We start from the raw sequence: 72,089 nt of genomic DNA, 5'->3' as shown, positions 1-72,089 counted from the left end.
TGATCCCATGGACTGCAGCACACCAGGATTCCCTGTCCATCACCAATTCCTGGAGCTTTACTCAAACTCATGTCTGTTGAGTCGGTGGTGCCATTCAACCATCTCATCCTCTGTCGTCCCCTTCTCTTCCCACCTTTAAAAAGTCTACAAAAAATAAATGCTGGGGAGGGTATGGAGAAAAGGAAAAACTCTAACAGTGCTGGTGGGAATGCAAACTAGTATGACCACTATGGAGAACAATGTGGAGATTCCTTAAGAAACTGGAAATAGAACTGCCATACAACCCAGCAATCCCACTGCTGGGCATACACACTGAGGAAACCAGAACTGAAAGAGACACATGTACTCCAGTGTTCATCACAGCACTGTTTGCAATAGCTAGGACATGGAAGCAACCTAGATGTCCATTGGCAGATGAATGGATAAGAAAGCTGTGGTACATATGCACAATGGAATGTTACTCAGCTATTAAAATGAATACCTTTGAATCAGTGCTAATGAGGTGGATGAAACTGGAGCCTATTATACAGAGTGAAGCAAGTTAGAAAGAAAAACACCAATACAGTATGTTAACACATATATATATGGAATTTAGAAAGATGGTAATGATGACCCTATATGCGAGACAGCAAAAGAGACACTGATATAAAGAACAGATTTTTGGACTCTGTGGGAGAAGGCAAGGGTGGGATGATTTGAGAGAACAGCAGTGAAACATGTATGTTATCATATGTGAAATAGATCGCCAGTCCAGGGTCAATGCATGAGATAGGACGCTCAGGGACGGTGCACTGGGATGACCCAGAGGGATGGGATAGGGAGGGAGGTGGGAGGAGGATTCAGGATGGTGGACACATGTACACCCATGGTTGATTCATGTCAATGTATGGCAAAAACCACTACAATATTGTAAAGTAATTAGCCTCCAATTAAAATGAATGAATTCATTTTTTAAAAGTTATCTTTGTTTTGCTGTTATGGGCAATTTTTAGTTGATTTTTATTTATTATTTATCTTTGAGGGTTTTTTTTTGTTGTTGTTGTTTTTGTTTTTGCGTGTGCTGTGCACTTAATATTTTCATAACATGAAAAAAATAAAACCTGAAAATGAAACATGGCACTTCCTTCTATTATGCTCCCATAGTGCTTGGGTGCCTTATTGTAAACAATCCCCAAGAACTATCAACATAACATGTTTGACATGAAATATTCCCATAGAGAAAAGAAAAATCTGATTCCATATTGGATCTGTTCTTTTCACTTTAACCTTTGTGTTCTATTGCTTTTGCTACAAATTAATCACCAAAGGGATGTTACCTATAAGCTTAAATTATATAAAATGTCCCGTCTCTGGGAGCCTTGCTTCCCTGTAACAAGCGTCAAGTTAAAATACCTTTGTTCAGCTCACAGGAAACATCCTGACAAGGCCCACCTGCAAATGACTGCAGGAAGGAAGAAATTAACACAGTGTAGAACAAAGACTTTACCCCCACCCCTTTTAGTATAAAATAAACCTGATTCTAGCTCAGGCGAGATGGTTCTTTGGGAGACAAGTGCATCATCTCATTCTGCTGACTTTGTGAATAAAGTCTCTATTCCTTGTGTCAGCAACTCTTCTCTAAAATTTATTGGCCTATTGTATAGTGGAGATTCCCAGGTGGCTCAGTGGGTAAAGAATCTGCCTGCAGTAGGAGATGCTGATTCAGTCTGTTGTTTGGGAAGATCTCCTGGAGGAAGGCATAGTAATCCACTCCAGTATTCTTGCCAGAAGGATCCCATGGACAGACGAACTTGGAGGACTCAAGTCCAGAGGGTCACAAGAGTCATACATGAATGAAGCGACTGAGCACAAGCATAGTAAACAGTACTAGCTTGGACTCAGATTAACAGTTTGTGAAGGCTTTTTTGAGTAGTAGAAAGCAGTTTTAGTATCAATATTGACAAATAAAGATGTGGGAGGAATCAACTGACTGATATCAATTTAATAAATTGCTAAAGCCAGATTTCAGATTCTCTCAATTATTTACTCTATTTTTATTTACTGAGTACCTGTTATATGGTGGAAGAAGCAAAGATAAACATTTTTTTCTGCTTTAAAATATTGAATCTACTATGTAGTTTCCCAAACTTCTCACCCAGACAAGAATAGTGTTTTTTTTTTTTTTATTAAATAAATGATGCTAATAGCTATACAGGCTTTCTCTTTTTTTTCAGTTCCCTTCCCTACATGTCTTTAAATTAAAATATCTTATATCTAATTTAATTAATATCAACAATACAGTAAATAATGACTTCATCTCTTCCTGCAATGAATTAATAGGACTTGGACTGGAACCCACCTCCACCTTAAAAAATGGAACACTGAAAACAATATGCAAAACATCAATTTTCAGACACTGGGCAGCAGGCAGCATAAGATGTAGTCCTTGAGATAAGAGAGACGATTTCTCTACCTTATAACCTGTGAGCAGTTTCCAGGGTGCATAGCAGAGAATATGGACCCCAATAGCAGACCCTAGAGGAAACTGACTATAGTTTAAAAAATGCTGAGAATGAGGTTTCTGGTGAAGAGTCCAAAAGAGAAAAAAACAGTCTCTGATTGACTGATTTAGCTAGAGGTACTTAGTTTAGTCATGTAGAAAAGTAGCCGTGTCTGGGCATTAAGTTGAAGGTAAATAATTTTGCAGAACACAATAAATATTACTCTGTGATTATGATGTGGTGAGAAAAATTTTTGTTTTAGAATGTTTGAATACTAAAGTTAGAAGTTTAGTTACCCCAGTTTTTGGCAGAGGGGGAATCCAAAGAGTGCCAGGGAATCTAACGGAATTAAGACAGAGATTGGAGTTCAGAGAGGATGAAAGGGCTTTTTATAAAACAGAGAACTAGAGAGGAGTTAGCACACAGAAAGAGCTCTACATATCTCAAAAAAGTCTTTGGCATCAAGCCTTTGGCATAGTACTGACAAACACATCTATAAGAAGAAACTACCACTTATTGGAGGAGGGGGAAAAGCTACTGTAAGCAGTAAACCACACTATTCCTGAGCTCACAAAAGAAGAGTTTGTGTTCTCAGCAGCCAGAGTAGACTTTGTAGACTACACAGCACAAAGTAGAATCCTAAGAATATTTGCCTAGTAGTTGGAATAAATCAGTACTAGCCTGAAGGCTGTTTTGACACAACTTAAAAACTTTAAGCAAAGGCTTAAAATTATTTCACTGATCTTAAATAAAACAACACTGGGCCAGAACAATATATGTGTGTGTTAGTTGCTCAGTCGTGTCCAGCTCTTTGCAACCCCTTGGACTGTAGCCCACCAGGCTCCCCGTCCATAGGATTCTCCAGTCAAGAATACTGGAGTGGGTTGCCAATTCCTCCTCCAGAGGATCTTCCCAACCCAAGGATCAAACCCGGGTCTTCTGTATTGCAGGTAGATTCTTTACCATCTGAGCCACCAGCGAAGCCCAAAACAAACACGAGCATGATCCACTGGCCAAGAATCAAACCCCGGTCTCCCACGTGGGAGGCGAGAATTCTACCACTTAATCACCAATGCCCCCATAACAATATATAATCATACTTAAAATAATAAAACAAAATTTAGTAGTAAAACAATGAAATCTAATTTCTGATACCTAATAAAAATATACTAGACATTCAAAGATGTAGAAGGAATATAATCCATAAGCAAGAGATATATTATTCAATAGAATCAGATCAAGATTATTTCATTGGCAAAAATTACCAAATATTTAAGGGGAAAATAATATCAATTCTATATACTCATTCTTATGGAATGGAAGTCCATGTCCCCTCAAAATTTGTATGTTACAGCTTCAACCTGCAGTGTGACTCTATTTAGAGATGGGACCATTGTGCAGAAAATTAAGGTTAAATGTGGTTGTGTTCTCTTTCTCCACCCCATGCACACACAAGAAGAGGTGCCTGCCTACTACATATCAGAGCAAATCCTCAAGGGAACTGAATGGGTCTCACCTAATTAGATTCTGTACTTCAAAACTGTGAGAATATAAGTTGCTTACTGAAAGACACTTTTAAGAAAATAAAAGGCAAGCCACCAAGTGCAAGAACATATTAGCAAAACAAATCTGACAAATAATTGCACCAGAGTATAAGAAGAGTTCTTAAAGCGTAGATCTTTCTGACCCAGGGATTGAACATTGGTCTCCTGCAAGGCAGGCAAATTCTTTACCGTCTTGAGTTCCCAGGGATGTCCTAGAAATAAGATAAAAACTCTAATTAAAAATGGGATAAATATTTGATTAGACACTCTGAGGGAGAGAGCAAATTAGCCACAATGGCACGTTCAGACTCTCTGGCCCCACGTTTTGCAAAGAGTGAGTATGTAACAGCTGAGATCTCTGGCAGCACTGTGCATGCACATGATGAAGTACTCATTTGGTCACCAGCTACTTTGTGAGAAATGCCTGTATGAGCTTCACCTTGGCTGCTGCTGTATTTGGAGAAAGAAATGGCAACTCACTCCAGTGTTCTTGCCTGGAGAATCCCAGGGCCGGCGGAGCCTGGTGGGCTGCCGTCTATGGGGTCGCACAGAGTCAGACACGATGGAAGTGACTTAGCAGCAGCAGCTGCTGTATTGGGGCTACACTGGAGCGACACAATAGTTATGTTATATGAGGTTATGTTAAGGCTCTGTTATGGTTATGTTGTGGCTGCTGCTATGGTCGCTGCGTCAGCCAGGAGAGAGACTGTGTTATGGCTGCTGTTCCAGTCAGAAGAGAATTAACATGTCCGTAGTTCCTATGGCTCCTTGAATGTCTTTCCAGCTTCTTAGCTTGTGCCTTGCCTACCCTGGTTCAGTGAACAGTACAAACAGTGTGAACAGCAAGACAGTTGGCTTCATGAACAGGAACAGAAATACACACTCCCACAAAGAAGTTTTATAAATTTCAAGAAAGTAAATGAAAAAATGCTCATCATTAGGGCAATGCAAGATAAACCCAATGAGATACCAAAAATCATATCAGAAGTTTAATATTGCTAACAATTGACAAGGTCATAAATCAACAGAAAGTCTCATAAATTGCTTATAGGAACGTAAAACATTTCAGCTACTTTGGAAAATTTGACAACTTTTCACAAATTTAAGCAAAAACATCATATTACTCGGTAACAATGCCATGTATGCATGCATGAAAAGTTGCTTCAATTGTGTCCGACTCTGTGCGACCCTATGGACTGTGGCCTACCAAGCTCTTTTGTCCATTGGATTCTCCAGGCAAGAATACTGGAGTGGGTTGCAATTTCCTCTTCCAGGGGATCTTCCCGACCTGGGATCAAACCTGCATCTCTTACATATTATGTAATAGCAGGCAGTTTCTTTACCACTACCACCACCTAGGAAGCCCAATGATGCCAAACAACCCTCATATCCTGAAGAGAAATTAAAGTTTTATATTAATTAAAAAAAAACCTTATTTTAATCTTAAACATTCTTAGCAGATTTATTAATAAAATCCCTAAACTAGAAATAGACTGAATGTCCATCAGCTTGTTGAATGTCCATATAGCAAATTGTGTTATAGCCATAAAATGAAATAGCACTCAGCAATTCCATAAAACTTATATATAATTACAATTATTAAATAACTATAAACTAAAATTATGATAATCAGTTCATACAACTGATATATATTATAATTATATACATATATAATATTTGTTTAATATATTCAGTTCAGTTCAGTCACTCAGTCATGTCCGATTCTTTGCGACCCCATGAATCGCAGCACACCAGGCCTCCCTGTCCATCACAACTCCCGGAGTTCACTCAGACTCATGTCCATCGAGTCTGTGATGCCATCCAGCCATCTCATCCTCTGTCATCCCCTTCTCCTCCTGCCCCCAATACCTCCCAGTATCAGAGTCTTTTCCAATGAGTCAACCCTTAGCATGAGGTGGCCAAAGTATTGGAGTTTCAGCTTTAGCATCATTCCTTCCAAAGAAATCCCAAGGCTGATCTCCTTCAGAATGGACTGGTTGGATCTCCTTGCAGTCCAAGGGACTCTCAAGAGTCTTCTCCAACACCACAGTTCAAAAGCATCCATTCTTCAGCACTCAGCCTTCTTCACAGTCCAACTCTCATATCCATACACGACCACAGGAAAAACCATAGCCTTGACTAGACAGACTTTGTTGGCAAAGTAATGTCTCTGCTTTTGAATACGCTATCTATATATAATTACATAGAAGAATCATAAAGGCAATATGATAAGTGAAAATAGCCTGACTCAGAAGAGTACCTAATATATGATTTCATTTAAAGGAATTCCTGGAAAAGACAAAGCTAAACTGATAAAAACCATGTCAGCTGCCAGTGGATAAGAAACTTAATTTAAAAGGACACAAGGAAACTTCTCAAGATGGTGTAAATGGTGACTGTTGTTGTTTCAAAATTACATACTTTTATAAAATTCATTGAGCAATACACTTGAAAAAGGTGAAATTTATTAATGGAATCATACTTTACAAAAGTGAATTTGAAAAAACTAATTGTAATAGAAGAACTGAAAAGTAATTGGCCATAAAATCTATGCTTAAGGACATACAGAAAAGCTGTTCTTTTAATGTCTAACATAATGATATTTTAAAATTTTCACTTGGGCTTTCACAATGCCACTCATTGGTTTTGAACATGTTTTTAATCTATAAATGAGTCAATTAAGATGAAATGGTAACTTAGATGAACACTTGCCAATGTTTTCTGTGGAAAAATAGAGACTGAGAGAAAATGAGGAGGGAGAGAGACAGAGGGACATAGAGAAAGACAGAGAAAAGAGGGAAGAAATCTGTAAATCTATAAAAGGAAAGAGGGACTAAAAAGAGTGGATTTATAAGGGAAGAAAACAAAGAAGTGAAAATAACAATGTAGAATAGACAGAATTAGAATGGAATGAAGGAGGAACTGGAAGGCTCATAAATTTAAAATGTATTCACAATTCCCATCTTCATTTCCTGATTTCAAACATGTATATATTCAACTATTCTTTCAACAAATATCTATGAAGCACCCACTATGTGTCAGACACAGCTGAATGTACAGATGATGCATTAATAAATTAAACAAAAATCTCTCCTTTCAGTTAATATTTTAGTGGGAGAGAAAAATCTATTTTCATAATTTTTGGAAAGTATTTAAAACTTCTCTGCTGACCCAGAAGGAGAGGCTATTTCTTGGGGCTATCCCTCTAGCCATGTTTGTGCATGCACACACACATGCGCATGCACACACACACACACACACACACGCTAAGGAGATCAGTGTTAAGGTACTAGAGGTTGATAAATAACCAAAGGCAGAAATGTGGGAAGACTATGTGGGAATCATCTCCTGATCCATGCATGAAGGGATTCTACACATTAATTAATCACAGCCCCATCTTCCCTGGGTTCACTGCCTTTGCAAAGCATGGTCTTCCTGAGGGCTGCCTTAACTTCACGGTTTCTCAGACAGTAAATGACAGGGTTGAGGAGTGGGACAATGACTGTGTAGAGCACAGACACCATTTTGTTGAAATTATAGGCATACGTACGCTTAGGGCGGGCATAAGTGAAAAGGGTGGTGGAATAGAAGAGAATTACAACTGCTAGGTGAGAGGCACAGGTGGAAAATGCCTTGTGGCGTCCCTGAGAAGAAGGGATCCTGAGAACAGTGGTGAGAATGGTGGCATAAGATGCCACCACTACACAAAGGGGAACAGCAATGACCATGAGGGCCAAGAAGAAATCCACTAATTCAGCTTGTGAGGAGTCCTCACAGGAAATATTGAGGAGTGGGGAAATATCACAAAAGTAGTGATTGATATGAGGTGTGCCACAGTAGTGAAGTTGGGCTATGAAAACTATCTTAATCATGGCAGTCATGAGTCCACAGAACCAGCATCCTGCAGCCAGTGTACCACAAAGCTGGTTGGTCATGATGAGTGGGTACTGTAGTGGGTTACAAATGGCTACATAGCGGTCAAAGGCCATTGCAGCAAGGAGGATGTACTCAGTGCAGACAAAGGTCACAAAGAAGTAAAGCTGAGTCATGCAACCTTTGAAGGAAATTGTCTTGTCATGACTGAGGAAGTCTATCTGCATCTTGGGGCTGATGACTCTGACATACCACATCTCCAGGAAAGAAAGGTTGCTGAGAAAGAAGTACATGGGCTTGTGCAACTGTCCATCACTATGAATGACAAGGACAATTAGAAAGTTCTCTATAAGTGTCAGGAGGTAAATTGCCAGGAAAACAAAGAAGAGGAGTAGCTGGAAGGCTGGCTGTGTTGGAAATCCCAGGAGAACAAAATGTGTTGTCACTGTATGGTTATCTACTTCCAGAACCTTGGTAATCATAACTGGCTGTGGACATAGACAAAATCAGTTCCTTCCGTGTCGCAAGCACCAACCTACAGTTTTTGACTGTAGAGCCCACCGCCTGGAATCTCATCACAGTAGAAGCTCTCTGGCCTTTATATCTTTACTTTCTTCCAAATTAGGATTACAGAATCAAAACTTTTCAGCCAAAATGTACTTTCAGAAGTTCATGCTTTATTATTATTATTTTTTAAATTAGTCTGAGAATGCATACAACGTCACACAGAAATGGAATCTGAACCTCCTAACTCTCAGCTTTATCCTTTCCTAATACATCACTTAGATGTATTGGGAGGATGTTAGACATAGGAGAATGGCCTTTATACCAACCTTTAAGCAACACATTTTCATCTACTGAATACAGAAAGAAGGTGGAGGGCTCATTTGCTCATTTTCCATATTTAACTGTGTAAGTTGTTATCTGTAAAACAGATAGATGCCTCCTATTTCTTGACCTATTTAACTGGGCTATAAAGCTTGAGTGAAATGATATTTGATCAAATACACAAGACTCATAGCAAATTCAATGCGAATAATCACTGGCTTCTCCGAGAACAAAATTGAATGGATAGTTTAAAAGGTAATGTGGAGAAAAGGAACACTCCTACATTACTGGTGGGAATATAAACTGATATAGCCATTATGGAGAACATTAGGGAGATTCCTTAAAAAAACTAGAAATAAATTTACCGTATGACCCAGCAACCCCACTACTGTGCATATACCCTGAGAAAACCACAATTCTAAAAGACACATGTACCCCAGTGTTCACTGCATCACTACTTACAGTAGCCAGGACATGAAAACAACATAAATGTCCATCTACAGATGAATGAATAAAGAAGATGTGGTACATGCATACAGTGGAATATTACTCAACCATAAAGAGGAATGAATTTGAGTCAATGGTAGTGAGGTAGATGAACCTTGAGTCTGTTATACAGAGTGACATCAGAAAAAGAAAAACAAATGTCATATGTTAATACATGTATATGGAATCTAGAAAAAAATGATACTGATAAACCTATTGTCAAGGAAGGAATGGAGATACAGATGTAGAGAATAGATTTGAGGACCCAGTGGGGAAAGGAGAGGGTGGGATGAATGAAGAAAGTAGCATTGATATATATACACTATCATGAGTTAAATAGATAGCTGGCAAGATGTTGCCATATGACACAGGGAACCCAGTCTGGCACTCCGTGATGACCTAGAGGAGTGGGATGGGGGAGGAGAGAGAGGTTCAGGAGAAAGGGGCTATATGTATAATTATGGTGATTCATATTGTACAGCAGAAGCCAACAGAGCATTGTAAAGCAATTTTCCTTCAATTAAAAAACAAATTTTAAAAGAAGTAAAAGAGTTAATATTTCCCTTGATACAATTCATTATATAGGGTGATATCTTAGAAGTATGAAAAAGTACATTTAAATCCCACTTTTGTCCCCACTCTAGTTAGGAGAAGATACTACATAACTTTTAGAATATTATATATTTTATTTCTAAGGTATGTGTAAATAAAATTACATTACATTTTGTGAACATCTAATGAGTTCTAGAGTTTAAATTCCTATAGATGTTTGCTGTTATCATTTTAGGATTTACCACTAACCTCCCCAAAAGCCTGCCAAAAAAACAATAAAGATCTTAATGGTAGCTGCTAAGTCACTTCAGTTGTGTCCGACTCTGTGCGACCCCATAGATGGCAGCCCATCAGGCTCCACCATTCCTGGGATTCTCCAGGCAAGAACACTGGAGTGGGTTGCCATTTCCTTCTCCAATGCATGAAAGTGAAAAGTGAAAGTGAAGTTGCTCAGTCGTGTCTGACTCTTAGGGACCCCATGGACTGCAGCCTACCAGGCTCCTCAATCCATGGAATTTTCCAGGCAAGAGTACTGGAGTGGGGTGCCATTGCCTTCTCTCCTTAATGGTAGAGACCACTGTTAATAATAAAGATGGAGGAAACTGTAAGACCTTTTCAAAGGCATTAAAGAACTCACAACTTGTTTGAAAGTAATATCCAAAAAAAAAGAAGTAATGAGATGCCTTTTACCATTAATGACCCTTCTGAATTTTTGACCAGTCATTCAGCAAAACCTATGGCCTTCTAGACTGAGTTGAGAACCATTCTAAAAACTGCTACAGGCTGGATGCCTTACCTTTTCCAATCTTTCTCTGTGTCTTACTGCTTGATTCTTCTTTTCTGTTCTTATCCAGAGACAGTCACTCTTGTTCTCTGTGTGTCTCAACAATCTTGCTTTTGTTTACATAAAGATGGGGAATAGTAGAGAAGGTTATTTATTTATTTTCCTGAGGAAACAATCATGGAGTAAAAGAGATAGAAAGCTACTGTCCACCCCATCCATTTCTCTTGTCCTACTTAGATCTCAGCTTTAGGATCCCAAAGAAAGGCAGAAGAGTCAACTCAGTTATCCATGTTTGGAGAGGAAAATGGGCTTCCCAGGTGGTGCTACTGGTAAAGAAGCTGCTTGCCAATAAAGAAGATGTAAGAGACACAGGTTTGATTCCTGGGTCTGGAAGATACCCTGGAAGAGGGCATGGCAATCCACTCCAGTATTCTTGTCTGGAGAATCCCATTAACTGTAGGAGCCTGGTGGGCTACAGTCCATAGGGCCTCAAAGAGTCAGACACTACTGAAGTGGCTTGGCATGCATGCAAAAAAGGAAAATAGACACTGTTAACCAAAAAGGTGATCAATTTATAATAGTGCAAATTCAACAATTTTGTCTTATGTTGGAATATGGACATACACACACGCACACACACACACACTTAACACAAAATTTGGCCTTGCTCACTAGTCTAGGATTCACTAGGTAGTTGGACAGTGGAGCTTATAAATAAGGCAAGGTCTATGAATTCTCCCTCGTTATAAGTTATTTTTTCTTCTGAGCATTAAATTGTACCTTTGAGATGCTAACACACTGCCAGATGTGCCAAGAGCACAGCTTTAAGTTGTACCTCTGAAAACAGTTTTAAAGAAAACTTGTCTGAGAAATAAAACTTTAGAGTGTGAAGAATCAAATTGTCAGGAAAAGAGCCAAGAGCTAGGTGAAGATTCCAGCATCTTGGAACTCAAACTCATTTGGTAGCAAAAGATCTGTTCCTTGGAGCCCACCCTCAACTATCCATGTGGACTTAGCTCATAGAATTATAATATTTTAAAGCCAATGAAATTTTAGTTCACCTTCTTTTTTTGTTCATGTAGTAGAAGTGAATCCCAGAGTACTTAAACGATTTTGTGAATGTCAAGCAACTATAAAGTAGCAAAGTAGCAATTTATTGATAACATTTTAGCCCTTGGCAAAATGGTTATCTAACAAACTCTGTTCAGTTTAATTTCTTCTTCTTCTGCTGCTGCTGCTAAGTCTCTTCAGTTGTGTCCGACTCTGTGCGACCCCATAGACAGCAGGCCACCAGGCTCCCCCGTCCCTGGGATTCTCCAGGCTAGAACACTGGAGTGGGTTGCCATTTCCTTCTCCAATGCATGAAAGGGAAAAGTGAAAATGAAGTCAGTCAGTCATGTCTGACTCCTAGAGACCCCATGGACTGTAGCCTACCAGGCTCCTCCACCCATGGGATTTGCCAGGCAAGAGTACTGGAGTGGGGTGCCATCACCTTCTCCTATGGACCAATAATCTAAGCATAAGTGAGACACTTCATCTTACATCTTAGCTTGCTTTGAACAGAATTCTAAAAGTTAATGTAAATCTTACAATCATAATGTTTTTCAAAAACTGCATTTCACAAGAACAGAGTTCCAGAAGTGCAGGATCATGTTGCTGCAAGGAACCACATAGATCAAGTGATTTTCTTGTTGTTTAGTCACGAAATCGTGTCTGACTCTTTTGTGACCCCATGGACTGTAGCCCACCAAGCTCCTCTGTCCATGGGATTTCTAGGCAAGAATACTGAAGTGGGTTACCATTTCCTTCTCCAAGGTATCTTTCTGAGCCAGGGATTAAGCCAGTGTCTTTTGCATTGGCAGGCAGATTCTTTACCACTGAGTCACCAGGGAAGCCCTAAATGATTTTAGTCCTCGCTAATTTTGTAAGTATTCACCTAACTTTTGCCTGATCCTGTCTAGGAACAGAAAATAGTGTCTAAAATACAGCCATACTTTTAAAAAAGAAACCACTGATTGGGAGATATAGGGCCTTCTCTAGTGGAACATAGTGGTGCGACATTCATGGATTCTGCTTCTGTTTTCTGAAGCTTCAAAGAATAAGTCTCATTTCTTTCTGCAAGGATAGCTTTCATGCTCTGAAAACAGCTATCAGCTCTGTTAACCTCAATCCCCACCCCAAACCCACTAATCTATTACCCCTGCCTCATGTTCCCTTGTCTTTCTTTCTTTAGACTAAACCATTCAAAAAAATTTTTTTTTGTCTCATCTGGTTGTTATTCCCTCTGAATTTTGTGATCATCCTTCCTGAATAGCTCCGGTTAAACTGGAACATTTAATGAGGAGAAATGTCAGAAAACTATGAACAATAGCACAATATTTAAGGCTTAACTTCATTCTGAAAACAGTTATTAGGAACAGCTTTATCTCATTGAGCCTTCCAGCAAAGAGGATCAGGAGGCTCTGATTTCCAAGGGAGAATGTAAATAAGTCTTCCCAAAAGGTAATGGGTTATCAGTGCAGTGGTCATGCTGGGATGGGAAGGAAATTGCTGTTGTTTGGGGAGAAATAGATGCCTAAGACTAGAAGTGAGGAGCAAGGGAGAAAACTTGTACAGTCAAAGCACTCCCAGAAGTAGAGACATTTGAAATTGTCATGCCAGCTCTGTGGAGATGGATCTGACCAAACTGAGGCTGCCCCAAATCTCCAGAATAGGACACAGGTAGAGAGATATAGCAGGGTAATCATTTGTGTTCAACATAACAATTTTTGCAGGGAGATGAGAAAAAGGTATAGGTTGGACAGAGGCCAACATACTAGTCTTGGACCCTCAATGAAAAGACATTTTCTAAAGGAGAGAAACATAATTTTACTCCTTCAAATCAGTTTTAAAAGGATGTAAATCTAGTCCATCTCCCTTTTTCCAGAATCTCTTAGGAACAAATATGTTTCAGGTCTATGTGCATTGCAATTCCCAAGTTTGTAGCAGGGCAAGATAATTATCTGTGATTCAGTGACCTTTCTGCACCTCTCAATATCTGAGTTGATTTTGAAGACTCCAATGGAAAAAATTCATGTATCATATCCCTGACCCCATATACCCTTTATAACTTTTCAAAACCATGGCTTCTATTTTGAAATAATTTTTATTCCCGTCTAGTGAGATTTAGAATAATGATTGAATTTCTGTATGTCTCATTTGAACATGATAATCTTTGTAGTTTATCTCAAGATCCCAATTTGAGAATAAATGTGACCATATGATGAATTTTGTCAACAGTCAACACGATGGAAAGGGAAATTTACCTTCTTCCTGTTATGGTACTATGAAGAGAAGTGAAATCTTCTTTATCTTCTAAGGATTTAAGTTATCAAAATTGCAAACAGTGTCACACTTACCAGCCCCCGTCTGTATTTAACATAAAAACAAACATACATATTTACATACCTCTATTTCAACTACTGCTCCTCACATACATATATTTATCTGTGTACTCTCATACATAAGAGATTTCTCTCTTTCTGTCTCAAATCAGAATACACCTGGACCCTGCACTTTGCAAGGCATAGTTTAGGGCTAATGCATTAAACTGAAATATCTTCAGGAGGGCATTTTTAGAGAATCAGGCATTTTGCATCTACAGTGTGTTCTTCAATAGTAGACATGATAATCTACATTACACAATATCCCTGAATTCCTAACATTTTTCATACATCATAATACACATAGGTGCTAAAGAAATCCTTGTTGATTTGAAATTCATGTAGGTACACAGTTTATGCCCCAACTACACACCGTTGCTATACTACTAATTATAGACTCAAAGATGACAAACTGCTTTTAAAAAATCAATCAGCTGAAAGCTCCAAAGGATCAATGATTTAAATAAAAATGATTTTCTTATACCCTCTGCTTCCCTTCATAATAATGAATAATTAAAAATTGGCCAAATTTTCCTTTTGGAAATATCTGAGTCTTTTTTTTTTCAACTCACTATTTTATCAGTGATGGAACTTATGACTTTTCCAAGCCTTGTTCAGGAATGATCAGCTTTCATGGAGAAAAGAGAAATCACGTAGACCAGAAGGAAGGTACTGTCCCTGAACCTAGAGAGTTGCTGGCAAATCTGGTGTGTCTCTGCTCAGCATGAAGAAGGGACAGAATAGATCTATTTGTACTTTTGCCTGTTTCTAAGCTACTGAAAAAAACAACTCCCTTCTACACACCTAGGCACAGACCTCAGGAAAGTATTTGGCTTTTCTAGGGCTCAAGGGGATAGTTGGGGAATGTTAAGGGAAGAGCTGGCAAGTTAAGTGGAGTCTGGAGGAACAAGAGAGACCTCCGAGTGGCTTAAAGCACACTGCCCTTCTTTTTAACAGACTCTGGGGAAGAGAAGTGTGGGGAAAGTGCATGCGTGTGTGCGTGTGTGTGTGTGTGTGTGTGTGTATGTGTGTGTCCCCCTCTATTTCTGGGGAATGGTCTCACAAATAACCAGATCCTTCTGGGGATGATAGTGCTTATAACCCAAATGATTCAACATAACATAAGAATGATATTCATCCATTCTTATTTGGATGAATATATGAACAAACACACACATACAAATTCTAAATACAATAAGATACTGTGTACACAAATATCAACTCCATACAATGACATGATTCTCATGCATAAGTAACTTAGTAGATATAACAAAAGTATTATATTCGTATAAAGTCTATATTTTCTAAATGAAATAAGGATACCTGTATGTTTACTCTTACTATCTGTAAATAGTACACATCCAGAAGCTATAATGTAAGGGTATTCAGAGAAGATAGAAAGTAATAAGATTATATAGAAAGTACACTGGGATAGAAATTGGAAAGTTGCCTCTTTAGATGTATACAGTTGAATATGCTGTACATGGGTTATAGTACCTGTACACCAGAGATGATTGATTAGTCAGAGAACCACAGGCCCAAGAGCAGGGCAGAAAGTTAACAATATCTGTGGGGATTTGATATACCTTACTATGAAGAATGTTGACTAGTGAAGGAGCCTATCATTTTCTGGAGTTAGGATAGATGAGGAGCAGTCAAGATAAAACAACCTTCCTAAATACATAAGTAGGATATTTATTAAAGTGACAAAATTCCTTTTTAAGAGGGAGAAAGATTTTCAGATTACAATGATCCTTGCTCTTATTTGGTATCTATTTATTTAGTAAATATTTATTGAGCATCTTCTAAGTTTCAAAAACTATTCTGGTTCTATGGATCAGCAGTCTTTCAAATAGTTTACTGCAATAGTTTTACTCAGCACTTGGCATTTAATGATCTTAGACTTATTGTGATCATTATATGAATTAATATATGTAAGGAGTTTGAAACACCACCATGTAATAAGTAATGTAATAAGTAACATAAATTCATGATCTTGCTTGTGAGTATTTGTATCATTCTTAGCAAATTGAGAGTATTCAAAATGTTAAATAATATAAGTTCCGATATCCTTTGTAATATGCTTACACGGGAACATAAGAAATTTGGGCATTTTTGGAATTTCCTAAATATTTGAATGAAATAATGAAGCTGTTTCTAATTAAGTGACTCATGAACTAACTGGCTTCTTCAGGGATTGTCTCACCTTTCTAGTCTTCATTTAAAGCTAGTTTTAGAACTCACTGTATGTTACTTCTTAAATAAAACTTCTATTCATTTAATTGACAACATTTAGAGGGAGAAGCCTGGAAGGCTGGAGTCCATGGGGTCTCTAAGAGTCAGACACGACTGAGCGACTTCACTTTCACTTTTCACTTTCATGCATTGGAGAAGGAAATGGCAACCCACTCCAGTATTCTTGCCTGGAGAATCCCAGGGACAGGGGAGCCTGGTGGGCTGCCGTTTATGGGGTCGCACAAAGTCGGATATGACTGAAGTGACTTAGCAGCAGCAGCAGCAGTGAAAGATAGACAGAGTTTCTTAAAAATAAATTAAAAATCTATTTAAAAATCCCTGGATTTTAAACAGTTCTCAAAGGTAGAGACATTGTCCAGTTCCTAATACCTGTCTGGTGCTTAGTAAGCACCTAAAACTCTGTTGAGTTAGGGAAGACTGTCCATTTGATTTGTCCATTTTATTTATATGACATAATAAATGTATAACATTAATACAGAGGAAAATGAGAAAGCAGCAAAGGACTTGGTTGACTATATACTATTATGGCAAGATCTATTAATAAAAGTAAAATTACTATATGAGAATTTAAAAAACCAAACAAACAAAACTTTGTAGCTACTATTGTGAATTTAGAACTGATTAAAAAAGAAAAATGTCTTTTTTCATTATAATTGTTTATAGTCATTCCTTGGCGCTTGGGCTTCCCATGTGTCACAGTGGTAAAGAATCCTCCTGCCAAAGCAGGAGAGGCAAGAGATGTGGGTTCAATTCCTGTGTCAGGAAAATCCCCTGGAGGAGGAAATGGCAACTCACTCCAGCATTCTTGCTTGGGAAATTCCATGGACAGAGGAGTCTGACAGCTACAGTCCATGGGGTCCCAAAGAGTTGGACACAACTGAGCAGCTAACACTATTTCTTGCTGCAAAAATATACATATATATATATATATATATATATATATATATATATATATATAGTTAGAGCTCTGAATACTCAAAGTAAAAATGGAATTTTAAGTTTGTTCTTTATTGTTTCCTGTTCTAGAAAAGAAAAAAAAAGTTTGTTCTTTATTGTCTCCTGTTCTAGAAAAGAAAAAAAAAAAAAAAGATACTGAAAAAAAAAATGGTAGAAATTACACCTTGAGTTGAATGAGAAAAAGTACAGAGCTTATATACTATAATGTGTCTGGCCATGGAGAAATATTCAACATAAACATGTATTCAGCTTTAGTAAGAAAAAATACAGTAATTGTTAAATGAATAAGTTAAAGTTTACTGGGGGAATATTTTTCCTCATATTTTTATAACAGTTTCTGAAAATTATACATTTTCTATTTCCTCTTTTAAGTTATAAATTTTTGAGGCAGATAATCAGATTTTGTGCTTTCTATGCAGCATTTTATGAATAATAATCACACAATTTATGCTTTCTTTTTAAATATAGGAACATTTTTAGTCAAATGTGATGAACAGTTCTGCCATTTTAAAGGAGATTGATGATTTTATTTAAAAAAATCATTTGCTATTATTTTCTCCCATTCAGAAGGCTGTCTTTTCACCTTGCTTATAGTTTCCTTTGTTGTGCAGAAGCTTTTAATTTTAATTAGATCCCATTTGTTTATTTTTGCTTTTATTTTCAGTTTCTGGGAGGTGGATCATAGAGGATCCTGCTGTGATTTACATCAGAGAGTGTTTTGCCTATGTTCTCCTCAAACAACTAATCTCAAAAATATACAAGCAACTCATGCAGCTCAATTCCAGAAAGAAAAAAAATGACCCAATCAAAAAATGGGCCAAAGAACTAAATAGACATTTCTCCAAAGAAGATATACAGATGGCTAAAAAACACATAAGATATACGGATGGCTAAAAAACACATTAAAAGATGCTCAACATCACTCATTATCAGAGAAATGCAAATCAAAACCACAATGAGGTACCATTTCACACTAGTCAGAATGACAGCGATACAAAAGTCTACAAGCAATGAATGCTGGAGAGGGTGTGGAGAAAAGGGAACCCTCTCACACTGTTGGTGGGAATGCAAACTAGTACAGCCACTATGGAGAACAATGTGGAGATTCCTTAAAAAATTGCAAATAGAACTGCCATATGACCCAGCAATCCCACTGCTGGGCATACACACTGAAGAAACCAGAATCCAAAGAGACATGTGTACCCCCACAGCACTGTTTATAATAGCCAGGACATGGAAACAACCTAGATGTGCATCAGCAGATGAATGGATAAGAAAGCTGTGGTACATATACACAATGGAGTATTACTCAGCCATTAAAAAGAATATATCTGAATCAGTTCTAATGAGCTGGATGAAACTGGAGCCGATTATACAGAGTGAAGTAAGCCAGAAAGAAAAACACCAATACAGTATACTAACACATATATATGGAATTTAGAAAGATGGTAATGATAACCCTCTATGCGAGACAGCAAAAGAGACACAGATGTATAGAATGGACTTTTGGACTCTGAGGGAGAGAGAGAGGGTGGGATGATTTGGGAGAACGGCATTGAAACATGTATACTATCAGGTAAGAAACGAATCACCAGTCTATGTTCGATACAGGATATAGGATGCTTGGGGCTGGTGCACGGGATGATCCAGAGAGATGGTATGCAGTGGGAGGTGGGAGGGGATTTCAGGATTGGGAACTCATGTACACCCGTGGCTGATTCATGTCAATGTTTGGCAAAACCAATACATTATTGTAAAGCAAAATAAAGTAAAAATAAAAATTTAATTTAAAAAAGCATAAAAAAAATAAAATAAAAAATCATAATTAACTTGACTACTACTTCTTTGTTCCCTTTCTATTATCCCTCTTTGGTAAAAACTTGGCTATACTGAGTACACATTTATAACCTAAACAAAACAAAATAAAGTGTGCTGTGCTCATTTACTTCAACTGTGACTGACTCTTTGCAACCCCCTGGACTGTAACCCACCAGTCTCCTCTGTCCATGGGATTTTCCTGGCAAGAATACTGGAGTGGGTTGCCATTTCCTCCTCTAGGGGATCTTCCCAACGCAGGGATGGAATGTATGTCTCCTGTGTCTCCTGCATTGCAGGCAGATTCTTAAGTGTAGCAAAATAAAATAAAACTGACTTCCAGGAATGACAAAATAAGAAATTTTGTGAGAAGTGCAATGATCTTTCTCTAGAAACTTAGAAAAATATATTTCATTTGAAAAAAAATAAAAAACCTAAAATTAAAAATTATTTGAAAAACTTCTAGAAGAATGCAATACAAATTTACATAAATATATCAAATATTAATGTATTAGCTGAAACTTTTTAAAAAGCACAAATCTCAATAACTTCCACAGATGGCAGTTAATTTTTATCATTTAATTTTAAAAAATGGGTATAAGTATTTGACTGAGAAGCTAGCACACGCACATAATAATTTAGAGAAAAGGCTTCCCTGGTGGCTCAGATGATAAACAATATGCCTGCAATGCAGGAACCTGGATTTGATCCCTGAATTGGGAAGTTTCCCTTGAGAAGGGAATGGCAACCCACTCCAGTATTCTTGCCTGGAGAATTCCATGGACATAGGAGCCTGGCGGGCTACAGTCCGTGGAATTGCAGAGTTGGACACGACTGAGCAACTAACACACATACAAGTATTTGCTGATGTAGGTTCAAATTCTCAATCGTACTAACAAAGACTCATGATTTTTGTATATTTCTGTATCTTCAGACTCCATATATTGACCTTTCTTCTTTATGTTTATTACCTTACAAACAGCTGGTGTACCCTCAGGCATTATATCCAAGTTCAACATAAAGAAAGAGGAAGCCCCAGTGCCAGCTACATTTCTTTTAAAATGAAAGCCTCCAAGGCAGAATTCCACCTACATTTTATTTGATAATGGGGTATATGATCACTCCTAACTGCCAGAAGAGGTAATAAATCTAATACCTGGCAAAGAGACACAGATTGATTGTTTGAGTTCAGCATGTTTTCAGCTGAAAAAAAAATCAACTTGAAAAATAAACTATCTACACTAACTATCGCACTGTAGAAATCTCACTCTGTAGGAAAAAATAAATTAGGAGTGTCATCTTCGCTTCAAGAAAGAATGTGACTTGACAAGAGTCATACAAAGAGGATATAATCAGTTGACATTCTCTAATTCTTCTCTTTTAATATGTAGACAAATATGTATGAATATCTAGACAAAATCAAAGACCAAAATAATTGAGGAAAAAAATGTTCTATGTTTAATATCCTAACAAAGAGTTGTCATATGTTCTGATCATTTGAAAAGGAGTGTGAACTTCAACCTAATGACAGGTGTGACTCAATCTAATGATAGCTTGGCATAATTTTAAATTAGATAATTGGAAATGCTAAACTCATTGCCATCTACATGTAATTACACAAGGACGTTTGCAGTTTTGCTTTCCACATATTTCCTAGAGAATAATGTCAAACTGCCAATCTCCATTTGAATGAGTGAATGTGATGCATGGTTAGTATTTAGAACAGGCACATCTGTTAGAAAGTATATAATCAAATTGTTAGTGAAAATAAACATGAGGGCTTAGCATTTATTTTTTCCAATTTTTATTTTTGAGAAATAATTGACATATATCAGGGGCTTAACATTAATTGAGTGTTCACTGTGAGCTATTCATAAGCCAGACCTTCTTAGGCTTTACCAAACAATCAAACTCACACACTGCAAAAGGTCACACTTGGCAACAATTTTACTTGGAGAACTGTAGGATAAAAACACAGCATGGCAGCATGACAGATTGAGGGATTTCTCTTACATGGAAGGAGTGCTGAAAGTAGACGAGGGCCTAATCTGGATGCAAAGTCATAGCACAGGTGTGAGGACATGCGATTCACACAAAGCGGTGCTTGAGCCAGCTTGATTTCGACTCCTGAAGACGCACAAGAGCCATTATCTCTTATAACAGTTTCCTGGGCAGCCAGAGTTTTCTGCAAAAGACATGCCAAGTTATAAAAATTGTTGCTGTTCAGTCACTCAGTCATGTCCAACTCTTTGTAACCCCATGGAGTGCAGCACAATAGGCTTCCCTGTATTTCACCATCTCCCAGAACTTGCTCAAACTCATGTTCACTGAGTCAGTGATGCCATCCAATCATCTCATCCTCTGTCATCCCCTTCTCCTCCTGTCTTCAGTCTTTCTCAGCATCATGAAGCTATGACCACTGGATATTTATAATACTTTCATATTCTCCCAGTCCAGACTTTTACTAATCAAGATATTTGTCTCATGAGCAATGTTTCTTAGCAATATTTAGTAAGCTTCCAACAGACTAGAACTATAAGGTAAACCCAAAGTGAATCATTTCACAATATATATAGTCAATATAGTTTTAGTTGCTCAGTCGTGTCCAACTCTTTGTGACCCCATGGTTTGTTCATGGAGTTTTCCAGGCAAAAATAGTGGAGTGAGTAGCCATTCCCTTCTCCAGTGGATCTTCCTGACCCAGAGATAGAACTTGCATCTCCTGCATTGCAGGCAGATTCTTTACTATCTGAGCCACCAGGAAAACCCTTCACAATATGTATATGTATATCAAATCATCACACTGACATATTAAAATTAAATATTTTATAATTTTGTTTTTTAAAATTCTATTATCAATAAAGCTGGGGAAAAAAGAAAATAATCCAAGGTAAAATTTATTTACAAAGAGAAAAGATTTTGTAATCCTACCGTCACAATTAATGTAATATTCACAAGATGCATATGAGGTAGATGCATAACTTGCATTATGAGGGACATGTTAAAGGTAAAACCAGAATTATACCAAATTTCTTGGCTCTAGGGGTGGAATCCTTAACCATAAAATTATGCTTTCCATAACTGTATGAAACAAAAAGATAATGTACTGAATGTAAGATAAATTAAGCCAATCTCAAGGATGTTTTTTAATTCTTATGTATTTTTTTAAAACTTTGATTTGGTCCAGTGTATCTATTGTTTTATTGCTTGTTCTTTTGGTATCATATGTAAAAATCCATTGTCTATGCCCAAAGTCAAAGATTTGCTTCTATTTTCTTTTTTCTTTTTTTCTTTTTACTATGCCATAGTTCCCAACAAGAGAGCTAACCCACAACCCCTGCACTGGCAGCCCAGTGTCTTAAATACTGGACTACAGGGGAAGTCCCTCAAGGATATTTCTTTAAAAAGCTATTCAGAAACTTAATGACAATAAAGCAGCTTATACTTTTAAATGTCAGATATATTATTTTGCAGTTATTTTAGATGTTAGAAAACCTAAAATGATTATTGATCAAACATTTTTTTTAATGGACAGTTATCTTATTTTCCAAATCCCAGTTCAGAATAAGCAAATGTCCACTGAGAGACAATTTCTGTTTGTGAGTATTTGTCCAATAGTATTTTTTGTTCTTTTACATATCCCACTCAAAGAAACATTGACTTCATTTCTAATGTGTACAAATCACCCTGGAACTGGAATTACTTTCTAAGTAATTCAAGCCGGTTTCCAAAAGTAAAGAGAACTTAGAAGAATGTCTATCATTCTGGTTTTGAACCTGGAGCATACCACCCACTGCAGAGATGTTTCTTGTTCCCCACCCTTGCCTCTTTATTAAGACATTTTCTGTTCATGTATTCATTTGCCCCAGTGGCAAAATGTAAAATATTTGGCAGCTGGTATAACTCAGGCAGCAGCTAGTTGAAACAGAAGTTGCCCATAGTGCTGAAGAAGATTCAGAGGCCAAGGTACATAGAAATTTTCTAATGCGTTTGATCTGCTACCTAACCAACACTCATTAGGTCAATAAGCTGTATATCACTCTTCAATTAACATGAAGGAGATGCAGATGACTCTTTAGCCATATTAATTGTTGCACACATGGCTGAATACCCGTGCTGCATTTTCTTCCTCCTTTGACTTGCAGTGGGTATAAGACTTATAGAGATAAGCAGTACGCATTAGGTGACATTAGTTTCAGTTTGGGGGGTTTAATTATACTTTTGTGATTCTCACAGTATTAGGATCTGAGAAATTGAATCCTTGACACTGCTACAACAATTTCTACATCACTTTGTCTTGACATGCACATCAGCAAGTCCCTTTTATTACCTATTTTTCTCACTTGAAAAATAGCAGCCTTGAGTAAAGATTCTAGAGTAAAGAATCTCAAACTGGCTGTGAAATAAAAGTTCTTAAGAAGTTGAAAATTATGCATGTCAGGGTTGCAAACAAGGTATGTGTGCTAAGTCACTTCAGTTGTGTCCAGCTCTTTGAGACCCCATGGACTACAGTACACCAGGCTCATCTGTCCATTGGATTTTCAAGGCAAGAACACTGGAGTGGGTTGCCATGCTCTGCTCTAGAGTATCTTACCTACCCAGGGATCAAACCCACATCTCTTATGTCTCCTAGATTGGCAGGTGGGCTCTTTACCACTAGGCAAACAATGCATACTCTATGAGGTTTTCCATAGATTTTTCTGAGAATATCCATTTTAACAACCCCCCAGAGATTCTATAACCATTTCAATCTTAGTTTGGAAACTCTTGTATATGATCAATGATTCATAATTTTTTGTTTGTATTCAGAAGTTTCCTGACACTATTTAAAGAAGCAGGGTGATAACTGATATTTTGGTCCTGTTAAGTCTATTTTATGATTCTTTAATATGTCACTATTAGGATACTGTTCATTTTTTTGTCAGGTTTTATTGTACATCAATCTGGGATGTCCCTGGAATAGGGGCACCTACCCAGCACTGTCTTTCTGAGGGCATCCTTTACTTCCTTATTCCTCAGGCAGTAAATGGCTGGATTGAGAAATGGTACAATGACAGTATAGAGCACAGAGATGACCTTGTTGTGGTTGAAGGTGTACATGGCCTGGGGCCGTGCATAGGTAAAGAGAGTGGAGGAGTAGTAGATAACAACCACTGCCAGGTGAGAGGCACACGTGGAAAAGGCTTTGTGACGTCCCTGGGCAGTAGGAATCCTCAGGATAGTGGCAATTATGGCAGCATATGATGAAACCACAGCCATCAGAGGGAGCAGAATCATCACCAGGGCCAAGAGGAAGTCTACTAGTTCTGCTTGTTTCTTGTTAGAGCAGGTGAGGTTAAGTAGCGGAGAGATATCACAGAAAAAGTGGTTGATGATATTGGATCCACAGTATGACAGTCTGGAAATGAAAAGAAGCTTCATCATGGAGCTGAAGAAGCCACTACCCCAAGAGGAAGCAGCAAGGCGAGCGGCCACACTGAAGGGCATGAGACTAGGATAACGGAGCGGTTCACAGACGGCCAGGTAGCGGTCATAGGCCATGACTGCCAACAGCACACATTCGGTGCAAGCTAAGGCAATGAAGAAGTAGAGTTGGGTCATACAACCTACATAGGAGACTCTATGCTCCTGGGTAAGAAATGCCCCCAAGAGTCGGGGAACAGTGACATTGATATACCATAGCTCCAGGAAGGAGAGATGGCCAAGGAAAAAGTACATTGGGCGATGAAGACTTGGAGTGAGCCAGATGGTGGAAACAATGAGTGCATTCTCCAACAATGTCAACAAAAAAATTACAAGGAAGAGTACAAAGAGGAGCAGCTGAAGGGGTGGGGAGGTAGGGAAGTCCACCAAAACAAACTCTACTATGCTGTCTCCACTCAAATTTCTCATGATCTCTGTCCACTTGATTGACTGAAAAAGTAACAGGAAGAGCAAGATGTTGAAAGACAAATAGATCAAACTGCTGACATCCCCAGATTACAACCTTTTGAAGATACTCAACAGTATAGTATCAATTATTCCTACATCATTTTGTTCCATCCCTTTCCTGTATCACCTCCCACCTCTAGGGAAAAACTCAAAGACTTGAGGATTGTGCTCAATAACTTAGCAATTATAACAACACTGGGTATTTGATAAATGTTTGCTGAGTGATTTCAAAACAAGTCTTAGTATTTCAGTATTTGTTTTCTTATTTATGATAGGTTCCTTTTTTACTTTCTACAAACTCCTAACCCTCATAGAATATTTACTCAATACTTGTTTATGGAATGGATAAAAGAAAGAATGATAGCAAGATGGAGCTTGAGGGCTTATCTCTCAAGGGAAATTGAACTAAGAAGAAGTAGCTCAGGTACATTACTTGAGCTATAGTTCAAGGAAGTATTGGAGAAGAGCGGTTGGTTTGGGAACTGTTTTTTCACAGTTGGAGAAATAATTGAGTATAAAACAGAAAATGGAATTCTGTACCAGAAAAAGGGGTAATTTTTTAATTCATTTTGCAAGTTTTTTAGGTATATTTTCTGTATTAGAATTATATTGTCTCATTCCTAGGTGATGGGTTGAAAATGGACCACAAAAATGTATCCATGTCCTAATTCCTAGAACCTGTAAATATGACATCTATGACAAAGTCTTTGTAAATGTGGTTAAATTAAAGATATTGACATAGGAGATTATCCTGGATCCTCCTAATAAAACTTAAATGCAATTTCAAGGGTCCTTATAACAAAGAGGCAGAGGCAAATTTGAAATAGACACACAGAGGAGAAGGCAATATGAAGATGGAAAATAGAGAGTTTTGAAGATTCCAACCTTGACAACTGCAGTGATGTGGCCATGAAACAAAGAATGCCAGCAGTGCCAGGGACAAAGGAGCTAAAGAATAGACTTTTTGCTAGTGTCTTGTGGGAAGTATGTCCCTGCCAATACCTTGAATTTGGCCATGTGGCATTGATTTCAGAATTCTTGCCTCCAGAACTGTAAGAGCATACATTTCTATTGTTTTAAGCCAGCTAATGTGTGGTAATTTGTACAACAGTCACAGAAAACAGATACTGCTCATAAGGCATGAAAGTGAAAGAGGCATTCCTATGCCTCCTAGTCATCCATCTGTGCTTTTCCAATCTCCTATCAATATTGCCAGTAACCTGGCATTTGAGACTGGATCACATGTTAGATGTCATCAAGCATTTTCATTTTTTGTGTAACTTAAGTACTTGTAAAGGCAAAGGAGAAAAGGAAAGATATATCCATCTGAATGCAGAGATTCAAAGAGTAGCAAGGAGATATAAGAAAGCCTTCCTAAGTGATCAATGTGAAGAAATAGAGGAAAACGATAGAATGGGAAAGAGTAGAGACACCTTCAAGAAAATTAGAGATACCAAGGGAACATTTCATGCAAAGATGGGTGAAACAAAGAACAGAAAATGCATGGACCTAACAGAGGCAGAAGATATTAAGAAGAGATGGCATGAATGCACAAAAGAATTATACAAAAAAGATCTTCATGATCCAGATAACCATGATGATATGATCACTCACCTAGAGGCAGACATCCTGTGAATGTCTGGAGTGTGAAGTCAGGTGGGCCTTATGAAGCTTCACTACAAACAAAGCTAGTGGAGGTGATGGAATTTCAGCTGAGCTATTTCAAATCCTAAAAGATGATGTTGTGGAAGTGCTGCACTCAATATGCCAGAAAATTTGGGGAAAAAAGCAATGGCCACAGGACTGGAAAATGTCAGTTTTCATTCCAATTCAAAAGAAAAGAAATGTCAAAGAATATTCAAATTAACACACAATTGCACACATCTCATATGCTAGCAAAGTAATGCTCAACATTCTCCAAGCGAGCCTTCAATAGTATGTGGACTGAGAACTTCCAGGTGTTCAAACTGGATTTAGAAAAGGCAGAGGAATGAAAGATTAAATTGACAACATCCATTAGATCATGGAAAAAGGAAGAGAGTTCCAGAAAAACATCTATTTCTGCTTTATTGACTACATCAAAGCCTTTGACTATGTGGATCACAATAAACTGTGGAAAATTCTGAAAAAGATGGGAATATCAGACCACCTGACCTGCCTCTTGAGAAACATATATGCAGGTCAGGAAGCAACATATAGAACCAGACATGGAACAATAGATTGGTTCCAAATAGGAAAAGGAGTACATCAAGGCTGTCTATTGTCACCCTGCTTACTTAACTTATATGCAGAGTACATCATGCAAAATGCCAGGCTGGATATAGCACAAGCTGAAATCAAGATTGCCAGGAGAAATATCAATAACCTCAGATATGCAGATGACACCTCTCTCATGGCAGAAACTGAAGAAGAACTATAGAGCCTCTTGATGAAAGTGAAAGAGAAGAGTGAAAAAATTGGCTTAAAGCTCAACACTCAGAAAACTAAGATCATGGCATCCAGTCCCATCACTTCATGGCAAATAAATGGGGAAATAGTGGAAACAGTGACAGACTTTATTTATCTGGGCTCCAAAATCACTGCAGATAGTGACTGCAGCCATGAAATTAAAAGATGCTTACTCCATGGAAGGAAAGTTATGACCAACTTAGCATATTAAAAAGCAGAGACATTACTTTGCCAACAAAGGTCCATCTAGTCAAGGCTATGGTTTTTCCAGTAGTTGTATATGGATGTGAGAGTTGGATTGTAAAGAGAGCTGAGTGCAGAAGAATATGTGCTTTTGAACTGTGGTGTTCAAGAAGACTCTTGAGAGTTCCTTGGACTGCAAGGAGATCCAACCAGTCCATCCTAAAGGAAACCAGTCCTGAATATTCATTGGAAGGACTGATGCTGAAGCTGAAACTCTAATACTTTAACCACCTGATGCAAAAAGCTGACTCATTGGAAAAGACCCTGATGCTGGGAAAGATTGAAGGTTGGAGGAGAAGGGGATGACAGAGGATGAAGTTGTTGGATGGCATCGCTGACTCAATGGACATGAGTTTGAGTAAACTCCAGGAGTTGGTGATGGATTGGGAGGCCTGGCATGCTGCAGTCCACAGGGTCTCAGAGTTGGACATGACTGAGTGACTGAAGTGAATTGAAAATATTTTTAAATTTCAAGACTTTTGATTTCACTTTCTACTTACATTTTTTTTTTAGTTTGTTTGTTTCCTATACCCTTGAAACTGTAAGAAGATTTTTTCTTGTTGTTATATAACTGTTTTATAACTGTAAAAAGATTTTCTCCTGTTGTTATATAATTTCACAAATCAATAAAAATATAATGTTTTTAAAGTAATACTTACAAATTTATTGACATATTAATAATAATTTGAATTGTATTTTTTTGCAGTTGTGGTATGCATTCATGGAATACTTATTACCATAATGAGAAAGTTTTCAGCATCAAATCCAATCTTACTTTTTATTTTGGAGATATAAACACTGAGAAAACTAATTTACACAGTTAAATAACATTAATATGCCAAAGCTCAGGGAATGGAATTTGTTTTATTATAGTAAAAACACTAAATTATTTTAAATTTCTTTTAGTAGATCTATTATCAAAATTATCTTTTGAGGTATTAGTTGACAACTCATTTAGCTTTTATTTTAATTGTGTTGAAAGGAACATAATGCAAATCATGAATTGCACATGGATGCGCTATCCAGTCATTCACGTTCATATCAGTGACATTGGCACTGATAAACTTTCATTGTGGGGCACTTCCACTGAGTAAAATTCAGTTATGCAAAGATAAGGTTTTGAAAGGAAAGTGTGAAAGAGGAAGAAATACTTTCTCAAGCACATACATTTTAAGCAGAGCTGACTGTGGAGTTGAAGGTCAGGGAATGATTCCCTTGGATCAATTCATGTCTGGATCTTGGAATGTTTTTTGCATCTTCTAGTGCACAATGACCCAGGTTTGGAAAACTGATCTAATGTGTTAGAAACTTTTGACTCAGGGGTAAAGAATCTGCCTGCAATGCAGAAGACACAGGATGCATGGGTTTTATCCCTGGGTCAGGAAGATCCCTTGGAGGAAGAAATGGCAACCCACTCCAGTATGCTTGCCTGGGAAATCACAAGGACGGAGGAGCCTGGTGGGCTACAGTCCAGAGGGTCGCAAAGAGGAGGATGTGACTGAGCCACTAAGCACACACGTAATTTTCCAAGAGAGTCTGGAGAGGTGGAAAGTTTGGGAACTGGATAAGAAGGAAGTACAACATGCCTTGGGGCTAGATGATGATCCAATATGGGAAAAATTTAAAAATGGTGACTGGAAACGCCCAAGAGCTATGGTAATGAAATTCAGAAACTGAAGTAAACTGAGTAATGACAAAGTCTGAATATGGACCTGTCTTCACACCTCTATTCTCAGTAGCTAGAGCAGTGCCTAGGAAATAGTTGTTGTTGTTCCGTCACTCAGTAGTGTCCAACTCTTTGAGATCCCATGGACAGCAACACAGCAGGCTCCCCTGTCCTTCACCATCTCCCGGAGCTTACTCCAACTCATATCCATCGAGTTGGTGATGCCATCCAACCATTTCATCCTCTGTCGTCCCCTTCTCCTCATGCCTTCAATCTTTCCCAGCATCAGAGTCTTTTCTAATGAGTTGGCTCTTCACATCAGGTGGCCAAATTATTGGAAATTCAGTTTCAGCATCAGTCTTTCCTTTAGTATTAACTGTTTTGATCTCTTTGCTGTCTAAGGGACTCTCAAGAGTCTTCTCCAACACCACAGTTCAAAAGCATCAATAGACATTCAAAAATATTAGTGGAATGAGTTTGTCTTGATTTGTGTAATCTTGAATAAGATTTGTATCTCAATGATACAAGATTTGTATCATTCAGATACAAATTTTACAAATTATACAAATGGAATGCAAACTACAGTTCTTGTTAGTTGTAGCACTGCATGAAATTTGGTTGAAGCTCCAGTTTGCCCCAGGAGCAATCCTGAGGGACAGAAGAGAGTTGCTAGAAAACGGGGTGGGGAAGAATGGGAAGCATTCTGGGAAATTGTCATCTGGTTCAGAAGCTTTTTCTTTTTTATTTATTTTTTTCTTCTGAAGTCTGTCTTGTTCTGCAGACCACAGGAGCTTAAATAGTCTGCTGGTTCAAATGCGAACCTGAAGAAGGGTACCTTGTGCCCAGAGGTGCCCATGACCCTAACTCCTGACCACTCCTCAGTATTACTTTACATCATAATCTTCATAGCATTCTAGCTCAGTTATTGAAAACTGAATACTATTTGCTACTCTGACTGCACTGCTAGTACCAAGGATTTTCTTCTCTAGCCATTGCAACTCTGGCCACTAATCCCTGCCAGATATTGTCTCTCCTCATTTTCTACACCCTGTTCCAATCTACCTTCTCTACCCACAGTATTCAGATCCCCCAGATAACTATAACTATATCAATGTAACACATGCTCTTAACTCCTGTGTTATTTGCCCACCTCCTCCCCCACCATATTTCTATGTACTCTAACTTCTGGGCAATGTGTTTTCTCCCTTGTCATTCTTGGAGAAACACTTTATTGACACTTCAGGATTTTTATGGCATCAGGGTAGCATTCTACCAGCACGACAGCACAGGGCAGATGAATCTGAAGCTTCAGCATTCACACAGGTAAGCTGTTTAAACACACTTCTCATTTGACAGCTTAGGTTCCAAAAAATAATTAGTGAGGAAGAGTTCTCAGATTTTTTTCACTAAACTTCCCTTTAGAACCAAGAGCAGCTCTTTATCCGTAGGTCCTCTCAGGACTAAATTATATGGATGGTATCATACAATTCATTTTTTACTGTCAAATGCTCCCTTTCGTGAGTACCTTCTCTTCCACATCTATCAACCACTTGTCTTATTTAGTCCTCCAATCACATCAAAGTTCTTTAAGACACCACTTTGTTGTCTACTTCTGGTCCTTTGCATGTGATAAACATTATAAGTATCAATTGTTCTATGACGACTTTGTCCAGTAGACCACTCACATCTGTTGCTGTGACTATGACTCTATTAACAGATCTATGGAGCATTTATGTAGTTTCCTGGATTCTTCCTCCTCAAGAACAGGAAAAACTCACTTCTTTACCCTCACTAAGTGCTTTACATATCATATGTAACCAATAATTTATAATTCAGGAAAAATTAAGATTCCTCTTCTATTTCAGAGGTAGGAGGCTTAAACTGTTTTTTACATTTATCACATAGAGATGCTGTTACTGCTGGTCATAGTATCTGTCATTCCTAAATCATTGGCTTATATGACAATTAAAGAGACAATTTAGGTGAGAATGATTTGGCCAGAGTGTCAAATGTCCTCAATATTTTTTAAAAAGTAGTGATTTTATAGGTCTGTAGAATTGAAATCCACAGTTTTCCTCAGCTGGATGGGGTAACTCGGATCACCTTAAATGTCTATTTATGCCAGCATAATTTCTTTGATTTCTGTCTGACTTTTACTTCATGCTGCTGCTGCTGCTAAGTAATTTCAGTCGTGTCCGACTCTGTGCGACCCCATAGACGCAGCCCGCTAGGCTCCCCCATCCCTGGGATTCTCCAGGCAAGAACACTGGAGTGGATTGCCATTTCCTTCTCCAATGCATGAAAGGGAAAAGGGAAAGTGAAGTCTCTCAGTCGTGTCCGACTCCTAGAGACCCCATGGACTGCAGCCTACCAGGCTCCTCTGTCCATGGGATTTTCCAGACAAGAGTACTGGAGTGGGGTGCCATTGCCTTCTCTGGACTTCTACTTCATAGATTTTGCATAACTGAAGCTGAACAATAAATTGTCTGACTCCTAATGGTGTTCTTCAGGAAGCTACATATACATTTGCCCAGAGACAAACTGGGCAGAGACCTATACACAGGTATATCTCATTTTCAGAGTAAATCAAATCTATTTTGTTTTCTTTGATGTCTTTCTTTGACCATCACAAATTGAATACTCATAACTCAGTTAGCAAAGAACTTGGTGAATCAACAACTGAGAGTCCTGATTTCTGTCTGGAATCACTATCATGACTATCATAGTCTGTGTCCATATGGAATTCAGAGAAGACATAAAAATAAAATTGATTAGTGTGTTCAAGGTACTTAGTACTTTTTATATGCTGGCTTAATCCTCATAAGAGCCCAATGAGTTTAAGCACTTTGTTCTCTATAAACGGCAGAAAGATGCGTGACTTTTTTTTTCAAGATCATACATCTAGAAAATTGTGGAGCTGGGGTAAAGTCAGATGATCTGTTCATGGATATTTGGAAACAAAACTGTTATCTTATATACCTTCCATGGAAATTGGTAGATGTTCATAAGTACAGTATACAGCCAGATAAACTCACTCCTTCTGGTTGAAAAATAGTGCTTTGTTTTGCCATGTTATGTTGCATTGTGTTTGAGCTCATCTGTGCATGACAGTAAAATTCAACCAGTAGTTCTTTAAAATCTCATTTAAATTTGGGATGTATAGATATGGACTGAAAGTAGTAGGTATGGCTTTGGACCTGGTCTTAGGGCAAGGAGTGCTACTTTATGAATACATACAAAATTGATGTCTGACTCTCCTACTATCAACTTCTGCTCTCTGGATCCCCCTTTCCATACACAGTTTCCTATTTTTTCTATCACATTCAAGATCTCCAACATTTATCCACTATGTAGCTTAAGAACATTCTTACATTTGTGAAGATTTCAAATGTATACTTTTCAGGCACCAAATCCTTAATAATAAATATTCAGAGATGAGTAAAAGAACAGGGTACTAGGCATGAGCTGCTTGGACAACTAAGCTTTTTGAGATTTTTAAGCCAATTGAACATCTGAAGAAACCAAGAGATTTCTCAGGATTACGAGGAATCAGAAAACCAAAGGGAACTAAGGAAGGATCTGAGGGTATCTAGCCTAAGTAAGGAGAAGGCGATGGCACCCCACTCCAGTACTCTTGCCTGGAAAATCCCATGGAGGAGCCTGGTAGGCTGCAGTCCATGGGGTCGCTAAGAGTTGGACATGACTGAAGTGACTTAGAAGCAGCAGCAGCAGCAGCTTGAGTAAAGATAATATCCTCATAGAGTTTTATCTTTTTCTCTTCTGACTGCTAGTCCTCTGCATTCACTCAAATATCCATCTTAGGGTGTTTATCAGTAAATTAGTTACCTTTCTCTGTCAAGCAGGGGTGGGAAGCCCCAGCCACTCTTCAATAAAGTTGATGTTTCATGCTGGTCTCTGAGTAATGTGTGGCATGACAGGAAAAAGGTTTGGCAGATGGCTTAAGATGGGGTACTTCTTAAGTAAGCAGGAGCAGCAGTAGATAGCCCTTATAATCACATCTTTAGAAAATAGTCCCTTAGGAATTATTGCCATGGTAATTTACCTCTCCCTAAGAAGACTATGTCCAAGTCACCTCAGGGACCATTTGTTCAGGGAAATCCATGATACGATGAAAGAACACAATCTGGAGGGACATAGCTCTGGAGGAATGCAGGATAAAGTCCTTGAGTTCATTGCCAGAGTGTCATCTGTGTAGTACTTCTACAAATTCTATTTTCAGAGGTGCTAAAGAGGTTATTTGTCTGCATACTAGATAGATATAAAGCTAACCCAAATCTAAAATTCTGTTAAGGAAATTACAAAATAAAGTAAGCGAGTTAAGGACTAATTCTGGCAATCTCTCTAAGCTATTAAATGTTGAGAAAATATTGTTTGTCAAACTCTGTCCACTTTTGCATTTATATAACTTGTCTGTATGTGTGAAGGAGAGATTCTCTATTTCCCATGCTTAGGTCTACAGGCTCCAAAGAGGAGAGCATTCTTTCTTGTTTGCCCCCTTTCATACTCTTTTTTGAATAGAACTGGGCTTAGAGAGCATATAGGAAGACCTCAGGATAATTAGATGAAGGTATGCAGAGGAGTAATTTCAGATTCATGATTCCTGGTACAAACCTGAATCTGTTGAAAATACATTTTTTTCCCTACTGTCATAAATCTGGGTGTCCTGACTGCCATTCATGTCCTGTCAGTCCCTTTGTTCCCAGTCTACTAGAACTGTCCCAAATGGGGTAGATTATTTCCTATCATTTCATTTCAGTTCAGTCGCTCAGTCGTGTCTGACTGTGCAACTCCATGAATTGCAGCATGTCAGGCCTCCCAGTCCATCACCAGCTCCTGGAGCACACCCAAACTCATGTCCAATGAGTCAGTGATGCCATCCAACCATCTCGTCTTCTGTCATCCCTTTCTTCTCCTGGCCTCAATCTTTACCAGTGTCATGGTCTTTCCAGATAAGTCAGCTCTTTGGATCAGGTGGCCAAAGGTATGTGTTAATCTCTTTATCACTGGAAATGTTCAAAGAGATGCCAAAAGCATCCTGTTTAGAATGCAATATTGGTGAGTGAACCCACCTAATATAAGTAATTTTTACTCCTCTCTGTAATGAAGTTTGTTGTTATTGCAAAATGGTGGTTTAGTCACTAAGTGATGTATGACTCTTGTGACCCCATGGACTGTAGCCTGCCAGGTTCTTCTGTCCATGGGATTTTCATGGCAAGGATATTGGAGTGGGTTACCATTTTCTTCTCCAGGGTATCTTCCCAACTCAGGGATTGGACCTGGGTCTCCTGCATTGCAGCCAGATTCTTTACTGATTGAGCTATGAGGGAAGCAAAATAATAGGGCTTTAAACATAGTCTTTACAACAGATTAAATGATGCTATAAGGTGTGTTTCTGAGTTTCAGCTTGAAGGAGTGAGGAGATGTTAACTCTTAGAAAACACAAAAAGAGGAACAACATAAGAAAATCAGTGATGCGTTCAGTCTTAACACAGTAAGCGCAAAAAAAGAGGCAGGTATATACAGTAATAAGTTAGAAATGTTGGCCTAGGTTTTGCCAATCTTTATAAATTTTTAAGTACTAAAAAATGGTAAATATAACAGGAGTAAATTTGACAGATTTAATGAGAAAACCAGATATTATAAAAAGAGAGAAAGATGAACAAAGAGCTTGAAAATGGCCACTGGTAGACCAAAGAAGTGAAAAGATCAAAAGCTGTCTAAGAAAAGAATCATGAGAGCAGTTTTCTTGAGGGGAAGGGGAATATAGCTTCAGAAAGGAGAGGGAGATGAGAAAAATGGGAAAGTACCTTAGTAGTCAAATGAAGCAGAAAGGAGTGCTTTTATACTTTTTCCAATGGATGTTGGAAAAATATATACAATTGTCATTCACTGAACACTTTGTTTAAGTTTTAAGAAAAATCTCATTTAATTATCTTCACACAATGTAGCTACAATCTCAATTACCAAGTCCCTTAAAGTGGTTGAAATGAGACAGAATTTATTTCTCTCTTATATAATACCAGCGACAATCAGTTCACAGTAGGCAAGGCTGACACTGCAGCTTAGCATCACGAAGTTGTACAAGCCACAGAGTGGTTCTGCCATTCTCAAGAGAAGGTTTCTATTTCAGAGTTCAAAGTACTGGTTTCCCATTCTTAGCCATCAGGAAAGCAGAAAGAGAGATGCTGCTCTTAAGGGAGACATGTAGACATTGCACCCATTATTTCTTCTTACATGTGATTGGAAAAACTTAGTTGCTTAGCTAATCCTGGATGCAAAAGAAGCTAAGAAATATAGTAGCAATTATAATTAGCCACCTGGTATACCCATGTGCATGTAAATTTGGGGACTCATTGTTCAATTCTTTTGTTGTATTTGTCACCTGTGCCAAGAGCATGCTGCAGTTGCATAATGAGAACTGTTATCCGGTAAAACAAACCATGCTAAATTGTTCTTCAAGAATATCTTGGCTACTTGTAAATCCATACAAATTTTAATATACTTCATCATTTTCAGATACAAAAAAGGAAACTATTAGAATTTTCATTGGGATTTTCTTGAAACAGATTTGTATGGAAAGAATGGGCATTTATACAACATTGAGTCTTTTAACCCATGAAACTATATATCTCATGATTTACATATTTTTAAAAAATTACTTTAGTAATTCTTTACAAATTTGTCTGTAGAGGCTTTGCCTTTTATTAATTTTATTCCAAGGGGTTTAATAGTTTTAAAGCTTTTACATATAATATACACTTTTATATTACATTATAATTGTTAATTTAAGAAACTACAATTGATTTATGTTCATGTATCCAGCAGTATACTGATCATTAATTCTAATAATTTGCATGCAGTTTATTTTGGATTTTCTAACATACCATATCATAAAGAAATGACTCTTTGTCTTCCTTATAAAGCTAATGTATTTCATTTCTTTTCTTTTCTTACTGTACTGACAGTTTAGAATAACATAGAATAGAATTGATGAGAGAAGTTTTTCTTGTCTTGTTCCTAATTTAACCTGGACAGATTTAAGTATTTTACCATAAAGTAAAAAGTTTGATAATCTTCATTAGTTTAAGGAATTTCTTTTAATTTCTATTATACTACAAGCTTTTTTCTCTATCACCTGAATGGATTTTAAATATTATCAAAAGATTTTTTTGTACCAATTAATAATCTCATGATTAGTATTTTTTCTTCTGATACACTGAATGATTTCTAAATGTGAAAACTTTACAATTCGGAACTAAATTGAACTTGAGTATATGTATTTGGTTGATTTTATTTTACTTGAGATTTTTACATCTGTGTTCCTGGGAGAGATTGCAAGATATAGTGTATGGTGTGGTGGTGGTTTAGTTGCAAAGTTGTGTCCAACTCTTGCAACTACGTGGACTGTAAACCACCAGGATCCATTGTCCATGGGATCTCTCAAGTGAGAACACTGGAGTGGGTTGCCATTTCCTTTTCCAGGGGATCAAATCTGGGTCTCCTGCATTGTACGTGGATTCCTTACTGACTGAGCCACCAGGGAAGCCCCAGTATATGGTTTATGCCAGGCCAAAAAAAAAAAAAAAGGCTCAAGCTGGTTTTAGAAAAGACAGGAATCAGAGATCATATTGCCAGCATCTGCTGGATCATAGAAAAAGCAAAATAGTTCCAGAAAAATATCTATTTCTGCTTTATTGACTATGCCAAAGCCTTTGAATGTGTGGATTACAATAAACTGTGGAAAATTCTGAAAGAGATGGGAATACCAGACCACCTGACCTGTCTCTTGAGAAACCTGTATGCAGGTCAGGAAGCAACGGTTAGAACTAGGCATGGAACAACTGACTGGTTCCAAATAGGAAAAGGAGTATGTCAAGGCTGTATATTGTCACCCGCTTATTTAACTTATATGCAGAGTATATCATGAGAAACTCTGGGCTGGGAGAAGCACAAACTGGAATCAAGATTACAGAGAGAAATATCAATAACCTCAGATATGCAGACGACTTACGACTCATGGCAGAAAGTGAAGAGGAACTAAAGAACCTCTTGATGAAAGTGAAAGAGGAGAGTGAAAAAGTTGGCTTAAAGCTCAACATTCAGAAAACGAAGATCATGGCATCTGGTCCCATCATTTCATGGGAAATAGATGGGGAAACAGTGGAAACAGTGTCAGACTTTATTTTGAGGGGCTCCAAAATCAGATGCAGATGGTGATTGCAGCCATGAAATTAAAAGACGCTTACTCCTTGGAAGGAAAGTTATGACCAACCTGGATAGCATATTTGAAAGCAGAGACATTACTTTGCCAACTAAGGTCCATCGAGTCAAGGCTATGGGTTTTCCAGTGGTCATGTATGGATGTGATAGTTGGACTGTGTAAAAAGCTGAGTGCTAAAGAATTGATGCTTTTGAACTGTAGTGTTGGAGAAGACTCTTGAGAATCCCTTGGACTGCAAGGAGATCCAATCAGTCCATTCTGAAGGAGATCAGTACTGGGTGTTCTTTAGAAGGACTGATGCTGAGGTTCTGAAACTCCAGTACTTTGGCCACCTCATGCGAAGAGTTGACTCACTGGAAAAGACCGTAATTCTGGGAGCGATTGGGGGCAGGAGGAGAAGGGGACGACAGAGGATGAGATGGCTGGATGGCATCACTGTCTCAATGGACATGGGTTTGGGTAGACTCCGGGAGATGGTGATGGACAGGGAGGCCCGGCATGCTCCGATTCATGAGGTTGCAAAGAATCGGACATGACTGAGTGACTGAACTGAACTGAACTGAGCGAAAAAAAAAGAAAAAAGAAAAAAAATGAGTTGAGGGTGTTTATTCTTATCTATTCCATGTAATCTTTTTGTGCAGTTTGGAGCAATTTCCACAGTAAGACTTTGGCAGAATCTATCAGTGACATTAAAGGGCCCAGATAATTAATGTGATAAGTATTGGGGCAGTTTGAACATGGGTTGGAAAAGAATTTCCAGACACAGAGTATTTCAGTAAGGAATCAGTTTATTAAGAACAAAGAACAGAGATAATGTGGGCACTGTCAGTCCGTTGGGTCAACACCTCCTGATAGACCAAGGAAAGCTGACACTTTTTGTGGGTTAGTAGCCAATATGCAGAGTACATCATGAGAAACGCTGGGCTGGAAGAAGCACAAGCTGGAATCAAGATTGTCAGGAGAAATATCAATAACCTCAGATATGCAGATGATACCATCCTTATGGCAGAAAGTGAAGAGGACCTAAAAAGCCTCTTGATGAAAGTGAAAGAGGAGAGTGAAAAAGTTGGCTTAAAACTCAACATTCAGAAAACGAAGATCATGGCATCCGGTCCCATCACTTCATGGGAAATAGATGGGGAAACAGTGGAAACAGTGTCAGACTTTATTTTTTGGGGGCTTCAAAATCACTGCAGATGGTGACTGCAGCCATGAAATTAATAGACACTTAATCCTTGGAAAAAAAGTTATGACCAGCCTATATAGCATATTGAAAAGCAGACACATTACTTTGCCAACAAAAGTCTGTCTAGTCAGGCCTATGGTTTTTACAGTGGTCACGTATCAAGAGTTGGACTGTGAAGAAAGCTGAGTGCCAAAGGATTGATGCTTTTGAACTGTGGTGTTGAAGAAGACACTTGAGAGTCCCTTGGACTGCAAGGAGATCCAACCAGTCCATTCTGAAGGAGATCAGCCCTGGGATTTCTTTGGAGGGAATGATGCTGAAGCTGAAACTCCAGTACTTTGGCCACCTCATGCGAAGAGTTGACTCATTGGAAAAGACTCTGATTTTGGGAGGGATTGGGGGCAGGAGGAGAAGGGGACGACAAAGGATGAGATGGCTGGATGGCATCACTGACTTGATGGACGTGAGTCTGAGTGAACTCCAGGAGTTGGTGACAGACAGGGCGGCCTGGCGTGCTGCGATTCATGGGGTCACAAAGAGTCGGACACGACTGAGTGACTGAACTGAACTGAACTGAACTAAACCAATTTGGGGGCTTCCCTGATAGCTCACGGAGAAGGCAATGGCACCCCACTCCAGTACTCTTGCCTGGAGAATCCCATGGATGGAGGAGCCTGGTGGGCTGCAGTCCATGGGGTTGCAGAGAGTCAGACACGACTGAGCGACTTCACTTTCACTTTTCACTTTCATGAATTGGAGAAGGAAATGGCAACCCACTCCAGTGTTCTTGCCTCGAGAATCCCAGGGATGGCAGAGCCTGATGGGCTGCTGTCTATGGAGTCGCAGAGAGTCGGACATGACTGAAGTGACTTAGCAGCAGCAGCAGAAGCTGATAGCTCAGTTGGTAAAGAATCCACCTGCAATGCAGGAGACCTTGGTTTGATTCCTGGATTGGGAAGATCCTCTTGAGAATGGACAGGCTACCCACTCCAGTATTCTTGGGCTTCCCAGGGGGCTCACCTGGTAAAGAATCCAACTGCAATGCCAATTTGTATAGCCTCATGGCAAAGAAAGTTCCTGCTGGGAGACTGGCATTAGGTAGTTGATTAGGGGACTATTGGGTGACTACTGGGGTGGGCACTTTTGCTAATTTGGAGTCGGAAGCCTGCTGTTGATGATGAGGGGGTCTTTTGGCAACATTTACAGAGGCTGTCAGTCAGTTCCAGACATAACTTTGATTCTGGGCTCTACTTCTGTGACATTGATGGAAGGCCTTGCACCTGTGGCCTTAGCACAGAACTCAACAAAATATATTAATTAAAATTCATTTTCTTGAGAATTAAACTTTTTCTCCTTTATGTCAGCTTTAGCATGTATTTTATAGGATTTTTCCCATTTCATTCAAATTCTCAAATTATGTTATGAACATAGCAATTTAAAGAATTATCTTGTCTTTGATGTCTGTATGACCTGAGAAACATTCAGATTTCCATTCTTAAGATTGTGTCTTCTGTCTTTATTTCTTCATAAATTTCATCAAGGAATATTATTTTTCACAGTCTTTTTGTGCTTAGCTATTATTAAGTTTTAAAGGTGAATGCTTATCTTATAAATATTCAGCCTATCAACATTTTAAATGCTATATATTTTGAATGCTATGTATTTCATCCAAGCACTGAAAAGCTGCATCCACAAGCTTTGACTTTTAGTATTTTTATTTCCTCCAGTTCATATATTTTTTCTAATATTCATGGGATTTCTTGATTGATTTACTTTTTGTTTAGAAATGTGTTTCTTGACTTCTAAACATTTAGATATTTTCTAGGTTTTAGTTTTTAGGAATGGAACAAAAATGGGAGAAATACTACTGAAGCAATAACCACAAATGTAAAGGGTAAATATTCTGCCTGCATGTGTATTACAAAAATAGTCCCAGGGAAGAAAACAGTCATAGCAATAGATAACCTGAATTGGGGTAAGTGCATAATAATTTTCACCCATTATCTTACTTATCTTTAGAACATCTCCATAAATAATATAGATCAGAAATTATTCCACAGCTTTTATATATTTTATATACAGCAATCCTTAGTATAGTAATTGTATCCTTCATGAGAGGACATGTTAGCAGCAGAACTGAGAAAAGATTCAGAAATTTCTTAAGCTTGTATGTTGGGAATTTCACTAAGATTGCTAAAAACCTCTCTGATATATAACCTATACAATATTTATTTTCCTCTAGGTAAAATAAGTGTTTGCTTCTGTGTATACCTTATTACCTTCATTACCTATAGTCTGCCAAAATTATTCAACAACACTTTTTTGTTGTTAAACCACTCAATATTGAGGCATTTTTTTTTAAGGTTAGCTGTTTAATGCCCTCTTCATAAAGAAAGTAGAGTTTATATTCAGCCTTTGATGGGTTCCCATAGACTTAGAACATATAGACTTTACTGTCCAATTTACTTATTTGAATCATTGTTCCAAAACATCCTGTGTAGTCAGAATCTAGTATCTAATTCCATCATTAGAAGGACACAATCGTGACTAGTTTGGCATGGAACTTAACAAATATATATGTACATATATATATATTTATACTTGGTTGAAGATTTGTACATACTATATCTCATATCAGAAATGGTTTAATCCTGAAGGAACAAATCAGTTTCTTACAATATTATCTAGAAAAATTCTTCAACTGGAACATCTCTAGCTCTCTTAAAGCATTTCTTAGTGAAATGGTCAAACGTTTTGCTTTTTCCTTTCCATAATCTTGCTTCCCCCACTGCATCAAAAGTGAAGTGCACCCAGAGATTCATTGATAGAAGCCTAAAATCTGCAGGGACAGAGGATAGAAGTCATTGGACACCTTTCTTTCAGGCTAAGTAAGTGCTTGTCAAGGCGTAGGTTCCAGACTCAGTCACTTGATCCCCATATGTCAACCTCTGGAAAAAGGTAAATGGTACAGATTTCACATGTCACAGGGTAAATGCCTCCTGACTTATGAGAACATTCAGTTATGTATGTTCTCATTATCTTACATAATCCAAGATTGCTTATTCAAGAAATGTGTCTTTCCAAGGGCCTTTCTGAAAGCATTCTTCATGTCCTTATTCCTAAGGCTGAAAATGAGAGGGCTGAGGAAAGGAGTGATGACAGTGTAGGGAACTGCAATCGCTGTGTCATCTCCCTCTGATGCTTCTGGCTTCAGATAAACAATAGATGCAAAACCAAAGTGGATGATGACCACTGTGAGGTGGGAGGCACAGGTAGAAAAGGCCTTCTGCTTGCCCTCAGCTGAAGGGATCTTGAGGACAGTGGAAAGAATGAAAATGTAAGTGAGGATAATGAGCAGAAAGGTACCCATCAAGCCTGAAACTGAGATTGCTGTTACAATGAATTCTGTGATTTCACTGTCTAGACAGGACAGCCTCACAACAGGCCTCATGTGACAGAAGAAGTGTTTGACAAGGTTGGGACTGCAGAAAGAGCCCCTGAATATCAATGCAATCTCTGTTGCAGAAATAAAGAAGCCAGCAGCCCAAGCAGAGACCACAAGCTTTCCACACACCATGTTGGTCATAAGCAAAGGATATCTGAGAGGGTTGCAGATGGCCAGGAAGCGATCATATCCCATCAAAGTGAGAATGAAACAATTAGTGCCACCAAGTCCCAAGAAGAAATACATCTGCAAGCCACAACCTATGACTGAAATGCTTCTTTTCTTGGCCAGGAGATCTGCGAGCATCCTGGGGATAATGGTCAGGGTGTAGCAGGTCTCAGAGAAAGAGAGTGCACTAAGGAAGAGGTACATGGGTGTGTGGAGACGTCTGTCCACCCAAGTAAGACTCATGATGGTCAGGTTACCTGTGAGGATGAGAAGGGAGAGGCAAAAGAAAACCACAAAGAGGAATGCCTGTGCATGTGGGTAAATAGAAAAGCCAACAAGAATGAACTCTTTCAAGACTGTCTGATTGATCTTCATTGTTGAATTTTCTGAAATATGAAAGAAAGACAAATAAATATTAAAATTTTCATTATTCTTTGAAATGTTGGTTTAAATAGATAGTGAAATTTACAATTTCTTTTTTAAAAATCATTTTATTTATTTATGTTTGTCTGTGCCGGCTGTTCGTTTTTGTGTGTGGGATTTTTTTAGTTGCAGTGAGTAGGGACGACTGTGTATTTGCGTGCATGAACTTCTCATTGTGGTACCTTGTCTTGTTGTGGCATGCAGGATCTAGGGCATATGTTCAGTAGTTGTGGCACATGGGTTTATTTGCCCTGTGGCATATGGAATCTTCCTGGGCCAGGGATCAAACCATGTCTCCTGCATTGGCAGGTGGACTCCCAACTACTGGACCATCAGAGAAGTCCAAGTTTACAATTTCTGATAGATCATTTAGTTTGGCAATTCACCATGTGTATGTAGGTGATGTTTTTTTTCCAATATATTATTTGTTTCTGTAAACAAATACTCATTACTTTTTATGGCTCTTTCTTGCCCTTATTAATGATTTTAATGGTCCATAATATTAACATGACAGAAAATATTCTAATTCATGTCCAGATGAAGGAAATTCAGATGAATTTGGTGATTAAGCTTTGGATTTGCCTCTAAACCCTGAGAAAACTATTAAGTAGTTAATAGACAGAGTCACTGTCTGACTCAGAAACTTCCTATGTATAATGTTTTCTATCTATCAGAGGGGTGAATGTCGATAGCTAACTTCCTAGCTGTTTTGGGACTATATTTGGACAATGACTTACAACTATAAGAGAATCCCAATGTCATTATCCCTTCTTGGAGAAATTGGTTAGGACCTGAAATCTTAAAGAAAGGTGAAGACCATGTCCTTCTGTTTATCTCTAAGTTGTTGTTAAGATTTCCTTCTACCTGTAGAGCCATTTATAAGCTGAGATTCTTAAATTCTCAGAACTCTTTACAATAACTCTATAACAAAGGAAGTTTTATGGTTTGTAAACTAAAATTACCTAGGTTCCCCAAAGGGAAAATATATTGGCAGGAAAATAATTTGTTTTAATAGCTCCATGGTGTAAACCCAAGCTTTTTCTAACTCACTACTTGCAGAACAGCCTGGTTTCACACAGTAGGCCATATTTATTCCAAGACAGCACCCCCCCCCAATTTGTTTTCACAGACACAGTTAAATCCAGAAGAATTTTGAAAATGCAAAAAATCAGTGATTCAAATTCAAAGTAGCCCCTTCCTTATCCGGTCTTTACCCAACTGTGTTATAAATGACTACTTGGAGAATCATCCTCAGTAGAATAGGAATATCAAAATCTCCTACTTTTCACATATGCTGCATTGTTTGTGTTTGTGAAGGGGATGAGGGTACTCTACCTTACCCTCAGTTCTCTCTGAAGTTATTGCTAAATCGAACTGTCTCAAATTTAGTTTGGAATATGGATCCACTGACAAAATAATATACTACTATTTAAAGTCAAAGAGAAATAGTAAATTTGAAGAAAATGTAGTGAATTGATCATGAAGAAAACAGTCAAACCATATCAAGAATAGTTTCCTACCTTGTGTATTTTATCACAGCTCCAAAGCCAATTCAGTATCAATTATATTCTTATATGATAGTCTTGACATTGTTGGAAAAATGCTTTGTTCATAACTCAGAAAAGATAAAGATCAACTTACTATGGACATCATTGGTCAAAGACTCCAGATTTTTTACTTCATCATTGCTAGTTTAGTGACACTGGGAAAGTTCCTGTACATTCCAGTCTTAAATCTCCCCACCTGGCAAGTAAAGAAAGAGGCCCTGACTATGCCCCTCAGCTTTCTATGGTTCCAGAGTTTCTGACACGAGCTGTGAAGTTAGGCCACATGAGCTGTGATCAGTACTCAACACTCACTGAATTATAATGGCTTAGAGCTTTTCTTCCTAACACTTTAAGGATGTTATCTGCTAATCACCTGTTTGAAGTTCCTCAGCTCTAGAGGGTTGTTTCTGGTTAAGAGACCCTCAGGGATTTCTCTCTTCTTCATCAGAGAGAGGAAAAGAACTTTCTCACTTAACTTTGTGATTTGCTCTCATTAGTTACAAGGGTTTGTATAATATGTGACTTGTCTTCTGGGAATCTCTGGGGATTTAAAACTTGCAGAGTCTATATTCTGCTCATAACCAAGGCTTTCTGCTACTCCCTTAGTTTTGTTTTGCTGAAGAGTGGAATAAACTGTATCCCTAATACTCATTCAGTTTGCTCTTCTCCTCACCATAAACACACTTTGTCCCTCTAGTCACAGAGTCCATTCCTGGTGTGAACAAAAAACATTGTCTGCCTCTTTTTTTGCTAAATAAGGAATGTTTTTTGCCTTCAGATCATCAAGTCATGAACCACTGAATCTCACCCCACAAATGGTGCACCCTGAGGGGAATTCAAAATGAAGAAATTTAGGATACTGGCCCTTGATAGTTAAGATGAATACCAAAGGAATAATTTCATTGATCTCAGGCTCTTACATCTTCCCATTTACAGAAAGACATTAAAATTGATATCAGATGTCTGGGATTTCTTTGTGATTAGCAGTATCTTTTGATTTTTCAGCTACATTTTTTTTTTTTCCAGCAAAGCTTCTACATACACTGGCTCCTCCCTTACCTCTTCAGAACAGTATCTAAAAACTATCTGAAAAGCTGTAAACCTGGCTATTATCCTCAGGAAGTTGACCAAATAAAGCATATTCTCAGTTTTTGGGTTGTGTATTTTTTTTCTTTTTTTCAGTCAACCCTGAGCATTTAAGAAAGGCTCAATGTATTTAAAGTGGGTGCAATCAGAAAAGTATGAGTAATAATTTCTTCTTACAAGGATTAATGTTTTGATGGAGGAGAGAAGATAGTATAGATGAAAAGGGGATTGCACTGTAGTGAGCTGAAGACCCAAACATTGAATAGACAAGATAGAAGAACTGGATCAAAGGTAAGAGAAGATGCCATGGAGAAGAAGTATTCTCTCTGCAAGAAAATAATAGGATTACAAGCAACTGCACCTTAAAAATTTAGATGATACTCTAAGGAGTAGGAGAACTGCAGTTCTGTTTTCATTTTTAGCCTAAAGTTGTGAGGAGATGCTAAATATTAGAAAATGTAGAAGGTTGTTTATCATGAGAAAAGCAATAACAAGATCAGTCTTGACATATTAAGCTCAAAGAAGAGGCAGATATATGCAACAGAAATATAGAAGTGTTGGCCTGGGTCTTATGTCTGTCTTCAGATGATGAACCTTGTAGTCATAAAAACTGATGAATATTATGAGGGCAGATTTGATAGATTTCACCTGAGAAACATAATCTGCCAAAATAGCAGAACATGAACAGGAAAAGCTTGAGAAATAGCCATTGGTGGACCAAAGAAAGAAAAGACCGAATGCTGGCCAAGAAAAGAATCAAAAGAGCACAGTGTTCTTGAGGGGGAAAGACTAGATGGTTTCAGAAAGCGAAGGGAGATGAGAAATGAAAGAGAGAGATAGAGATAGAGAAAGGAATACTTATGTACTTCTCCCTGGGGATGGAGAAAAGTATTTCTAATTATCTTTTACTGAACACTTATAATTACTGGACACATTATGAAAAAGTTTATAAATATATCATTTAATTATCTTAACAATACAATGTAGCTACAACTTTACTACCAAGACACCAAAATTAAAGTGGCTGAAATGAAACAGTATACTGCTCTCTCATAAAAGTGCAATGACAAGCAGTTCATGATTAGTGGGGCTAGCAAGACAGTTAAACTTCACAAGGTTATACAAGTCACAGGTGGGAGAATAGGTTCTGCCATCTTCAAGTTACGGTTATCATTGCAGAGTCCAAAGCCGACTTTTAAAAAATTTCAGCTATTGTAATTTTCAAGTCCAGCATTTCATTTAGTTCTTTTTAAAAATGTATCTTTATTCATATTCTGTATTTATCATTTCATGATGGCTTCCTTTATTTCTTTAATCATTAATTTTAGGTATCTGAAAAAATTTTTAACGGCTACTTTGAATTTTCATCTTTTTTGTTAAAATATAGTTGATTTACAATGTTATGTTAGATCCTTGTATAAAGTTATTCAGATATATGTGTGTGTATATATATATATATATATATATATATATATATATATATTCATATAATTTACAACCAAGGGTTATTGCAAGATGTTGAATATAGTTCCCAGTGTTATACAGTAGGAACTTGTTGTTTATCATTTTATATATAGTAGTTTATATCTACTAATCCCAAACTCCTAATTTATCCTTCCCCCATTCCCCTTGGTAACCATAATTTTGTTAGTTTGTTTTCTTTGTCTCGGTGAGCCTGTTTTTGTTTTGTGAATAAGATCATTTGAATTACATTTTGGATTCCACATTTAAGTGATATATGATACTTGTCTTATTCAATCTGATTTCAGTTCAGTTCAGTCGCTCAGTCGTGTCCGACTCTTTGCGACCCCATGATTTGCAGCACATCAGGCCTCCCTGTCCATCACCAACTCCCGGAGTTCACTCAGACTCACGCCCATCGAGTCAGTGATGCCATCCAGCCATTTCCTCCTCTGTCGTCCCCTTCTCCTCCTGCCCCCAATCCCTCCCAGCATCAGAGTCTTTTCCAATGGGTCAGCTCTTTGCATGAGGTGGTCAAAGTACTGGAGCTTCAGCTTTAGCATCATTCCTTCCAAAGAAATCCCAGGGTTGATCTCCTTCAGAATGGACTGGTTGGATCTCCTTGCAGTCCAAAGGACTCTCAAGAGTCTTCTCCAACATCACGTTCAAAAGCATCAATTCTTCAGCGCTCAGCCTTCTTCACAGTCCAACTCTCACATCCATACATGACTACTGGAAAAACCATAGCCTTGACTAGACAGATCTTAGTAGGCAAAGTAATGTCTCTGCTTTTGAATATGCTATCTAGGTTGGTCATAACTTTTCTTCCAAGGAGTAAGTGTCTTTTAATTTCATGGCTGCCGTCACCATCTGCAGTGATTTGGGAGCCCAAAAAAATAAAGTCTGACACTGTTTCTACTGTTTCCCCATCTATTTCCCATGGAGTGATGGGACCAGATGCCATGATCTTCGTTTTCTGAATGTTGAGCTTTAAGCCAACTTTTTCACTCTCCTCTTTCACTTTCATCAAGAGGCTTTTTAGCTCGTCTTCACTTTCTGCCATAAGGGTGGTGTCATCTGCATATCTGAGGTTATTGATATTTCTCCCGGCAATCTTGATTCCAGCTTGTGTTTCTTCCAGCCCAGCGTTTCTCATGATGTACTCTGCATAGAAGTTAAACAAGCAGAGTGACCATATACAGCCTTGACGTACTCCTTTTCCTATTTGGAACCAGTCTGTTGGTCCATGTCCGGTTCTAACTGTTGCTTCCTGGCCTGCATACAGATTTCTCAAGAGGCAGGTTAGGTGATCTGGTATTCCCATCTCTTTCAGAATTTTCCACAGTTTATTGTGATTCACACAATAAATGATAGGATACCAAAAGAGGAACTCCCAAGGTCATTAGGTGCCCAATATGCTACTGGAGATCAGTGGAGAAATAACTCAAGAAAGAATGAAGGGATGGCGCCAAAGCAAAAACAATACCCAGCTCTGGATGTGACTGGTGATAGAAGCAAGGTCTGATGCTGTAAAGAGCAATACTGCATAGGAATCTGGAATGTCAGGTCCATGAATCAAGGCAAATTGGAAATGGTCAAACAAGAGATGGCAAGGGTGAACATCGACATTCTAGGAAAAGTGAAATGGACTGGAATGGGTGAATTTAACTCAGAGGACCATTATATCTACTACTGCAGGCAGGAATCCCTCAGAAGTGGAGTAGCCATAATGGTCAACAAAAGAGTCCGAATGCAATCCCAAAAATGACAGAATGATCTCTGTTCGTCTCCAAGGCAAACCATTCAGTATCACAGTTATCCAAGTCTATGCCCCAACCAGTAATGCTGAAGAAACTGAAGCTGAACCGTTTTATGAAGACGTACAAGACCTTTTAGAACTAACACCCGAAAAAGATGTCCTTTTCATTATAGGGGACTGGAATGCAATCTGATTTACTTCCCTTAATATCATAATCTCTAGGTCCATCCATATTGCTGCAAATGGCATTATTTCACTCTTTTTTATGGCTGAGGATTCTCCTCCACTTTTTTATGCATTTAACTGTCAGTGAGCATTTATATTGTTTCCACACCCTGGTTTTGTAAATACTGCTGCAAAGAACATTGGGGTATGTGTATATATCTTCTCAAATGAGAGTTTTTCTCTGGATATATGCCCAGATGTGATTGCTGGATTATATGGTAAGTCTGTTTTTAGTTTTTTAAGTAAAGTTTTTGTCTTTAAACACAGAATCTAGTCACACTCACAAGGCAGCTTCTGTTGCCTAATATTTTTTTCTGGTAGTTGGTAATATCTCCGTGTTTCTGGTGATGGGCAGGGAAGCCTGGCCTGTTGCTCTCCATGGTGTCACAAAGTGTCGGACATGGCTGAGCGACTGAACTGAACTGAACCATGTTTCTTTGCATGCCTCATCTTTGTTTCTGTTGAAATTAGATATTTTAGATGATATAGTGTAGAAACTTCTGGTTATTGGTCCTTCCCATTCACACACAGACACACACACAGACACACACACACACACACAGACACATACACACACACACACACACACACACACTGGGGACCTTTTTTTGTTTGTTGTTTGCTTTTATGTTTGGTTAGTGATTGGATCAAATAATTTAGTGAACTCTATCCTCCCTTACTATACTAGAGAGTTAGGTCTCTTGATACTGCTCATCATGAGCACAGTCATGGTTATGCCCACAATTAACCCTGGAATGGCAGTCATTTAATAGGCCTTACTTTGAATGTCCTTTTTCTGACCACATGCAATTATTAGCCTAACAGTTGCTCTAGTGTTTTCAAACCTGCCCTAGAATATTAATTGTTCCACAGATGTATAAAACAAAGTGCAGGCTCCTTTGAAGGAATAGTTTCTGAAATCAGTGTTTGAAGTTTGTTCTGACCTAGGGAGGACTTCTCCTGGCTGTCTCCTTCCCCTGTTTAGAGAGCTCCTTAGATGAGGCTGAGAACACAGGAAGAGCAGCCTTATCTGGGGACACTGAATAACAATATGACTGAAACTTTCAGCAATGTTTTATGTGTCTATTGTCTTCTGAGTTTGCCCATGTGAAAGTGAAAGTGAAGTCACTCAGTCGTGTCCGACTCTTTGCAACCCCGTGGACTTTAGCCTACCAGGCTCCTCCGCCCGTGGGATTTTCCAGGCAAGAGTACTGGAGTGGGTTGCCATTTCCTTCTCCAGGAGATCTTCCCAACCCAGGGATCAAACCCAGGTCTCTCGCATTGCAGGCAGACGCTTTACCATCTGAGCCACAAGAATTTGCCCATAGATCTACAAAAACCTTCAGTTCAGTCACTCAGTCATGTCCGACTCTTTGCGATCCCATGAATCACAGCATGCCAGGCCTCCCTGTCCGTCGCCAACTCCCAGAGTTCACTCAAACTCATGTCCATCAAGTCAGTGATGTCATCCAGCCATCTCATCCTCTCTTGTTCCCTTCTCCTCCTGCCCCCAATCCCTCCCAGCATCAGAGTCTTTTCCAATGAGTCAACTCTTCACATGAGGTGGCCAAAGTATTGGAGTTTCAGCTTTAGCATCAGTCCTTCCAGTGAACACCCAGGGCTGATCTCCTTTAGGATGGACTGGTTGGATTTCCTTGCATTCCAAGGGACTCTCAAGAGTCTTCTACAGCACCACAGTTCAGAAGCATCAATTCTTCGGTGCTCAGCTTTCTTCACAGTCCAACTCTTACTAATTGTCTTTCTCGCCACAAGAAGAATGTGCATTTCCTGAGAGAACAAATTGTATTTGTTCCTTGAAGTTTTCATTACACATAGAGGGGAAAAAATGAACATCTTTCCCATTTTGGAAAACAGAAGCCACTGATCTCCTACTTTATTCCTTCATTGGTTCCATACTATATTTCTCATTGACAGGAATAAATGTCTAGCTTCTTCCCATTAAAAATTTTATTAGTAAAATAATTTAGAAAAAAATCGAAACTAAAGGACTCAGAATTTGCAATGTGAAATATAATTAAAATTAAATTTCTTGACAATTAAATGTTTCACTTTTGTGTTTGTTTTAGCATGTATCTTATATTGTAACTTATAGAATTTTCCAATTTTATGTAAATCTTCATATCTATATTCATGAAATCATTCACAGTATTCACTCATCTTTAATGTCTCTGTGACCTGAGAAACAACCCCATTTCCATTCCCATAGTTGTTTATTTGTGTCATCTGTCTTTATTTCCTATTCAATCTCATCAAAGTATGACATAATTTACCAATATTTTCAATACTCCAACCTCTGACTTTTTTGAATCACTGGTGGCTTCCCTGATGGCTCAGCAGTAAAGAATCTGCCTAAAGTTCAGGAGACATGGGTTTGATCCCTGGGTCAGGAAGATACCCTAGAAAATGAAATGGCAACCCACTTCAGTAGTCTTGCCTGGGAAATCCCATGTGCAGAGGCATCTAGTGGGCTACAGTTCACAGGGTTACAAAAGTCGGACACGGGTTAATGATTAGACAGTAACAATCACATGCTAATATATATTTAATCTCTGCTCTTATATTTATTTTTTCTTCACAATCTTTCTGTTTAGCTGTTCCTTTACTAAATTATTGACACAAATGTTTATCTTCCAAATTTGCTTTCTATATACTTTTCTAATATGTATTTTGAACACTACATAGTTCATCCAAACACTGAAAAGATATATACAAAAAGTTTGTCCCGTAGTATTTTTAATTCTTACAGTTCAAATCTTCTTTTCTATTGGCTACAGGATTTTTTATTTTGATTCATTGTTTATTTAGAAGTGTGTTTCTTGACTTCTAACCATATAGGTATTTCTAGATTCTATTTCATCTTCCAGATGTTCAAGCTGGTTTTAGAAAAGCAGAGGAAAAAGAGATCAAATTGCCAACATCTGCTGGATCATGGGAAAAGCAAGAGAGTTCCAGAAAAACATCTATTTCTGCTTTATTGACTATGCCAAAACCTTTGACTGTGTGGATCACAATGAACTGTGGAAAATTCTGAAAGAGATGGGAATACCAGACCACCTGACCTGCCTCTTGAGAAACCTATATGCAGGTCAGGAAGCAAAGTTAGAACTGGACATGGACCAACAGACTGGTTCCAAATAGGAAAAGGAGTACGTCAAGGCTATATATTGTCACCCTGTTTATTTAACTTCTATGCAGAGTACATCATGAGAAACGCTGGGCTGGAAGAAGCACAAGCTGGAACCAAGATTGCTGGGAGAAATATCAATAACCTCAGATATGCAGATGACACCACCCTTATGGCAGAAAATGAAGAGGAACTAAAAAGCCTCTTGATGAAAGTGAAACTAGAGAGTGAAAAAGTTGGCTTAAAGCTCAACATTCAGAAAACGAAGATCATGGCATCTGGTCCTATTACTTCATGGGAAATAGATGGGGAAATAGTGGAAACATTATCAGACTTTATTTTTTTGGGCTCCAAAATCACTGCAGATGGTGACTGCAGCCATGAAATTAATAGACACTTACTCCTTGGAAGCATATTGAAAAGCAGAGACGTTACTTTGCCTACAAAGTTCCATCTAGTCAAGGCTATGGTTTTTCCAGTGGTCGTGTATGGATGTGAGAGTTGGACTGTGAATAAAGCTGAGTGCCAAAGAATTGATGCTTTTGAACTGTGGTGTGGGAGAAGACTCTTGAGAATCCCTTGGACTGCAAAGAGATCCAACCAGTCCATTCTAAAGGAGATCAGCCCTGGAATTTCTTTGGAGGGAATGATGCTAAAGCTGAAACTCCAATACTTTGGCCATCTCATGTGAAGAGTTGACTCATTGGAAAAGACTCTGATGCTGGGAGGGATTGGGGGCAGGAGGAGAAGGGGACGACAGAGGATGAGATGAGTGAACTCCGGGAGATGGTGATGGACAGGGAGGCCTGGCATGCTGTGATTCGTGGGATCACAAATAGTCGGACATGACTGAGTGACTGAACTGAACTGATATTCTACTAATTTACTCAAATTGTTTTTTTCTAGCTTCACAATCTATATTAAGTAGCACCTAACAATCCCTGCCATCGTCACCATGTCAGATGTATACAGGTTAACTGGTCCAAATTCAAGTCAGGAACTTGAGTCTACACTTAACATTTTATCTTCTATAGTCACTATGAGTGAGCAGATTGTTAGTATTTATGTGCAAGATGTATAACTTCTCTGGATTGACTAAGCAGTTCTCAGGGATGGAACACTTTCATCACTGAAGCAGTGATCACAGATGAAGGAGGGGTAAATATTCTGCCTGCACATGTGTTACAAAAATGGTCCCAGGGAAGAAAGTAGAGTCATGGCAAGAATTAACCTAATCATTGCAAGTACATAATCATTTTCATCTTACCTATCTTTACATGATCCCCATAAATAATCTAGGTTGGAAATTACTCCAGACTTTGTATACATTTTATATTTACAAACCACAAGAACAGTGGTTATAACTTTCATGAGAGGACATGAATTTGGTTAGTAGCAGAACTGAAAAAAGATTCAGCAATGGCCCCAGGCTTGTATGCTGGAATTTTCCATAAGACCACTTGTTAATTTTCTGTGATATATAACCTCCACAGTATTTCTTACTTTCTTTTAAGTAATATAAAGATTTGATGCTGTGTTTATCTAGTTTCCTTTATTACATATAAGATGTCTGTAAAAATTATTCCAAAAAACTTTTTAATGTCACACTTATCAATACCATGAGAGTTTTTCAAACATTTGCTGTTTAGTGCCTTCATCTTAAAGAAAATGGAGGTTATTTCCAGCTGTCAACATAGATTCCCCCAGTTATGAATCAAGTAGGCACTACTGACCTGTTGACTTATTTGAATCAACGTTCCAACACAGCCTGTGAATTCAGAAGCTAGCATCTGAAAGTCATTAAGGAATACCATCATAAACAGTGTTATTAAAAATTTTTAATGATCAGTATGATATGGTACTTAACAAATATAGTTGTCAATTCAGATATGGACGAATAAAGAGATGATGGTTACTACATAGTGAACCTCCTATTAAAGTGGTTTATCTCCTGGGAGACACAATTCAGTGCCTCACAACATTACCTATATAAATTATTCGACCTTTACATTTCTAGATATCTTTAAACATTTCTGAATATAGTGGTCACTCGTGGTGTTTTTTTTTTTTTTCCCCCTTCCACAGTCTTTCTTATCCCACTTCATCAAATGTACAATAAACCCACAGTTTGATTGGTAGAAGCCTAGTATCTTCAGAGACTGATACTGAAGTAGAAGTAGCGAACTGATAGTACTAGTAAAAGTAGAGTTGAGTACAGTAGATGTAGAAGATGCAGAATGAAAAGAGATAGACAACTTCCTTAACAAGATAAGTAAATGCTTGGGTCCTAGACTCAGTCTCTTGATCTCCATATGCCAACCCCCGGAAAAAGGCAAATGGTACAGGCTTCTCAGATATCATAGGGTAAGTCCCTTACTGACATCTAGGAATATTCAGTCATGCAGCAATAAACCAAGATTATTTATTCAAGGAATTTGTTTTTCCGAGTGCCTTTCTGAAAGCATTCTTCATGTCCTTATTCCTAAGGCTGAAAATGAGAGGGCTGAAGAAAGGAGTAATGACAGTGTAGGGGATTGCTATGAGTGTGTCATCTCCCCCTGATACTTCTGGCTTCAGATAAACAATAGATGCAAAACCAAAGTGGATGATGACCACTGTGACATGGGAGGCACAGGTAGAAAAGGCCTTCTGCTTGCCCTCAGCTGAAGGGATCTTAAGAACAGTAGAGAGAATGAACATATAAATGAGTATGATAAGCAGGAAGGTGCCTATCAAGCCTGACACTGAGATTGCTGTTATAATGAATTCTGTGAGTTTGCTGTCTAGACAGGACAGCCTCACAACAGCCCTCATGTGACAGAAGAAGTGTTTGACAAGGTTGGGACTGCAGAAAGAGCCTCTGAATATCAATGCAATCTCTGTCACAGAGATAAAGCCAGCAGCCTAAGCAGAGACCACAAGTTTTCCACATGCCATGTTGATCATAAGCAAAAGATATCTGAGAGAGTTGCAGATGGCCAGGAAGCGATCATATCCCATCAAAGTGAGAATGAAACAATTAGTGCCATCACGTCCCGAGAAGGAACTCATTTGCAAGCCACAACCTATGACTGAAATGCTTCTGTACTTGACGAGGAGATCTGTCAACATCTTGGGGATAATAGTCAATGTATAGCAGGTCTCAGAGAAAGAGAGTGCACTAAAGAAGAGGTACATGGGTGTGTGGAGAAGTCTGTCCAGCCAAGTAAGACTCATGATGGCCAGATTACCTGTGAGGGTGAGAAGGTAGAGGCAAAAGAAAACCACAGAGAGGAATGTCTGTGCATGTGGGTAAAGAGAAAAGCCAACAAGAATGAACTCTTCCAGGACTGTTTGGTTGATCTTCATTGTTTGGACATCTGAAATCTAAAAGAAACAACAAACAAATATTATATTTTTGATTATTAGTTGAGATTTTTTTCTGTGAATAAGACAAATAGTTAATGTTAAAATTATAAATTGGTTCTTTTTTTAATGGACATATAATTAATTCACAATGTTAGTTTCAAGTGTACAGCAAAGTGCTTCAGTTATATATATATATATATGTATATTTATATAAACACATCTTATTCAGATTCTTTTCCATCATAGGTTATTGTAAGGTGTTGAGTATAATTCCCTATGCTATAGAGTAGGTTGCTATTCTTTGCAATTTTACATATAATCGTGAAAGTGAAAGTCACTCAGTTGTGTCCGACTCTTTGCAATCCCATGAACTATATAGTCTATGGAATTCTTCAGGCCAATAGGTAGCCTTTCCCTTCTCCAGGGGATCTTCCCAAGCCAGGGATCGAATCCAGGTCTCCCGCATTGCAGGTACATTCTTTACCAGCTGAGCCAGAAAGGAAGCCCATGGGTGTATGTTAATCCCAGACTCAAATTATCTCTCTTCCCCACTCCTGCTATCCCTTTTGGTAATCATAAGCTTGTTTTCTAAGTTTGTGAATTTTATTTTTTTGTAAATAAGTTAATTTGTGTCACTTTCTAGAGTCCACATATAAGTCGTGTTATGTTTGTCATTTCTGTCTGACTTACTTCACTTAATATGATAATCTCTGTCCATCCATGATGATGCAAATGGTATTATTTCACATTTTTTATGGCTTAATAATTCCATTGCATATATGTACGTGCTGTGTTGTGCTAAGTCACCTTACTCATATCTGACTCTTTTACCTTTACTCTGTTGATGGAAATTTAAGCTGCTTCTATGTCTTGGCTAATGTAATTAGTGCATGAATCTTTTCAAATTAACTTTTCCTCTGGATATATGCTCAGGAGAGGGCTTGCACGATCATATAGTAACTCTAATTTTCGTTTCTTTAAAGAACCTCTATACTGTTCTCTGTAGTGGCTGCACTAATTTATTGGTTATTTATTGGTTTATTTAGTTTAGCAAAATAACTGTGTATGGACATGGTGTATTTTCATTAACTTTTTTCTTCTTCGTTGAGCAACCAATTTCAATTATTTATTATGACTTTTTCTGGCTTATTTTTAAAAGGATTTCCTTGTCTCATAACTTAAAAAAGACAGAAACTTCTATGATTCATGTCCAAATAAAGGAAATTCATGTGCATAAGGTGACTCAGAGTTGGATTAGATTCTGAACCCTGAAATCACTGCTCAGTAGTTAATAGAGTCAGAGTCTAACACAATAAATTACACATATAATATTGTATATAAATATATAATGAGTGAAGGTTGATATTTGTCTGCTTAGGAACTTGTGGACTACATTTGGCTGATGGCTTATGATTGTAAGAAAAGTTCAAAGCTATTAGCAATTCTTGGAGAAGAGAGTTAGGTCTTTAAATGTTAAAAGTAAAGAACATGCTCCCTTCCTTCTGCTCTGAAGAGAGGGAGGGAAGATAGAATATAAAAACTCTTACAATACTTTTGATTAATTAGATATATGTATAATTGTCAGGTAACAATTGATATTTTACCCATGTCTTCAATGCCAAGCTCAATATATGAACAAGGTAAATGTTAATGAGTTTATGTGTTCTTTGATAATTCTACATCTTATTTAATCTCATCCTCCTTAAACTTCCACAGCATGCTTTTCTTTATATTTAATACATCTCCTCATCTTTGTTTGTATTGACCTGTGATTTTCCCTTAACTACACATCAACATAATTAGTAACTCAATTGTATAGCACATATTTTGTGAATTCTTTCATATGTTCATTAAATTTATTCTTCACAGCACAAAATAAATAAAATAGGACAACTATGAAATGTATAAATCAGGTGTGATTATTTTATTCATCTTTAGAAAAAAGAAAATTGCATCTCTGATGCATCATATTTGTAACAGGAATCAAACTGTTTTGACTTTCTATTTTTCAATATTTTCTCCTTGAGGAAACAGACTATGAGTCATATATATCTGTATTTCTAGGATAATAGAGAGCATTTTAAGAAGAAAATAATTTACGGTAATTATTGAATAAGTAAGTTTTTTTAAGTGCTGAATATAAGAAATTTCTATTTCACTTTGTTATTCAGCAATATACAATGTGTGATCTTGGTCATTAAGATGAATAAACTTTTCATTATTCATTAAATTTGGTTCAGGCTAAGATTAAGCACTCTCACAGGAGATTTCTCATTATAGTTTTGATTTGCTTTTCTCTAATAATTAGTTATGTAGAGCATCTTTTCATGTGATTTTTGGCCATCTGTGTCCCCTTTGGAGAAATGTCTATTTAAGACTTCCACCCATTTTTTGACTGGATTTCTTGCTTTTTGATATAGAGCTGTATGAAATATCTGTGTATTTTGGAGGTTAATCCCTTGTCAGTTGCTTTGTTTGCAAACAGTTTCTCCCATTTTGTGGGTTGTATTTTCATTTTGTCTATGGGCTCTGGGGCTGCCTTTGTTTGAGTTTAACTAGGTCCCATTTGCTTATTTTATTTTATTTTCATTAATCTAGAAGGTAGATCCAAAAAGATAGCATCTCACACTGATCCAAAAAGATCACCTCACATCATCAAAAAGTCTACAAGTAATAAATGCTGGAGAACTTGTGGAGAAAAGGGAACTCTTCTACACTGCTGGTGGGAATGTAAATTGTTACAACCACTGTGGAAAATAGTATAAACGTTCTTTTTAAAAAAAAAAAAAAAGCTAAAAATAGAACTTCCATATGATCTAGCAGTCTCAGTCTTTGGCATATATCCAGAGAAAACCCTAATCTGAAAAGATACATGCACCACAAAGTTCATTAAAGCAATATTCACAATAGCCAAGACATTGAACCAAATTAAATGTCTTTCATCAGAGAAATGGGTAAAGAAGATGTAGAATGTGTGTGTGTGTATATACATATGTTTATGTATATATATGTGGAATATTACTCAATATTATTGAATATTATTCATTCTCAAAAAAGATTGAAATAATGCCATTTGTAACAAATGGATGGACCTAGAGATTATCAAAATGAGTGAAGTCATACAAAAAAAATACAAATATCATATTATCACTTATATATGGAATCTTAAAGAAATGATTCAAATGAACTTATTTACAAAATTAAACAGACTCACAGACTTTGAAAACAAGCTTATGGTTAGCAAACAGGAAGCATGAAGGAGGAGGGATAAATTAGAAATTTTAGACTAACATATACTAACTATATAAAATAGATAATCAACAAGAGCCTACTGTATTGCACAGGAAATTCTGCTCGGTATTCTATAATAACATTATATTCTATAATAACTATATGGGAAAAGAATCTGAAAAGGAATGGATTATATATAACAAATCACTTAGCTATACACCTGAAACTAACACAACATTGTAAATCAACTATATTCCATATAAAATAAAAATTATGTTTTTTGCTTTTATTTTAAAGATTTTCATGAGAGAATCTCTCTGGTCACTAAGAGTGAGAAAAGGCAGTAGCACAATGGTCTAAATTACGAATGTTTCCATGAATAATTCACAACCTATGGACTCTACCTTGTAGGTCCCTTGGACTCTTTGTCCTTTTAGATCTGACAAGAATTTTATTATTTCATAGTCACACAGGAGTCACACGACCTAATCATTTCTGTGAAGTTTTTTCCCATTCCTGTTTCCTTCTCTCATTTTATCCTTACCTTCTTATCTGTGAGTAACTCTCTTCTGAAGAGAAGACTAGAGTATTTCTCTGACTTCTTTCCTAAGCATATATTAAGTTGAAGAATATTGAATTCATCCTTGGGCTACATCAATATAGCTTTTTAGGTAAGCCTCCTAGTATTCAAACACAGCATGAGTTTCCTTGGTATACAAATCTTCACTTGCAAATAATTTTCCCTATAAATAACTTGCTGAAGCATTCTGGAGTGTTTCAAAAGAACCTTATCTCTCTGTCAGAAAATGCCACTTTCCTCTGTTTCTCCCTAGGCCATTGTGAAAACTTCCATCAGTAGAGCAATCTACATACAAAGGTTCTTAAATTCTCATGACTATTCACAGTAAATATGTAATAATGCAATTATTCAGATTATTTAGTTAATCACTAAAGGATTAACTAAGTACCACCAAATGGGAAAATACATACACACACATATAATATATATATATTATATATATATATATATATATAATTTATGTATATATTTACATTTATTACATGTAATCATAAAAAGAATTTTGTTGTTCTTGTTCAGTCACTCAGTCATGTCCTATTCTTTGCAACCCCATGGACTGCAGCACATCAAGCTTCCCAGTCCTTCACTATCTCCCAGAGTTTGCTCAAACTCATGTCCATTAAGATGGTGATGCTATCTAACTATCTCATCCTCTGCTGCCTTCTTCTGCTTTTACCTTAAATCTTTCCCATCATCAGTCTTTTTTTTTTTTAATATTTTATATCATAGACATTGTCTCTGTTCTCTTTTATTTTTTTAAATTTTTTTCAGATTTTATTTTATTTATTTATTTTTTACATTACAATATTGTATTGGTTTTACCATAGATCAACATGAATCCAGTATGCACTTATTATATGGCATACACCTCACCCTACCCTCAGCTATCTCTGAAGTTGTCATTACATCCATTATTTTCTAATTTAATTTGGGATGTGGATCCACTGACAAGAGAAATATGTGCTCTTTCTGAGGTTAAGAGAAATAATTTAAAGAAAATGTAGTGAATTAATTACAATGAAAAGAGAGTCAAACCATCTAGAATAGTTTCCTACCTTGTTTATTTTATCAAACTTCCAAAGCCAATTCAGAGATACAGTTACATTCTTCTAAGATAGTCTTCACATTGATATAAACATACTTTGTTCATCACTCAAAAAGAAGCAAAGATCAACTTATTTTGAAAATCACTGGTCAAACACTGGATTCTTGACTTTATCACTGATAGTTTAATGGCCTCAGGAAAGTCCCTGTGCCTTCCGGGTCTGAGTCTCCCCACCTAGGAGGTAAAAAAAGAGGTCCTGGATTTGTGCACTTCAGCTCTCTATGATTCTGGAGTTTTTTGACAAGAGTTGTGAGGCTAGGCCATGTGTGCTATGATCAGTTTCTCACACTCACTAAATTGCAATAGTTTAGAGTCTTTCTTTCTATCTCTTTAGAAATATTGTCTGATAATTATGACGGTTTGAGGTTCCTCAGCTCTAGAGGTTCAATTTTGGTTAGGAGACCATGAGGGATTTTCTCTTCTTTCATCAGAGAGAGAGAGAGAACTTTCTCAACTTTGTAATTTGCTCTCATTAGTTACAAGGCTTTGTATAACATGTGACTTGAGCACTTCTAGGAATCTTTGGAAATTTAAAGCTCGCAGAGTTCATATTTTGCCCATAACCAAAGCTTCCTGCAACTTTATAAGTTTTATTTTGGCAGGAGGGGAGTAAACTGCATCCTTAATGCTCATTCAATTCACTTTTTCACTCACCATAATATTTTCCTTCTTTTTCGTTATGTAAACTTATAATTTTGTATTTGGGCATGTCCAGTTTGCAATGTTGTGACAGTTTTGGGTGGACAGCAAGGGGATTCAGTCATACATTCTCCCCAAAACTCCCCTCCCATTCAGGCTGTCACATAATATTGATCAGAGTTCCATGTGCTATACAAGAGGTCCTTCTTGGCTATCCATTTTAAATATAACAGAGTGTACATGTCTATCCCAAATTAGTTCAGTCCAGTTGCTCAGTCGTGTCCAACTTTTTGTGACCCCATGGACTTCAGCACGCCAGGCTTCCCTATACTTCATCAACTCTCAGTCCTTGCTCAAACTCATGTCCATCAAATCGTAGTACCATTCAACCATCTCATCCTCTGTCATCCCATTCTCCTACTGCCCTTAATCCCTCCCAGCATCAGCGTCTTTTCTAATGAGTCAGTTCTTCACATCAGGTGGTCAAAGTATTGGAGCGTCAGCTTCAACATCAGGGGAGGCAGCCGAGAGGAGCAACCCCACATCCAAGGAGCAGAGGCTGCACGGGAGCAGGAAAGCTAGGAGGAGCTACTCCAAGTTCCAGGTCAGAAGAGGTGGCCATGAGGAGATACCCCTTGTCCAGGTAAGAGAAACCCAAGTAAGATGGTAGGTGTTGGGAGAGGGCATAGAAGGACAGACACACTGAAACCATAATCACAGAAAACTAGACAATCTGATCACACAGACCACAGCCTTGTCTAATCCAATGAAACTAAGGCATGCCATTTGGGGCCATCCAAGATGGGAGGGTTATGGTAGAGGGGTCTTACAGAATGTGGTCCACTGGAGAAGGGAATGGCAGACCACTTCAGTATTCTTGCCTTGAGAACCCCATGAACAGTATGAAAAGGCAAAATGATAGGATACTGAAAGGGGAACTCCCTGGGTCGGTAGATGTCCAATATGCTACTGGAGATCAGTAGAGAAATAACTTCATTAAGAACGAAGAGATGGAGCCAAAACAAAAACAATACCCAGTTGTGGATGTGACTGGTGATAGAAGCAAGGTCTGATGCTGTAAAGAGCAATATTGCATAGGAACCTGGAATGTCAGGGCTATGAATCAAGGCAAATTGGAAGTGGCCAAACAGGAGATGGCAAGAGTGAACATCAGCATTCTAGAAATCAATGAATTAAAATGGACTGGAATGGGTGAATTTAACTCAGATGACCATTATATCTACTTCTGTGGGCAGAAATCCCTTAGAAGAAATGGAGTAGCCATCATGGTCAACAAAAGAGCCCAAAATGCATTACTTGGATGCAATCTCAAAAATGACAGAATGATCTCTGTTCATTTCCAAGGCAAATCATTCAATATCACAGTAATCCAAGTATATGCCTCAACCAGTAACACTGAAGAAGCTGAAGTTGAATGGTCCTATGAAGACCTACAAAACCTTTTAGAACTAACACCCAAAAAAGATGTCCTTTTCATTATATGGGACTGGAATGAAAAAGTAGGAAGTAGAGAAACACCTGGAGTAACAGGCAAATTTGTCCTTGGAGTATGGAATGAAGCAAGGCAAAGGCTAATAGAGTTTTCCCAAGAGAACGCACTGGTCATAGCAAACACACTATTTCAACAACACAAGAGAAGTCTATACACATGGACATCAGCAGATGGTCAACACCGAAATCAGATTGATTATATTCTTTGCAGCCAAAGATGGAGAAGTTCTATACAGTCAGCAAAAACAAGACCGGGAGCTGACTGTGGCTCAGATCATGAACTCCTTATTGCCAAATTCAGAATTGAATGAAGAAAGTGAGGAAAACCACTAGACCATTCAGATATGACCTAAATCAAATCCCTTATAATTATACAGTGAAAGTGAGAAATAGATTTAAGGGATTAGATCTGATAGACAGAGTGCCTAATGAACTATGGACAGAGGTTTGTGACATTGTACAGGAGACAGGGATCAATACAATCCCCATGGAAGAGAAATGCAAAAAAGCAAAATGGCTGTCTGAGGAAGCCCTACAAAAAGCTGTGAAAAGAAGAGAAACAAAAAGCAAAGGAGAAAAGGAAAGATACAAGCATCTGAATGCAGAGTTCCAAAGAATAGCAAAGAGAGATAAGAAAGCCTTCCTCAGTGATCAAGGCAAAGAAATAGAGGAAAACAACAGAATGGGAAAGACTAGAGATCTCTTCAAGAAAATTAGAGATACCACAGGGACATTTCATGCAAAGATGGGCTCAATAAAGGACAGAAATAGTATGGACCTAACAGAAGCAGAAGATATTAAGAAGAGGTGGCAAGAATACACAGAAGAACTGTGCAAAAAAGACCTTCACGAGCCAGATATTCATTATGGTGTGATCACTCATCTACAGCCAGACATCCTGGAATGTGAAGTGAAGTGGGCCTTAGAAAGCATCGCTATGAACAAAGCTAGTGATGGAATTCCAGTGGAGCTATTTCAAAATATGAAAGATGATGCTGTGAAAGCACTGCACTCAATATGTCAGCAAATTTGGAAAACTCAGCAGTGGCCACAAGACTGAAAAAGTTCAGTTTTCCTTCCAATCCCAAAGAAGGGCAATGCCAAAGAATGCTCAAACTACCAGATAATTGCACTCATCTCACACACTAGTAAAGTAAAGTAATGCTAGTAAAGTAATGCTCTAAATTCTTCAAGCCAGACTTCAGCAGTAGGTGAACCGTGAACTCCCAGATGATCAAGCCGGTTTTAGAAAAGGCAGAGGAACCAGAGATCAAATTGCCAACATCTGCTGGATCATGGAAAAAGCAAAAGAGTTCCAGAAAAACATCTATTTCTGTTTTATTGACTATGCCAAAGCCTTTGACTGTGTGGATCACAATAAACTGTGGAAAATTCTGAAAGAGATGGGCATACCAGACCACCTGACCTGCCTCTTGAGAAACCTATATGCAGGTCAGTAAGCAAAGTTAGAACTGGACATGGAAAGACAGACTGGTTCCAAATAGGAAGAGGAGTATGTCAAGGCTGTGTATTGTCACCCTGTTTATTTAACTTCTATGCAGAGTACATCATGAGAAATGCTGGGCTGGAAGAAGCACAAGCTGGAATCAAGATTGCCGGGAGAAATATCAATCACCTCAGATATGCAGATGACACCACCCTTATGGCAGAGAGTGAAGAGCAACTCAAAAGCGTCTTGATGAAAGTGAAAGAGGAGAGTGAAAAAGTTGGCTTGAAGCTTAACATTCAGAAAATGAGGATCATGGCATCTGGTCCCATCACTTCATGGGCAATAGATGGGGAAACACTGGAAACAATGTCAGACTTTACTTTTTTGGGATCAAAAATCACTGCAAATGGTGATTGCAGTCATGAAATTAAAAGACACTTACTCCTTGGAAGGAAAGTTATGACCAACCTAGATAGCATATTAAAAAGCAGAGATAATACTTTGCCAACAAAGGTCCGTCTAGTCAAGGCTATGGTTTTTCCAGTGGTCATGTATGGAAGTGAGAGTTGGACTGTGAATAAAGCTGGGCACTGAAGAATTGATGCTTTGAATTGTGGTGTTGAAGACTCTTGTGAGTCCCTTGGACGGTAATGAGATCCAACCAGTTCATCCTAAAGGAGATCAGTCCTGGGTGTTCATTGGTAGGAGTGATGCTAAAGCTGAAACTCCAATACTTTGGCTACCTCATGCGAAGAGTTGACTCATTGGAAAAGATTCTGATGCTGGGAGGGATTGGGGGCAGGAGGAGAAGAGGACGACAGAGAATGAGATGGCTGGATGGCATCACTGACTCGACGGATGAGTTTGAGTGAATTCCGGGTGTTGGTGATGGACAGGGAGGCCTGGCGTGCTGTAATTCATGGGGTCGCAAAGAGTCGGGCACGACTGAGTGACTGAACTAACTAACTTTCTTTAGGATTAACTGATTTGATCTCCTTGTTCTCCAAGGGACTCTCAAGAGTTTTCTCCAACACCGTAGTTTAAAAACATCTTCAGGGCTCAGCTTTTTTTAGGGTCCAACTCTCACATCCACACATGACTACTGGAGAAACCATAGCTTTGACTCGACGGAACTTTGTTGGCAAAGTAGTGTCTCTGCTTTCTTATACTGTCTGTGTCGCTCATAGCTTTTCTTCCAGGAAGCAAGTGTCTTTTAATGTCATGGCTACACTCATGATCTGCAGTGATTTGGGGCCCAAGAAAAATAAAGTCTGTCACTGTCTCCATTGTTTTCCCATCTATTTGCCATGAAGTGATGGGATCAGATTCCATGATCTTTGCTTTTTGAAAGCTGAGTTTTAAGCCAGCTTTTTCACTTTCCCGTTACACTTTCATCAAAAGGCTCCTTAGTTCTTCTTCGCTTTCTTCCATAAGGGTGGTGTCATCTGCATATCTGAGGTTATTGTTATCTGTCCCAGCAATCTTGATCCCAGCCTGTGCTTCATCCAGCTTGGCATCTCACATGATGTACTATGTATATAAAATTAGCAGGGTGACAATATACATCCTTAATGTACTCCTGTCCCAATTTGGAACCTGTCCATTGTTCCATGTCCAGTTCTAACTGTTGCTTCTTGACTTGCTTACAGATTTCTCAGGAGGTGGGTAAGGTGGTCTTGTAGTCCCATCTCTTGAAGAATTTTCCAGTTTGTTGTGATCCAAACAGTCAAAGGCTTTGGCATAGTCCATAAAACATAAGTAGATGTTTTTCTAATGTTTTTCTTCTATTCATTGACTTCTTCCTGGAGTATTGACTAAGAGCTTACAGTTTTTAAAAACTGTACTATAGGAAAACTTAGAAAATTAGAGGGAATAGTATCCTCTTACAAGGATTTATACCTTGGTGTGAGAAATGTTATATACCCAAATTGAATCTGCTCACCCATTCCCAGTAAAGCCAGTGGACTGACTTTTAGTGTGATGAAGGAAAGTGCAGCATTTATTGCAAGGCCAAGCAAGGAGTGTTGGTGGCTGTGCTTAAAAACCTGAACTCCCCAATGTATTTCAGATAAGAATTTTTAAAGCCAAATTGAGGGAGAGGGTTGCAGAGTATGTGATCAGCTCATGAACAATTCTCTGATTTTTTGATGGTGAGATGACAGGGTGATATCATGAAAGTTAACATAATTAATCCTCAGGCTCCATTCAGTTTGGGAGTTACATGCTTATGGTCATCATGCAATTAACTTCTTCCACATTGTGGGAGTTTTAATATCTGTAAAACAACTCAGGAATGCATGTCAGACACTGTTATCTATGTCCTTCAGGGAGCGAGTAAATAATCTCTGACTCTGCCATGTGGCTAGTATATTGTTTAAATTATTATGAGTTCTCCTGACATAATTGTTGTTTTTGGTATTACATGTTCATATTATTCCAATTATTAACAATTGAGCCACCTTTTGTGACTCGGGGAAGCTTTTCTACAAATAAGAAGCAGTCAGAGGACATGCTGGGAGGGAAGGCCCTGTATGGTCCTGCTTGATTACAATCTTCCAGTTTCTTTGATATTCCCCAGTCTTCAGGAAAACAAGCACAGGGCAAGTAAAGAATAAAAGTATGGATAGAGATGTTAATATAAATTGGCAGAGGAACTTGATTTTAGGGGGATTCATTTTTAGAATGAAAGTAGAGCCAACATGAGTGAATTATGCTGCAGTATGCTGAGGACTCAAACAGTGGTCAGACAAAATAAGAGAACATTGACCAGAGTGATTGGAGAAGGTGCCATGGAGAAGTGTTGAGAACACTTGTAAAATAAGAAATGTTGGTATTCTAATTCATGATGGAATAAAGTATATTTTTGTAGTCCAACACTTCCACTGATGTTATGACTACATAAAGCTGGTCAAATAATCATATTTCCAAAGTTATATGGATATGTATATATATTGATATAGTGACACAGAGATTTTTAAAACCTTTAAAGAATATATATGGAGGATCAAGGATCATTTGAAAATATACTAAGTTTTATGAGTTTTTAGAAAACACAAATTAAAAGCACATTGAAATTCTACTACAGAACTATTAGAATATCTTTAAAAAAATGATTGGTCATACTAGTATTAGTGACAATTTGGAAAATCTGTAGCTTGCCTTCTGTTGTCAATATAAAAATGACAAAATATACAGGAATTTTGGTGAACATATTGACAAATTTTTAAAAAGTTCAGTTTACTCACATCTTAGAGTAAATGTTATATATTTATTTTCCCCCCTAAATACAACCAAATAACTTGGGAATAATTCAACAGATAACTATAAATGATTCTGAAAAGCAAAAAGGAGAGTATGAATTGGCTAGGGACTTCAGGACTTGAAGGTACCACGATGAGTCCCCAAATATTTTATTAATATTTTATCCCTCACTAGTTCTATGTACAGAAACTAGGAAAAGAGTAAAATTGATTCCCAACTTCATTATAGCTTTAATGCAATGCTTTTCAAAATTCCCAGAAAAGTTTTTTTTGAGAGAAAGACAAATTATTCTATAATTCACATTGAAAGTCATAAGTCCTTGAACATCTACAATACTCTTGAAAAAGAAGAATAAAAGGAAAGTAGTCACCGCATCCAATACTAACACCTACTGTATAGCTACTTATTCAAGACACAATGCTATTGTCAGAATTAATTAAAGACTCTGACCCCATATTTTGGATATTTTGGCTTTCTGGTGGTTCATAGCCTTTACATTCCTTCCTCTTCTCCTTCTGCCACACATCTGGGAAAAAGGATAAAAAAGTCCAGTGATCCAACCATGAAATCTTCTGCATGGATAATACTCACTTTGTATTCCCTCAAGTTGTCATAAAAATGCCAAAGTAGTCTCCTTTCCCCACTGTCTGAGGTCATTTAAAATATCTCTTTGGGAAATGCCCTTTATATTGAGAGTCACCCATTCTTTGTAAGAGTAGGTAAATAATCTCTCCATGTGATTTTTTTTTATATTGCATATATTGATATTTTATATACTTCTGTAGCTTATTTAAAAATATTTAATGGAATTTAAATGCAGAAGTAATTTGTTTCCTTGCATTTTTACATTTAAAACTTGTCCTTTATTTACTCTATGAACTTTGTTGGTATATGTATACGTATAAACTATAAACATATTTTTATTTTACATATGTACTTATAATTTTTTTTAATTGTTTTACTTTACAATACTGTATTAGTTTTGCCGCACATCAACATGGATCTGCCACGGGTGTACATAAGTTCCCACTCCTGAACCCCCCTCCCACCTCCCTCCCCATACCATCCCTCTGGGTTATCCCAGTGCACCAGCCCCTGTATCCTGCATCGAACCTAGACTGGCGATTCATTTCTTATATGGTATTATATAGGTTTCAATGCCATTCTCCCAAATCACCCTGCCTTCTCCCTCTCCCACAGAGTCAAAAAGTCTGTTCTGTACATGTGCATCTCTTTTGCTGTCTTGCATATAGGGTTATCATTACCATCTTTCTAAATTCCATATAATTTCATGCATTGAACCTGGACTTTTGATCTATTTCATATATGATAATATACATGTTTCAATACTATTCTCTCAAATCATCCCACCCTAGCTTTCTCCCACAGAGTTCAAAAGACTGTTCTTTACATCTGTGTCTCTTTTGCTGTCTGTCATATAGGGTCATTGTTACCACCTTTCTAAATTCCATATATATACATTAATATGCTATATTGGTGTTTTTCTTTCTGACTTACTTCGCTATGTATAATGGGCTCCAGTTTCATCCACCTCATTAGAACTGATTAAAATGCATTCCTTTAAACAGCTGAGTAATATTTCATTGTGTATATGTATCACAGCTTTCTTATCCATTCGTCTGCTGATGGACATATAGGTTGCTTCCATGCCCTGGCTATTGCAAACAGTGCTGTGATGAACACTGGAGTACACGGGTCTCTTTTAATTCTGGTTTCCTCAGTGTGTATGCCCAGCAGTGGGATTGCTGGGTAATATGGCAGTTCTATTTCCAGTTTTTTAAGGAATTTTCACATTATTCTCCATAGTGGCTGTACTAGTTTACATTCCCACCAACAGTGTAAGAAGTTTCCTTTTTCTCTGCACCTTCTCCAGCATTTATTGTTTCTAGACTTTTTGACAGCAGCCATTCTGACTGCCATGAGATGGTACCTCTTTGTGGTTTTGATTTGCATTTCTCTGATAATGAATGATGTTGAGCATCTTTTCATTTGTTGCCATCTGTATGTCTTCTTTGGAGAAATGTCTGTTTAATTCTTTGGCCCATTTTTTGATTGTGTCATTTATTTTTCTGGAATTGAGTTGCAGGAGTTGCTTGTATATTTTTGAGATTAACTCTTTGTCCATTGCTTCCTTTGCTATGATTTTCTCCCATTCTGAAGGCTGTCTTTTCACCTTGCTTATAGTTTCCTTCATTGTGCAAAAGCTTTTAAGTTAAAGTAGGTCCCATTTGCTTATTTTTTGCTTTTATTTCCATTACTCTGGGAGGTGGGTCATAGAGAATCCTGCTATGATTTATGTCAGAGAGTGTTTTGCCTATGTTTTACTCTAGGAGTTATATAGTTTATTGTCTTACATTTAGATCTTTAATTCATTTTGAGTTTATTTTTGTGTATGGTGTTAGAAAGTGTTCTAGTTTCATTCTTTTACAAGTGGTTGACCAGTTTTCCCAGCACCACTTGTTAAAGAGATTGCCTTTTGTCTTTTCTCCATTGTATATCCTTGCCTCTTTTGTCAAAGATAAAGTCTCCATAGGTGTGTGGATTTATCTCTGGGCTTTCTATTATGTTCCATTGATCTATGTTTCTGCCTTTGTGCCAGGACCATACTGTCTTGATGACTGTAGTTTTGTAGTAGAGCCTGAAGTCAGGCAGGTTGATTCCTCCAGTTCCATTCTTTTCTCAAGATTGCTTTGGCTATTTGAGTTTTTTTGTAATTCCATACAAATTGTGAAATTATTTGTTCTAAATCTCTGAAAAATACCATTGGTAGTTTGGTAGGGATTGCATTGAATCTATAGATTGCTTTGGGTAGTATACTCATTTTCACTATATTGATTCTTCCTATCCATGAACATGGTATATTTCTCCATTTATTTGTGTCATCTTTGATTTTTTTATTAGTGTTTTATAGTTTTCTATATATAGGTCTTTTGTTTCTTTAGGTAGATTTATTCCTAAGTATTTTATTATTTTCAATTTCAAATGATCACCACAATAAGTCTAGTTACTATTTGCCATCAGACAAAATATGAGCCTAAGACCTATACTTTACCATTGAATAGGGTGACTTGAATCACCCCAACTGGTGATTTATATTAGAATGACTGAGTGTTTTTCATATGCTGGCTTAATCCTCAAAACAACTTAATGAGGTTAAGCATCTTTTTCTGTATAAATGACAAAGAGAGATGAATGATTTTTTCCCCCCAAAGATTACATATATATGAAATTATAGAGCTATGTAAACTCAACTAATCTGGCCAAGGAGAAATGACAAAAACTTGGTAATTCTTCTAATATTTCTAATACCTCCTCCTCCAAGGAAATAAGAACATGCAAGGAAAAAAACAGGTATAATCCTTTATGTAAAAATAGACATTTGTTCATTTTGTTTTGTTTTTAGCTCATCTGTAAATGGCAGCCAAGTTCAATCAATAATTATTTAAAATTTCATTTAAATTTGGCCTCTACAGATAATGACTTAATGTGCTAGGTTAGGTTTGAGGCTTGATCTGAGAGCAAAGGCGTGGTACTCTCTGAACATATCAAGTATGGCCCCTGACTCTCCTACCATCAACCTCTGCTCTCTGAATCCCCAAATTATGAGAGATCAGGTAAACAACGGGAATTGATGAAGGATCTGAAGGTATCTAACCTATGTAATGAAAATGTTTTCATAGAGTGTCACCAGTTTTTTGATCTCCAGTCCTCTGCATTCACTCACATACCTTGTCTTTGGATGCTTAGTAATAACCTTTTGCTTTAGGGTAAGTGTGGCCATCACCAGCCATTCTTCTGTAAATCTTATGTTTCATATTGGTCTCTGAGTAATAAATATGTGGCCTTGCAGAAAACTATATAAGCCTTTGCCCTGCTTCATTCTGTACTCCAAGGCCAAATTTGCCTATTACTCCAGGTATTTCTTGACTTCCTACTTTTACATTCCAGTCCCCTTTATATATTTTGTCTCCAAAATCACTGCAGATGGTGACTGCTGCCATGAAATTAAAAGATGCTTGCTCCCTGGAAGAAAAGTTATGACCAACATAGACAGTATACTAAAAAGCAGAGACATTACTTTGCCAGCAAAAGTCTGTCTAGTCAAAGCTTTGGTTTTTTCAGTAGTCATGTATGGATGTGAGAGTTGGACTATAAAGAAAGCTGAGCACCAAAGAATTGACGCTTTTGAACTGTGGTGTTGGAGAAGACTCTTGAGAGTCCCTTGGGCAGCAAGGAGATCCAACCAGTCTATCTTAAAGGAAATCAGTCCTGAATACTCATTGTAAGGACTAATGCTGAAGCTGAAAATCCAATAATTTGGACCCCTAATATGAAGAACTGACTCATTTGAAAAGACACTGATGCTGGGAATGATTGAAGGTAGGAGGAGAAGGGGATAACAGAGGATGAGACGGTTGATGGCATCACTGACATGAGTCTGAGTAACATCCAGGAGTTGGTGATGGACAGGGAAGCCTGGTGTGCTGCACTCCATGGGGTCGCAAAGATTTGGACATGACTGAGCTACTGAACTGAACTGAACTGAACCAGCAGGAAAGGGATTTGGCAAATGGGCCATTAAGCAACCAGGAGCAGCAGTAGTCAGCCTCTATCACCTCATCATTAGGTTATTACCCCTTAGGACACATTGTTATGGTGATTTACCTCTACCCAACAAGACTGTGTCCAAGAAAATTTAGGGACTATTTGTTCCATGGCATACATGATACATTGAAAGACCATTATCTGGACGGACAAAACTCTGAAAGGATGCAGATTAACGTCCTGGAATTCACTGTCAGAGTCTTCTGCAAATCCTATTTTCAGAGGTGTCAAAGAGGCTATTTTCTGCACAGTAGATAGTTTTTTGTTTATATATGTGTGTGTGCCAGTCATGTTTGACTCTTTGTGACCCCATGGACTGTAGTCCACCAGGTTCTTCTGTCCATGGAATTTTCCAGGAAATAATA

General features: G+C 37.8%; 3 protein-coding genes and 1 pseudogene across 3 annotated transcripts; all 4 read right to left on the bottom strand.

The window, feature by feature from the left end:
• Nucleotides 1–7,401: 7,401 nt before the first annotated feature.
• LOC128045334 (olfactory receptor 6Y1) lies at nt 7,402–8,379 on the bottom strand. The gene has a single exon (XM_052637833.1). It carries the CDS (start codon nt 8,377–8,379, stop codon nt 7,402–7,404), a length of 978 nt encoding a protein of 325 aa, XP_052493793.1.
• A 15,556-nt stretch (nt 8,380–23,935) lies between these two features.
• On the bottom strand, nt 23,936–24,889 carry LOC128045275 (olfactory receptor 6P1). Its single transcript, XM_052637772.1, has one exon. It carries the CDS (start codon nt 24,887–24,889, stop codon nt 23,936–23,938), a length of 954 nt encoding a protein of 317 aa, XP_052493732.1.
• A 16,864-nt stretch (nt 24,890–41,753) lies between these two features.
• On the bottom strand, nt 41,754–42,737 carry LOC128044863 (olfactory receptor 10X1-like). The gene has a single exon (XM_052637282.1). It carries the CDS (start codon nt 42,699–42,701, stop codon nt 41,754–41,756), a length of 948 nt encoding a protein of 315 aa, XP_052493242.1. The 5' UTR covers nt 42,702–42,737.
• An 11,653-nt stretch (nt 42,738–54,390) lies between these two features.
• Nucleotides 54,391–55,371, bottom strand: LOC128045687 (olfactory receptor 10X1-like; annotated as a pseudogene).
• Between the last annotated feature and the right edge of the window lie 16,718 nt (nt 55,372–72,089).

Source organism: Budorcas taxicolor, chromosome 3 (assembly GCF_023091745.1).
Source record: "Budorcas taxicolor isolate Tak-1 chromosome 3, Takin1.1, whole genome shotgun sequence".
Taxonomy (NCBI): Eukaryota; Metazoa; Chordata; class Mammalia; order Artiodactyla; family Bovidae; genus Budorcas; species Budorcas taxicolor.
This window is presented reverse-complemented; position numbering and strand designations above follow the sequence as displayed.

Bases quoted from the DNA above. Each gene is read 5' to 3' on its own strand.
- LOC128044863 (XM_052637282.1), bottom strand. From the start codon at position 42,701: ATGAAGATCAATCAGACAGTCTTGAAAGAGTTCATTCTTGTTGGCTTT.
- LOC128045334 (XM_052637833.1), bottom strand. From the start codon at position 8,379: ATGATTACCAAGGTTCTGGAAGTAGATAACCATACAGTGACAACACAT.
- LOC128045275 (XM_052637772.1), bottom strand. From the start codon at position 24,889: ATGAGAAATTTGAGTGGAGACAGCATAGTAGAGTTTGTTTTGGTGGAC.